The sequence below is a fragment of the Punica granatum genome, chromosome 3 (genome assembly GCF_007655135.1).
Source record: "Punica granatum isolate Tunisia-2019 chromosome 3, ASM765513v2, whole genome shotgun sequence".
Classification (NCBI taxonomy): Eukaryota; Viridiplantae; Streptophyta; class Magnoliopsida; order Myrtales; family Lythraceae; genus Punica; species Punica granatum.
In genome coordinates this window covers 39,802,121-39,859,466 of record NC_045129.1, presented here as the reverse complement: position 1 = coordinate 39,859,466, position 57,346 = coordinate 39,802,121, and the positions used below count along the sequence as shown (strand labels likewise).

General features: G+C 34.9%; 5 protein-coding genes and 1 long non-coding RNA gene across 17 annotated transcripts in view; 5 read left to right on the top strand and 1 right to left on the bottom strand.

Annotated features, from left to right (window-relative positions):
- LOC116200931 (B3 domain-containing transcription repressor VAL1) overlaps window positions 1-5,606 on the top strand; it is a 6,702-nt gene extending 1,096 nt beyond the window's left edge. For 3 of the 8 annotated variants that reach the window (XM_031531905.1, XM_031531903.1, XM_031531904.1), the window contains 11 exons: window positions 850-931; window positions 1,027-1,128; window positions 1,234-1,814; window positions 1,935-2,031; window positions 2,119-2,293; window positions 2,534-2,610; window positions 2,720-3,118; window positions 3,225-3,274; window positions 3,545-3,658; window positions 3,754-3,821; window positions 4,257-5,606. In XM_031531905.1, coding sequence (XP_031387765.1) covers window positions 850-931; window positions 1,027-1,128; window positions 1,234-1,814; window positions 1,935-2,031; window positions 2,119-2,293; window positions 2,534-2,610; window positions 2,720-3,118; window positions 3,225-3,274; window positions 3,545-3,658; window positions 3,754-3,821; window positions 4,257-5,068 — 2,557 coding nt within the window. In that variant the 3' untranslated portion in view covers window positions 5,069-5,606. Of the gene's footprint in view, window positions 1-824; window positions 932-1,008; window positions 1,129-1,233; window positions 1,815-1,934; window positions 2,032-2,118; window positions 2,294-2,533; window positions 2,611-2,719; window positions 3,119-3,224; window positions 3,275-3,544; window positions 3,659-3,753; window positions 3,822-4,256 lie in introns of those variants that run through there. The other 5 variants (XM_031531909.1, XM_031531907.1, XM_031531911.1 and 2 more) reach the window with 5 other exon arrangements.
- A 2,943-nt stretch (window positions 5,607-8,549) lies between these two features.
- On the top strand, window positions 8,550-10,953 carry LOC116201271. Its single transcript, XM_031532439.1, has 3 exons — window positions 8,550-10,028; window positions 10,248-10,351; window positions 10,583-10,953. Exons 1-3 carry the CDS (start codon window positions 9,135-9,137, stop codon window positions 10,866-10,868), a joined length of 1,284 nt encoding a protein of 427 aa, XP_031388299.1. The 5' UTR covers window positions 8,550-9,134; the 3' UTR covers window positions 10,869-10,953.
- A 15,211-nt stretch (window positions 10,954-26,164) lies between these two features.
- LOC116199600 (nardilysin-like) lies at window positions 26,165-37,825 on the top strand. Its single transcript, XM_031530023.1, has 19 exons — window positions 26,165-26,695; window positions 26,827-26,902; window positions 27,196-27,242; window positions 27,929-28,041; window positions 28,516-28,589; window positions 28,770-28,865; window positions 28,958-29,077; window positions 29,863-30,096; window positions 30,565-30,713; window positions 32,618-32,774; window positions 33,186-33,338; window positions 33,459-33,838; window positions 34,265-34,414; window positions 34,881-35,063; window positions 35,207-35,410; window positions 35,492-35,598; window positions 35,925-36,078; window positions 36,616-36,737; window positions 37,050-37,825. Exons 1-19 carry the CDS (start codon window positions 26,345-26,347, stop codon window positions 37,306-37,308), a joined length of 3,129 nt encoding a protein of 1,042 aa, XP_031385883.1. The 5' UTR covers window positions 26,165-26,344; the 3' UTR covers window positions 37,309-37,825.
- A 3,980-nt stretch (window positions 37,826-41,805) lies between these two features.
- LOC116200229 (UDP-xylose transporter 3) lies at window positions 41,806-46,009 on the top strand. Of its 4 annotated transcripts, none has more exons than XM_031531029.1 (9): window positions 41,806-42,088; window positions 42,202-42,287; window positions 42,551-42,694; window positions 43,520-43,704; window positions 44,302-44,369; window positions 44,603-44,735; window positions 44,907-45,068; window positions 45,157-45,429; window positions 45,562-46,009. In XM_031531029.1, the coding sequence occupies exons 3-9, from the start codon at window positions 42,574-42,576 to the stop codon at window positions 45,676-45,678; spliced, it is 1,059 nt and encodes a 352-aa protein (XP_031386889.1). In that variant the 5' UTR covers window positions 41,806-42,088; window positions 42,202-42,287; window positions 42,551-42,573; the 3' UTR covers window positions 45,679-46,009. The 4 variants fall into 4 exon arrangements, with proteins under 4 accessions (XP_031386889.1, XP_031386891.1, XP_031386893.1 ...); XM_031531031.1 differs by having other exon boundaries at window positions 42,546-42,694; XM_031531033.1 differs by lacking the exon at window positions 42,202-42,287 and having other exon boundaries at window positions 42,546-42,694.
- A 659-nt stretch (window positions 46,010-46,668) lies between these two features.
- Window positions 46,669-49,040, bottom strand: LOC116200228 (transcription repressor OFP2-like). 2 transcript variants are annotated; one of them, XM_031531028.1, is made up of 2 exons: window positions 47,253-49,040; window positions 46,669-47,060 (listed from the first exon to the last, which is right to left on the bottom strand). In XM_031531028.1, the coding sequence occupies exon 1, from the start codon at window positions 48,629-48,631 to the stop codon at window positions 47,264-47,266; it is 1,368 nt and encodes a 455-aa protein (XP_031386888.1). In that variant the 5' UTR covers window positions 48,632-49,040; the 3' UTR covers window positions 46,669-47,060; window positions 47,253-47,263. The 2 variants fall into 2 exon arrangements, with proteins under 2 accessions (XP_031386888.1, XP_031386886.1); XM_031531026.1 differs by having other exon boundaries at window positions 46,669-47,064; window positions 47,253-49,037.
- A 1,213-nt stretch (window positions 49,041-50,253) lies between these two features.
- LOC116201599 lies at window positions 50,254-52,560 on the top strand. The gene is made up of 2 exons (XR_004155905.1): window positions 50,254-51,555; window positions 51,630-52,560. It is a non-coding gene; the product is annotated as an uncharacterized LOC116201599 (long non-coding RNA).
- The last annotated feature ends 4,786 nt before the right edge of the window (window positions 52,561-57,346 follow it).

Here is a 57,346-nt window from a genome sequence, read left to right as displayed (position 1 = left end):
CTCTTCTAAGCTGTACACATAATGTTGTGGAAGATGTTTGACTGTAATGGAGAAAAGAGGGGGGGTGACCTTTCTCTTATATCATTGGTGTGGTCAGATCTTAATTTAGAATGGGATACGGTGAGCTAGGGGTGATAAGAGAGCACCATCCTTGCCATCAGATTACTGAAAGCAGTTATTATATCAGTTGACGACTTTTATGGTTGAAAAAAATGGTACAGCATTGGCAAGGGTCTCCTCCTGCATCCAGAGTCTGGAATATATAATGTCTCGGTCTCGCTATATATTTGTAGCTATCTTCAACGAACTTGGTTAGGAACGATTGTACACCTGATTACAGGAAAGTCCATAGGTTTGGTAAAGATATATATGCGTGCGCGCGCGCTTTTATGCTTGCAGCCCCCTACCCGCAGGAACTTGATTACATCTTATGGTTTCAAATTCTACTTCCCCTTCCCTCTCCCTCATCCTACTTCCTCAAGTGAGATTGGTCGCTGATTGTGTTACTTTGCGCAATGACTTGACTCCTCTGTTTTAGTCCAAATGATTGACACTTTCAATTTGACTTCTTCTTTAATATATCTGATCATTACTCGGAAAGGGGGGGGGGGGGGGGGGGGGGGGGGGGGGGGGGGGGGGAAGGGAATCCTATGAACTTATTTGTTTATAATGACAATGGTGAATACGTTTTCCCAGTCTCCTCTCCATTTTTCCTTTCACACTCTTAAATTCCAACCTACTTTCTTGCTCAAAAGAACATATTCAAAAATGGTGACACCTATCCTTCCATTTTCCTCCACATGGATGGATGCCTCTTCCACTAGCTTCATGCTGCATTTGCTGCTGCAGATCTGCCTATGATAAATGTGTATTTTGTGAGACATTTCACTTGGAGGAATCTGGTTGGAGAGAATGCAATTACTGTGACAAGGTAAAGAGGCCCATCTATTGCCTGCACTTATAAGATCTATTTTATATGGTTATGGTTTGTCTTATATCCTCATACAGTTCAACTTTGTCTGCTAGCGCATCCATTGTGGGTGCATTGTCTCAAGGTCGTTCTTTGAGCTTATGGATTATGGAGGCATCAGGTGTACTGGTTGCCCAAAGAGTGCACAACTCCACACAGTAAGATCCAATATGCAATTTGCCACCGCTAGTCATTAGCAAATCCGTAGCCTCTATTATTTAATGGTAGAAACTGCTGATATCCTGTATGCTGTGTATTGGAAGCCCCCTTCAACTAGAGATAGAGGAGAAGATGAGGACAAATCTGTCCACTTGTATAAATTCACGGCTTCTGGTGAGAACCACTTCTCACCTCAACCTCGAAACAGTGAGCCACGTTCACTTTCCATAAAAGTCAACCAAGAACTTGTGCACTTGATGGGGGAAACTGGTATTAATCTTTCAAATGTGGTCTGCCCATCCATGGATATATTGAGTGAGGAGGATCATATCAGATTGCTGGAAAATTTGAAGGATTTCAACAAATCGCTAACTCATTCTTCCATAAACATCAGCTTGGGAGATCTTGTTGGAGGTGCGAATCTCGCTGTTCCTTTTCCAACAAGTCAACAGGAAGGAAGTGAGCCAAACACTGGGCCTTCTTCCTTCCAGCAAGGGGCTAGTTCTCATCCAATTCTGCCAAGCCTCTCAAAGCCTGGGAGTGCTGCAGGTGCAGGGGCATCTAAACTAACAGTTCCTCAGGTTCGTGTTGCAAGGCCTCCTGCTGAAGGACGGGGGAAGAATCAGTTGCTTCCTCGGTACTGGCCGAGAATCACCGACCAAGAGCTGGAGCAGTTGTCTGGAGAGTATCCACATACTGTTTTATTCTTATCAATAGATATTCCGCTGCACATTTGGGTCCAATATGCTGCTTTTTCTTTTCCCTTGGGAATGGAAAGATAGAGTTACACTTAACCAGCTTCCAGTTTGAATTCCACCATCGTGCCCCTCTTTGAGAAGGTTCTTAGTGCAAGTGATGCTGGTCGAATAGGACGGTTGGTCCTACCAAAAGCTTGTGCTGAAGTAAGTGTCGAATCTTTCTAAATGGTTTCAAGTGCCATTATGTCTGTTTTGTGAGGTCGTATTGCGATTAACCTGGGGTCGGTGCAGGCATATTTTCCTCCTATATCTCAATCTGAAGGTGTTCCAGTGAGGATCCAAGATGTGAAGGGGAATGAATGGACGTTTCAGTTCAGGTTTTGGCCCAATAACAATAGCAGAATGTATGTTTTAGAAGGTGTCACACCTTGCATTCAGTCTATGCAACTGTGTGCAGGGGATACAGGTAACATGCTCCTCTCTTGTTAATGTATTTGTATTCTGATATATGTTAGAACAGTTAATAGAGAGAAGTTACTCTTTGTATTTGCTTGATCCATTAGAAGAGTGAAATTACATTGTATCATAAAGGATTTTACCAATCTGCTGAGAGTGGATGATCCGATTCCTGTGGACATGTTTACTTAAGTTTCTGCAATATAGCAGGCAGAATTTCTGACTGCATATAATTCCCTCTTAATTACAGTAATATTTAGCCGAATTAACCCTGGAGGCAAACTGGTGATGGGTTTTCGGAAGGCGTCACACTCTATGCAGCCTCAGGTTCAGCTTCAGAACCCTTTCGTCTTTTATACATTCTTCTGAGCTTGATATCAATCAGCTCACTAGTATGGATATGGTTACAAGACTGAAGTAGTAATAAAAAAATCAGGCCAATGGAACATCATCTGTAACTCCTTCCAGAGTCGTTATGGAGAATATTCCTGTAGTTGGTGGTTATGCTGATCTTTTGCATCCTCCAAATGGAACCAAGGATCCCCTTCCAAATTCTCCATTTGAAAATCTTAAAGACACTAGAGGCAATGTCAGTTGGCATAGAAATGGGGATATTGTCAACAGGACTAGTGAAGATGCGACTCAGCTGCCTCCAATTTCAGAAAAGAAGAGGACACGGAACATAGGGTTGAAAAGCAGGAGATTGCTTATGCATAATGAAGACGTCATGGAGCTGAGACTTACCTGGGAAGAAGCCCAAGATTTGCTACGGCCGCCGCCAAGTGTTGGCCCAAGCATTGTGACCATCGAGGGCCACGACTTCGAAGAATATGATGTATGTAAGACACGCAAAATGCTTTTGATAATCAACTCAATTTGCTCTTACCAACATGGCATACCTTCACATCTACAATTTTTTCAATGTTGTTTATCTATTTTAGGAACCCCCTGTCTTTGGGAAGCGGACAGTATACATAAGCCGATCATCTGGGTAAGGGCTGTGCTGCAACTGTTTAGTCTCTATCTATGTTAATTTTACTTAAGTAACTGCCAAGAAGAAGAAGAAAATAGACGTAATAAAGTGCCCAAATGAAAATTTTGATATTCATAAGCCTATCATATGGGTAAGGGCTGTGCAGCAACTGTTTAGTCTCTATCTATGTTAATTTTACTTAACTGCCAAGAAGAAGAAGAAAATAGACGTAATAAAGTGCCCAATTGAAAATTTGGATATTCAGTTTTTAGCCATGTTGCGTTGCAGGGACCAGGAACAATGGGCTCAATGTGATGATTGCTCTAAATGGCGAAGGCTACCCATTGATGTTCTTCTCCCACCAAAATGGGCATGTACAGACAACATTTGGGATTCTGAAAGGTGCAGCACTGAGCATGTTGGACTTTCACTTATTTGCTTTGGTAATTGTGCTTTCGTCAAACCCGAACTCATCAGTCTGCTCTTCGTGCTTTTAGGAGATTTTGCTCTGCTCCAGATGAGATGACCCCAAAGGAGCTGGATGGCCTATTAAGAATATCCAGAGGTAATGAAATGGGCTCGCATCAAAATGGTTTTTGACATGTTTGTTTCTTTAGGGTTAATGACTTCTTTTCAATCAGAATTTACACAAGCAACTTATCAAACAGAAATAGACTAACCTCGTGATAATTACTGTTAGGAAAACCAGCCTTCGTTCACAGTTATTTGACATGCTTACTGATCATCGAGCGACCATGATATTCGATGTCAAAAGTTATTTTAGCCTGTGGTGTGGACCGTACTTATTCAAAGTTTTTAAATTGCCATGATTCCAGCAGGTCTGCATAGCAATTAATTTTTTTTCATCTGCTTTGCTCGAACATGATTGTGAACCAAGAAGTAAATCTTGTCTTTGATGCTGCCATGCTGGTAAAATTCTCATATTCTCTGGTCGGGGACTAGGCGAAGCATGGTACTCACTCTCCTGCTTTGTCTCTAGATACCAAGAAGCGTCGGCTTGTGGACAACCAGAATGGAATTGGAGGCTCAGTAGACAATGAAACTGCCGGTTTAGATGCTCTAGCAAGTGCTGCTGAACTGGGAGAGAGCATGGTGGTGCCGTTGGGCCCAGGGGAGGCATCAATGGGGCCCACAACGAAACACCCACGGCACCGTGCAGGATGCACCTGCATAGTATGCATCCAACCTCCAAGTGGGAAGGGGAAGCACAGGCCCACTTGCACCTGCAATGTATGCATGACTGTGAAGCGGCGGTTTAAGACCTTGATGCTCCGCAAGAAGAAGCAACGCCAGGAGTCTGAACATGAGCAGCAGGCAGATGCTGCCTCTACATCAATGCACAGAGACTCTGGATCACAACAACAAATGAATGTGGCTTCTTCTTTGGTTGAGAAAAGTGAAGAGAGGCAAGCAGGAGTTGCAGCAGCAGAAAATGGCAGCAGCAACGGACAAATCGACCTGAACTGTGATCCCGATCGCGAGGAGGTGGAGGGGTTTGACAATGAGGCGCAGAAGAGACATGTCAACAATGTTAATAGCGTCACCGCCTCGGGCACTTGCTTCCCTGCAAGCTGTGACTATCCAACAAGAACAACTACTTCCAGCAGCTTCCAACAAGAGGAGCAGCAGCAGCTTTTGGACAATGAGAAGCAGCACTTTGTCCAACCCAATGAAGAGGCTGTTGTTTCCATAGGACAGAAAGGCAAGAGTAGTGATGGTGATGGCCATAGTGATGATCAAGAAGCAGCGGATGATGAGGAGCCTCCTCCTCGTCCTCCTGTTGATATATAAGGACTGATCAAATGCTGGATGCCCCAGGTGCTTCTTCGAGCAAAGATGTGCAACTTGTTTCTTTTGCATGCAGGACTAGCTTACCTAAGATTGCTTGCAAACAATGAGTTACCAATATTTGCAGCAGCACAGGAGCTTGTGAAGGTGCTGTGTTTGCGTGTCTGGTGGCGGGGGACAGAGCTTGAGTGACCAGGAAGAAGGAAAAAAGAGCAAGCGGGGCAACTACCGAATTTTTGTGGGGGCTGTTTTGTGACAATTAAACTTTAAATGAAATAAAGGTGCCTTTGAGAGTAATGAATAGTCCAATAGTGTGTATCCTGGGCCTGAATTACAGATGATGATGATGATGATGATGATATGCAGCGGTTTCATATGTATTAATTATAAGAGACGAGGTTTTAGTTTCATCTTTTGGATATCGAATTGGATTGGATTTTATATCTAGCTAGCTAGTAGGGAGGATTTTTTATATGCATGTTGCCATACTCCCCCAATGAACCATAAAATCATCAATGGTAGAGAAAGAAAAGTTCCTCCTTGTATTGTATTGAGCTCCAGCTTAGACCTAGACACCACCCAGTTAGTTCATCATGTATATTAATGAGGTCACTAGAACACCTCCCGGGACCTCGGCGACCTCATCTGGGGCGCGGTGGTTGGAAGGGAGTCCCTAGCCAGACCAGCTCCCCCAACCCACTCAGGTTTCTTATATATATTTTAAAAATTTGTGTAAGATTATTTTGCATTTTAATAGAAAGAGTTGAATGCAATTATTTTGCGGAGTACCTCCGACCTCATTGAAAAATGAGTAAGGTGTCCCCTTAGTCAAATTCCGACCTAAATTTCAGCCAAATAAGAGCACATGCCACTTACATATCATATTAAAAAGTGTCATATTGTCACTCTATTTCTTAATTACTTGCAAAACAAAAACAAAAAAAGAAGAAGAACAGAACGGAACAGTGGAACGTAAGAACTAGGGCACTGATCGCTAGATCAATTCCAGAGAAGACCGCTAGATCAGTTCACCGCTGGTCTTTGAACTTGATCAAAATGTACATGTGGCCATATCCGGGCATCAAGCAGGAGGACATTTTACAGATGTCGATGAATAGAGCAAGAGGACCCTATCAGAGGGCAAAAGGGTTGAAGGAGACAGCAACAGCAGAGGTATTCGACTGATCTTTCTTTCTGTGAGTGTTATATACTTTATATGCAGAATAAAATAAACATCGAGCAATATACCATGTGACACCCATCACACAAATTGAGCAATGGTAGGCTTCAATCCTTCCAAAAAAGTAATATATGTATGCATCTTGATTTGTGTATGCATAGTGAACCCATGTGTATATTCAACTAAAAGTCTCTGCCGTTGAATACACACAAAATATCTATTACGAAGAGGATGTCTATTTGAAATCGGTCGGGGAGGGCCGCAAGGAGGGGCTCGTGGAGGAGGTTGCCCCGGAGTATGGTTGAGTAGATGGGGTCGCCGGCAAGATGATGCAGGCTTCCCTGGAATTGATCGGGCGAAGAAGCCTAGAGATTGGTGCCTTAGTTCAACGTTCCTTTGTTCCGTTCTGTTCTTTTCTTCTTCCTCTTTTTTTTTTTTTTTTTTTGCAGGTAATTAAAAGATAGAGTGACAATGTTACCTTTTTTAATATGACATGTAAGTAGCATGTGTCCTCATTTGGTCGGAATTTGACTAAGGGAGCACCTTGCTCATTTTTTGGTGAGGTCGGGGGTACTCCTAAAAAATTTAAAGGTCGGAGGGTAAATCCCAACTCATATCATAGATTGGGGGTTAACGGAATTTAACTCTAATAGAAATATATATACATATATATATATATACAAACAAAATTTCGAGTTGAATTCTCACACTACCATATTATCAAACAGCGCTCTTTCGCAATGCTACGTCATCATCTATATAGTAAGAAAAAAAATTATACTCTTTCATAATATAAAAGAATTTATATATTCATAATATATATTTTTATTAGTTTAATTATGTAAATTTTATATTTACATATATCCATATATATAAGGTAATTTTTAAAAAAATTATAGATATATTTCATTTCTTTCAATAAATATGCCCATAATAAATATATGTTGTTTGGGAAATAAATCATGTGGTTATATACATTTACCGTTACTTATAATCCTCTTTCATTTTATATTAATAGTATATTCTCAATTATGATTTCCTTGCTTATAATACATAGAAACATATTTTAAGTCGTCATATTCTTATTGTAATAGTCATGATTCATATATAAGATCCCATATATACATATTTCGTATGAAGAAGATTTCTTCTCACTTTTTTTGGATTTGCTCTTTCTTTCTTCTGACCAATTATTATGGCTTTCTCACAAAGAATTACAAGTGAGAGTAAGTTTTTCCATTCTCTCCTCCAAATCTTTGTTTTGTTGAACTTCACATTTGTTGAATGAGTTTTTTTTTCTTTTTTTTTGTATTTAAAATTGACCCTATAACATTAATTTTGATTATTTCAATGGGATCTTTAATCCAAGTCCAAATTTACTTCTCAATTCTAACACTCTTTTGGTTTATTTACCCTTAATATTTCCTTTTCATTCTTTCCTTTGAGATTTTTCCATAAACTTTGAATTGTGTAGTTATACATTACGATGATATTCGTATTATTTCATAGTCTGAGATTTTTTATTTCATGAATTTGGCTTTCCATTCTTATATATATATATATATATATATATATGTGTGTGTGTGGCTTTAAAAGTAGGATGTAGATTTGTGGATGCACGGATAACTAATTGAACTTTTTTTCGATTTTTTCTTATTTATTCGGGCTCCAACTCCATATGGCTTGTTAATTGTAATACTTTTTTTGTTATATTTTCCCTTAATATTTCTTTTCATTCTTTTCCATTGGAAATTTGTTTCCATAAACTTTAAGTTGAGTAGTTATGCGTTATTATAGATTATAAGTATATATTAATTCCTTTTGCATATATAAAAATATATTCCATTTGTATTATACATATTATTATTATTATTATTTTTTTTTTTTGCTAACCCGGGGTATTCGGATTTCGCCCGATTAATCCCCGGGCTCAGTGAATCCCCGACGGCGCACAAAACTGGTAATTACGCCAAAGGCGCTCCGGTGACCCCAAGGGGATTCAAACCCGGATCTCGATGCAAATTTGGGTGCACATTAATCGCTAGGCCGAACCCTTTGGAGTTTTTGTATTATACATATGCATATAACAATATATATTATAGATTGTTTTCTGCATAAATATGAAGGTCGTACATTTCTATACTATTTTTCAAAGGCTCGTGTTATATTTGGGAAAAGGTATGAATATGATATCATATTTTTCTAGGTTATTAATCTTATAATATATTAAGGTATCGGGCATTGCATGAATTGGAATCATGATATTATTGGTCGAAGAAGTTTTAGCTCTGTGGCATTGCCCGGTCAATGATGCCCTAAATATTTTATATATATTAGGAGGGAATAGGAGGACGGAGAGAGGAGAAGGCAAGGAGCTAGTGGAGAGGAGATTGAGAGAGAGAGAGAGAATCTATCTGGTTGCATATAAGTCAAGGACGACGAGCCGACTGGCCGGCCTTGATGAGGAGACAAAACAAGAAGTCGGATTGATCGTCGGCAATGTCTAAATATTACTTTTTATATTTATATATGATTAATAATAATAATATATTTTCAAATGCCTGCCAGATCAAGGAAACCTTATAAAATCCGCCCAAAACCTCTTTACCTAAAGCAATTAGCTGATTGATTAATTCAGCCATACTCTTGATCTTGTTCCCACCACCGTACAGGCCTCTCTCCCTGTCTCGTCTTCCTCTCCCTGCGGCCGCTCTCTCTCTAAATATATCTCTATATTGATCAATTGATGATTACTAGCTAGCTGGCGTCTGGTTTTTAAGATTAATAGGTTCAGAATCGGAGAGAAAGTGTTCTGATCGATCGATATATTATGTGCATGCATGTGTAGTTACCTACACACTACTCAATATTAATAATTAGTACTTACATATGGGGGACGGCGACCGGGAAAGAGCTACCCTGGCCAAGGCGAGGATGGAACTGGAAGAGCTTTATCTTGGCATCCCTGACGACTCCGTCAACCTCACCTTCCAAGACCTCGCCGACGTCCAGCTTCACCATCGTTCAGATGCCAACTCTAGTTCCGACAACAAGGAGATCAACATGATGATGACGATGAAGAAGAAGAACAAGAGTAAGAATAAGAACATACCACTCTCCGCCACCCCCTTACTCAATCCCATTTGTGAAGGCGCCAATACTACCTCATCTACTAGTGTCGATGTCGTTGAGGAGAGATCATCATTGCCGGCTTCTCCTTGTATAATTAATACTTCTCCTAAATCTTATGACGTTTCCCCCCACCATGATGGCCCTGCCCAGATGAACAAGGTTCCCAGCCTCGATTTCAGTCGTGCTCTCCGTGCATCTAACCATCGTCATCACCGCCGACAGCACGACCATCATCAGAGCGCAAACACAATTGGTGGTGGTGGTGGTGATGATCATTATATGATTGATGACGATTCTTATCACGCTACCAGCAGGGAACATCATCAGACGACCCAGCTCCCTGCTCATCCTCAGCAGCATCGCTTTGCTCATTATGGTGATCATGATGATAATGGCATGATCATGTCGAGTAGTCATCATCATCACGGCCATGATCACGGCGGTCACGGTCAGGGCCATTCAAACATGAGCATGGTGGCAAGCAGCATGGCGGCCTATGAGGACGCAAGCATTTACAGCAATTACGGCCCCCAGACAGAAAGATCTGCTGCAGCTGCAGGAGTAGTAAGACGGCGTCGCCCTGGGATTCCTCACTCCAACATTTGTACTGTCTGCACCACCTACATCTACTTCTTCCGCCATCGATGCCTCGTAAGTCGCACACATGCATGCTGCATGTATACACAGCTAATTATAGTTTAATTATATAATACAACCTTTCTAGCTAGCCATAATTATATACATATATCTGCATAGCTAAACTTGCAATTTCTTCTTGTTTGTATAATGTATAATTTTGCAAACGACATCTTATATTTGTTCGAATGTGCTATGATACGTACTATATTTGCTGCATATATACGTATGCAGGTGTGCGGAAGGGTGTACTGCAGGCAGTGTGTGAGCGCAGGAATGGGTGAGATGACTGAAGGGCGCAAGTGTATCGAGTGTCTCGGCAAGCGTTTCAGCCTCAAGTATGTAAATGCTCGATTAACTAGCTAGCTGCTAATTCACCGAAAGAAAAACTAGATAGCTAACTGCTAGATTTCAGTCTCCAGCAAGTGCTACTGATGATTGATCTGCCATGTACGATATTAACTGAAAGAATAAATAAGTTATAGACATGACCGCCCTTGTAACCAGAAATTTCTTCTTTTTTTAAAAAAATAATAATAATAAATAAATGTTATGGTGGTTTTAATTAGGTACATGCGCAGAGCTGGGAAGGTGGGATGCTTCTGCTTTGGGTATGGAAGCGAAGTGAAGCAAGCGGAGCTGAAATGGGCCGATAAAGGGCCCAGAAGGAGCAGAGAGAGCGTTGGTTACGGTCGAAGCAGCGCAATGATGTCAAGATCAAGAAGCCCGATGGGCCCAAGAGGCCCACTCCATGAGGCCCACTCGCACGCCTCTATCAGCAACAGCAACCCGCCTTCATTCGTTACGGGCTCACCTTACTCTCCAGCGGCCCACCGCCACTACCTTCCGTTTTGAAGTTTTATTTGATGGGCAGGCCGGAGCCGGAGCCGGAGCCGGAGCCGGAGCCGGAACCGGAACCATACGAAACATAAGAACATACATTTGTCTTTCATTTTCCTGCAATTATTATATACATATATATTAGCATTCTATCCCGTGCATTGGACGAATTCATTGTCATATACATGTCATCATTTTTATGTGAATTATTGATCACATTTTAACAACAAAATTTCTTATTAATAAAAATAAATGATTAATTTGAAACTCAAATTAATCATTTATTCATATTTTTGCAAACTAAACTTGCTGAATTATGTTGATAATTTTAACAATAGTAATCTAAATTTGTTATATTTATGAAATTATGCATTGTCATTTATATAAAAAAAAATTTACCTGAATAATATATATATATATATATTACTCTACATATTGAATTGAGTTCTATTTAGAAAGCGATTTCTACATTTATCAATTCTTAATTATTAATTTTTTAGATTATTTTAGTTTGAAAATTTAAATTTGTCATATTTATGATATTATGCATTGTCATTTCTATTAAAAATATTAGATGAATTATATAGATATATATATATATATATATATCAATCCATGTATTGGATTAGATTCTATCTAGAAAATGAGTTTTGCATTTATTATTACTTATTGATTAACAATTTTCTAGGTTATATTTTTTTTGCAAGAGCTTGCTCTTATATATATTATATAATGCATTTTACTATATAAAGAGAGTACGAATATATGAATTTGATAATTAAACTATGATTTTGCAATTATATCAATAATGGAAACAAATAAACTCCTCTTTGTATTTTTAAAAATTTTAAAATAATATAAGAAATTTTTACATAAATTATTAATAGATGAATCAAATTGACAATTCTAATCCTATTAACTATAACATTATTATGCGTTTGGTTTCAAAGTAGAATTTTAAAATCAGATTTTGATTTTGAAAAAGAGTGGTATAAATGGTTATATATGAGGCCCATCCTTTGACTTTATATGAGTTATTTTGTTTTATTTTGAAAAAAAAAAGTGGTATAAATGGGGCCCACCTTTTGACTTTGTATGAGTTATTTTGTTTTGTTGTTGGTAGAATTAAGTTAAAATGTGATTTTAAAATTACACTTTGAAACCAAACAAGCATGTTTGTGAGAGTTAATTTTACTTATATACATAGATTTATTAATTATTGGACTTTTGTCTTACAATAACTCATTAGTACTACGTATACGCATGATTGATAAATTATGTTCTTATTAGAATTAACAACTTTTTCAGATTTCTATTTTCTCCCTTTTTTAACCAACCTTTTTATTATGTTCTTTTTGCTGATTTGATTGATAGGTGAGTGAGGACTGAGAAAGGAAATATGCTATTCATTTCTTAAAATTAGCTCAGCGATAAAATTGGAAGTCCGGCTTTACGCGGTGGCATGAGATTTTCATCTTCTATGCTCACTTGAGGGATTTTACATGCAATGCACAGTATATTCCATTTCATGATACTTTACTTGGGGTGTGTGTGTATCTAGTCGAAGTTAAGGTCCAGTAAAAAAAAAACCATTGTAACTTTTTATTATTATTATTATTATTATTATTATTATTATTATTATTATTATTATTATTATTATATAAAGCACTAGATTTTTAGACCCGTGCATTGCACGAACTCAGTTAAAAAAAATTACGATATAAAATTCCATTTATATAATAAGAAATTGAATTTAATATTATTTGTTAATGCAGATTTTACTGTTACAAATGTATATAAAATATAAAATATAGTATGAAAGTACCTAATTTATTCAAGATTCTTCACTATTTTCACATTTACATAATATTAATGAATTATATTTACTTTTTTATGTATATGAGGATATTTATGTTCTTGAAGATACACCATATGAATCTTTTTGAATCCTATGATGATTATATAAATTATATTATAAAAATAAAAATAGTTAACTCTAGATACAAATTTTTTTCTCAAATCAATTTTTTAATTATAATAAAAATAAATATGTAGAATTATATGAATTGAAACATAGCATTATATTTCACTAATATAAAAAATTCAAATAAACTAACAAACATAGACATTTTTTATATATCTACCAAATATACGGTCACTTTTCTATCGATAATTATTTAAAATAATTACCAAAATAGATTTTCATATGTTTATATATTTTCATAACAGATATATTTATTTATTTGATAAATATTTTGTTAATGTGAATTAATTATATATATTTACAATTTGGCCACTATTTAATGCACTTGATTCAATTTTATATATAGATAAATTATTTATTTATTTATTTGATAAATATTTTATTAATGTAAATTAATTTTATATATATTTGCAATAAGACCACTATTTAATGCACTTGTATTCAAGTGTATACACACACACACACACACACACAAGTCATTTTACCGTGCTTTGTACGGGTAATATTTTAAGAATTTTCTTTGAATATTTTGCATTCAAAAGTAAGATTACATTCCTTAATATTTTCGAATGTAATACTACTTTTTGGGTTTCAAAATAAAGTAAATTTATGTAAATCATGGTCCATAGTATAAGTGAATATTTTATAATTAATTTTATGCACTTGGAGAATTGTTTGCTTAATATAACATGAACATTATTTTTCATATTAAGTTTCTTACATAAACTTAGAACGGAGATTTATAACATCAAAGTCTAATTTCATTTATTATTATTTTTTTTATCTATGAAACATATTAAAAGAAAGCCCATCATGACTTGAGGCCTGATACTAAAAGATGGGTGTGGATCGAGTCAACATTGAGGCCCAATACTAAAAGAAAGCCCATCGTGACTTTAATTATTATGCTCCCCAATCGATCAACGGACTACAAAAAAACACATAAAATCTAAAAAAGATAATAATTGGCAATAAATAAAGCACTAGATTTTTAGACCCGTGCATTGCACGAACTCAGTTAAAAAAAATTACGATATAAAATTCCATTTATATAATAAGAAATTGAATTTAATATTATTTGTTAATGCAGATTTTACTGTTACAAATGTATATAAAATATAAAATATAGTATGAAAGTACCTAATTTATTCAAGATTCTTCACTATTTTCACATTTACATAATATTAATGAATTATATTTACTTTTTTATGTATATGAGGATATTTATGTTCTTGAAGATACACCATATGAATCTTTTTGAATCCTATGATGATTATATAAATTATATTATAAAAATAAAAATAGTTAACTCTAGATACAAATTTTTTTCTCAAATCAATTTTTTAATTATAATAAAAATAAATATGTAGAATTATATGAATTGAAACATAGCATTATATTTCACTAATATAAAAAATTCAAATAAACTAACAAACATAGACATTTTTTATATATCTACCAAATATACGGTCACTTTTCTATCGATAATTATTTAAAATAATTACCAAAATAGATTTTCATATGTTTATATATTTTCATAACAGATATATTTATTTATTTGATAAATATTTTGTTAATGTGAATTAATTATATATATTTACAATTTGGCCACTATTTAATGCACTTGATTCAATTTTATATATAGATAAATTATTTATTTATTTATTTGATAAATATTTTATTAATGTAAATTAATTTTATATATATTTGCAATAAGACCACTATTTAATGCACTTGTATTCAAGTGTATACACACACACACACACACACACAAGTCATTTTACCGTGCTTTGTACGGGTAATATTTTAAGAATTTTCTTTGAATATTTTGCATTCAAAAGTAAGATTACATTCCTTAATATTTTCGAATGTAATACTACTTTTTGGGTTTCAAAATAAAGTAAATTTATGTAAATCATGGTCCATAGTATAAGTGAATATTTTATAATTAATTTTATGCACTTGGAGAATTGTTTGCTTAATATAACATGAACATTATTTTTCATATTAAGTTTCTTACATAAACTTAGAACGGAGATTTATAACATCAAAGTCTAATTTCATTTATTATTATTTTTTTTTATCTATGAAACATATTAAAAGAAAGCCCATCATGACTTGAGGCCTGATACTAAAAGATGGGTGTGGATCGAGTCAACATTGAGGCCCAATACTAAAAGAAAGCCCATCGTGACTTTAATTATTATGCTCCCCAATCGATCAACGGACTACAAAAAAACACATAAAATCTAAAAAAGATAATAATTGGCAATAAATAAATATTACAAATACTAGTTTATTGGACCTGTGCATTCCACGAATATTATAAAGAAAATTTTATTATAAAATTTATATATGAAAACAATAATTTGTATAAATTTATAATTTATATCAACGTGTAAAAGTTTTTTTTTAATGCATTAAATTCAGACTTATGATAAAAGATTATATATCAAATATTTATCAAAATTTCTTAAATAAGGAATTCATTTAATAATATATACATCATTGCAATTATCAAATTGCTTTCTAGGAATTTTTATTTAAATTTTGAATACCTTTAGATCAAATCGTTAGTTTTATTCGGTGAAAGTATTATACTTTTAGAACATATCAAAAATTTTAAACTTCATTATTTAATTTTTTTATTATAACCAATATTTCATATATTCATTTTTATAAATTTAAATACATTAAGATAAAATGATCTAATCATTTGAATAAAAATTTATTTAATTGACCTTTTATAAGATTAGCTATAATTCTTAAAAAAATTTAATTGATGTTGATTTTATATAATTATAAATTATTCTTTATTTTTAATTGCGAATATTATTTATTATTGAAATGATCAAAAATTTGAAATATTCTCTTCTTTTGATATTTTCTTTATACTCATATATATTGTTATTAAGCATACTATTAGCTGTTATCTTTTAATCTCTATATAATATATTAACATATGAATTAATAATAAATTTACTATTTTGCCCCAATTTATTTAGGTGTTGTCAACTTTATATTTATACTAGTATTCTTTCACGCATGGGTTGCACAAGTTTTTTTTTTCTACAAAGATCTATTAAACTTGTTGCTTTAGATGTCATTATAATTATGTTTTTCCTGGAGGAGAATTTCTATATTTTCAAATTTAATTATAGTTTCATATTGAATAAAGTAGTTTTCATAAACTATGTACGATACAAGGTACATATAATTATATTGTAGTTTTATGCACATAAAACAATTAATATTGTTATATATAATATAAATTCTATTTGCTATAATAAATTTTTCAACATAAATTTAAAATGATAGGAGATTTGTATTGCAATATTCTAATATATTGAACTTTGTACTTATAAGTTTTAGTCGTTACATAGATTATAGTTAACCTACCACTTGAAAATTAATCTTTTACAAATAAAATTCTCCAAAATGAGGGCATAAAATACCTACATAAATTAATTCACGTAAAGTTTACGGAGATCGAAGGTACATATAATTGTAGTTGTTTGTACATAGAATAATTAATTTGTTATATATAATATAAATTTTATTTGCTATAATAATTACTCTAACATAAATATAAATATATATATATATATATATGAAAACAAAGCCTAAACCGAATTATTATGCTACCACATCATCAAAAATTAAAAAGGAGCTTTCTCACTTTGCCACGTCATAATCCTATAGTAAGGAAATATATATAGATTGTTTTAAATTTTATTAATTAATTATATAGTAGAAAATATAGATTGTATACACAAGGGAAGAAAATATGTAGTAGAATATATAGATATAAATTATACTTGCGAACTTACACGTGTATTGCACGTGAAACTTTCTTGGATAAGATTAAAATCGATAATACTCGAACAACATAATATATACTTGTAAAAGAATACAAAAATTAATGGGCCAAGGGATGTTCCTGAGTTCAAAATCAAGAAAACTCTTTTTAAAAAAGAAATATATAAATTATAGGGAAAAGTACAAAAACCCGCTTGTGATTTCAGCTTGGGACAAATAAGACCCCGTGATATTTCGAGGAATAACTAGTACCTTATGATTTACTTCGTGAGGCATAATAGACCTCGCCATTAGGTTTTTCATCACTTTTGCTCCTCAAACATTTCTTTTTGCCATTATTACCCTCAAACTTTCAATTTTTTCAATTTGGTCCTAAACTTTGGAAAAAAAAAAAAGAAGGGGGAAGGGGTTGGGGCCGCCGGTCAGCATCCCCGAGCCTACCACTGAGGTTGCCTGCACCCACAGAGGCTACCAGGGACCATGGAGGTGGGGTGGGGTCCCTGCCTCCGAATCGACCGGTATATCGAGTTTGAGATCTGGGTTGATTTGGGGGCTAAGGCTACCAATCGGCAACTCCAAATGTGTAGGTGCCAGCGACCTCAGTGATGGGATTGAGTTTGCCAACCAGCGGCCCAAACCCCTTTCCTTTTTTTTCCTCCAAATTTTAGGACCAAATTGGAAAAAAGTTGAAAGTTTGATGGTAATAATTGCAAAAAGAAAAGTTTGAGGACTAAAAGTGATGAAAAAACTAACAGTGATGTCTATTATGTCTCACGAAATAAACCACATATTGTTAATTATCCATTGAAAAACTACAGGGTCCAATTTGTCCAAAGATCAAATCACAATGGGAAATTTCTGTGCTTTTCCCTAAATTATAAGGAAAGGCATAGTGGTTGGCCGAGATATAATTACCAAGGTTAACAAGCTGAGAAACACGCCAGAAGGAGTTCGTTTTAAGTATTACTTTCAACCGTATGGGCCCTTTTGTGCCTCACATGGATAGCTAACTTTTCGTGGCGAAATGGTATCAGAGCCCAGAAAAGTCTCGGAGGTCATGGGTTCGAAACCTAGAAAATCAATGTGGGGGTCGTACGCCGAAAAAAACCTAGCGCAAAGCGTGGTGGATCCCGGGATGAGTAAAGGCGTTTCTTTGCCTCACATGGACAGCTAGTTTTTCGTGGCGAAATGTTAACAATATCTTCTTTTGAATGGATTCGTGACCATTTCTAGTTAGAAATATGTTCTTACTTTAATTTATAAACAAATAAAATAATTAATAATTAATAATATTTCTGAAGGTTGATAACTCAAAAAAAGTAAAAATTTGCCCTTTTCATTATTTCTAGCACGAAATTTTTTTAATTGCATGAAAAATTACAATTTATGAGTCACATATCACGTTAGCATGTCATCATTTTTCTGTCAATTTTAATAGACCATTTTAAAATGGCACTAATATTGCAGACATAGCACATGGAAATCTATCAAGTGGACCACATGGGTATTTAAATATTAAATTACATATAAAAATTATTAAAAGTAAACAATAATAAAATATATTTCATTTAAATTAATAAAAAAATAAATATTATTAATTTCAATGAAAACATATATATGTATGTATATTGATAAATAGCGTTTACATATGTGTAACATAAAAAAGTATGTACAAAATTAGCATACTAATTACAAATCACTATATCTAAGTATATGTATAATTTTTTGTACAATTTTATGAAATTATCTCTATTATTTTTTTACTCTATTGAAGAAAAGTAAAACTTGAGGCAAGAATAAAATTATTAAACCGCTGAAATTTTTAAACATATATCTCTTATTTCACTCCTTCATCAATTCACACGTCATTTTCCACTCTATTTTTTACTCATTTAACTTCAGCCCCCATTCTATCTCTATCTCAATCTAAGTTATTTTTCTTTCCTTTCACTAAAAAAATTATTTTTTTTCAATTTTCATCACAATTTTTCTATTTTTTAATAATAGCACAATTATGTAGAATTATAAATGGTATATAATGATGAAACTATAGGGGTGATGTTTTAAGCTATGTTTTTTTTTCAAATGCAGAAACAAATGTTCGACTAATAAAAATTTGATACGTATAATTAAAATAATAGAATATTTTTTTAAAAAATGAAATTAATGCGATTAAAAATTATAATTTATTTAAAGAATTTTTTGAGTTAATATGTTTTTCTGACTTGCTCTTTCATTTCAATAGAATATGCTAAAGAAAAAAACATAGAAATGAATGTAAATTTTTAATAAAAGTTTTATAAAATAATTAATTGAAATATTATTTTTACGAATAGTCTTGTAATGACACCCATAACTCGAAAATTCAGAAAAATCCAACCCAAATTGATCAAAAAATTTCAAAAATTAAAGATCTTAAAGGCAGGTTTAATTTTTAAAGAAAAAAAATCGGAAAGAAGTTGATCGGACCCAATTTTATGTATATATAAATTTTTTTGGGCAAATTACAAAAAAAAAACCCAAGTTTTGTAAAATGTCTCAGTTTTGTCCTAAATTTTGTTTTGTAACAAAAAAACCATAAGTTTTCTAAAATGTTTCAAAAATGACCTCCGTTATAATTTCCGTCAATTTTTGCCTACGTGTGACCTACGTGGACTATTAAAGGGACCCATCATCAGCAGCAAAAATTGACGGAAGTTATAACGGAGGTCATTTTTGAGACATTTTAGAAAACTTATGGTTTTTTTGTTACAAAACAAAATTTAGGACAAAATTGAGATATTTTACAAAACTTGGGTTTTTTTTTGTAATTTACCCAATTTTTTTTAGTAACAGGATCCAATACACTTAAGATCCCACCTAAGTAACAGGAGTAAATTTAATTTTAGTTGCAAACTAATACGTTGTATTGATAATCGATATTAGATTTACATTTGAAGCAACTTATATCTCCAATTTTACCCACATACATACCCTTGAGGAGTAAGAACAAAGATGTACCTAGAGCTCGTGATGGAGGACATTAACAGTATGAGGACTCTAAGTTTATGCAATATTGTTAGCAGGTGGTGGTGGTGGCAAGCACTATAGTGCAATGAATCGAACGATAGCTGATGTCTGTGGGCAGAAGAAAAGAATAGAATAAGAATAAGGAGAGAAGAAAAAAACTTGAGAAAAAAAGAAAACAAAATAAGATAAAAAAGGTATCTCTTTTTTTGAAAACTTCGATTGAGATGAAATTTTGGCAACGACATCACGACTTCTAGGGCTAGGTTCGAATAGTCTAGATTTTAATTTGAGCTTTGTAGGTGCTATTTTACCTTAATTTGTAAACCGCTCTTTTCAGGTGACGAACTTTGGTTTTTGTGATCGAAGAGTGTGTCTCTGAGTTCAGATTAAAGGGTTTGTCCTTGATGAAAAGTTATGTGTAACTGCTATTATTTTAGTGAAGTTGATTTGGAGTTCGTCTCGTGGCTTTTCCCACGTTAAAAATCTTGGTGTTTCTCTATCTTCCTTAGATCTTATTTTGATCACACAAGGCGAGAAAAATTAACTACTGTGTGTACGTATTCGGTGATCCTTTCCCAACAAGTGGCATCAAAGTCTACAAAAAGGTTTTTCTCTGCCTTCCAAGTTTTATTGGTTATTTATTATATAAAATCTTATTAACTTAATTTTGATGAGTATTAGCATATTTACGTTAAAGAGCAGTTTTAAGTAGGTTTAATTTTTTTTATAGATAATATATTATGTTCGATTGAAATCTATATGGTTAGCTTTATACTATTTGATGATAAACTATAATGTACTCTGGGAAGATTAATGGAGTTAGCATTATCTTTTCAAATTTCTTTGATTTTAAGAATATTTCTCTCAACATTAACTATGCTTTGCCCAATTTATACAGTTTAATGATTTCATTTAGTTGTAACTGCATGATTTATATTTAAATGCATTGATTTCTCTAGAAAATTCTTTGAATGAAAAAATTTGTGATACAATTTAAGTCACTTCCATCACTCCCCGTTATAAATTTTGTGTTTTTGAACTATTTTAGTTGTCAATAATTATTTCCCTATAAAGTTTCAATTCAAAAATTATGTACAGTATAAACATTGCATTAGTCTAATCTAACACGATTAATTTTAATATTATTCTTCATATTTTCTATACATTTTTTTTAATCTTATACTAGGTATTGGTTATTAGATAAATCTTCAAATTATTATCTTGCAAGATATATTTTATTTTCACCACCGGTTGGTTATACATGGATATTACATGGTAATTCCATCTATGAGAAATGTACAATTTCTGATTGTTTTGTTCTCCTAGCATAATTATCTTAAATAATATGTGCTTCCTTTATATCGAGGAAAAATATTCCATGTATATATATGACTTAAATATTTTTCTATATGTATGCCAATGAATATTTATAAAATATATTGTCTATCTTTGGATGAAATATCAGTAATCAAGTAAACTCATTTAATTTTCAAGTGAAATAATTTCTGGATCCATAATTTTTTAAGAAATTCATAATATATTTAATTTAAAATACTACTTTCTATCAAAACATTATTGATCATTCATGTGCAATGTCCAGATTCTCATCTAGTTTAAAATGATAGGAGATTTGTATTGCAAAAGTCAGATAATATATTGAATTTTGTAGTTATAAGTTTTAGTTCATTTATAAATTGTACTATTTATCTATCAATTGAAAATTAAATTTGCACAAATTAAATTTTTCAGAATTAGAATAAAAATACCTACACAAATTAATTCAAATAAAAAAATTCTAATTTTTTAATTTTCAAATTAAATTTAATCTAAATTAGATATAGAAATAAATATTATTTAGAAATTGACCTCTCTAACTCTATTTTAATAAATATTTACTTTTTAAACCCTATTTATTACAATGCTTTGATCTTTCTAGGTCTATATCAGTGAACATTTACCTCTCTAACCATATTTATTGCATGAAATATAACTTTATATGTACTAGGTTATTGAACCACGCGTCTCACAGATTTATAAAGAAAAATTTATTATAAGAAATTAAATATGAAGGCACTAATTGCAATATAAGAAAATTAATCTTTTTATACTATATAAATTTCAATATGGTAATTTCAAACCCACTCTAAATAATATTAATTGAAGAGTTCGAGCAAATAATTCATGTAAAATAATTCATATACATAATCACAATCATCAATCTAATTTATTTTAAAAATTAATTTTAAAATACTAAAAATCTAAAATTCCTAGCTTTAATTAATGAAAGAATAATAATCATAAAATCTATAAAATTTTAAAATTAGCATTAAGCTGATTTTATTCTCAATCACATTTCATGTATTAGCTTTAGTGGGTTTGAGTGATTTTTGATAAAATGGGTTTGATGTGAGATTTTTTTATTGAAATTTTATAAAAGCTAATAATGATTTTTAATAGTTATTTTTAAATTTTAAATATTTCCCAATTTTTTTGAAATTATGGATAATTATTTACTAATGAAATCCAAAAATTATGAATATTTATTTACTTATGAAATAATGATAAGTAATTAATATATTTCTTTGGATATATTTATTTCTTTAGTGGTAATAATAAATATTATTTATTTTCTATATTGTATATTTATTCATTAAGACATTTACTTTTGGATATATTTATTTATTTGCAATAATAATTATTATTATTTAATTTCTACACTGCATATTAATTTTATTAAGACATTTACTATTGGATATATTTATTTTTCTTTATAGTAATTAGTATTATTTTGATTTAAAATCTACATTACATATTAATTTATTAAGACAATGACCATTCTACCTATTTATTAGGGTGGATACAACTTTCTATAATACTAGCCTTCTTTTACTCGTGCTTTGCACATATAATTTTTCTATAGAGATCTGTTGGACTTTTTGCCTTGAGGGATTGTATAGTTAACCTATACTTGGAATTTAATATTTTACAAAGAAAATTATTTTAGATTGAGGGTCAAAATACCTACATAATTTATTCAGGAAAATTTCTTTTCTAATTTTATTTTTCAAAATTAAATTTAATAAAAATTTAAATATATAAGTAAATATTATTTAGATATTGACATTTTTAACAATATATCAATAAACATTTACGTTTCTAACCCCTTTTTATTCCTTAGATATTGAGCTCTCTAGCATTATAACAATTAGTATTTACATTTCTAATCATACTTATTACATAAAATACAATTTTATACATATTTATATAGATTATTAAAAACATTTACTATTGGATATATTTATTTCGTTATAATAATAATTATTATTGTGATTTAAAATCTATATTACATATTCATTTATTAATATATTTACTATTCTACCCCTATTTATTATGGTGGATAGAACTTTATATTATTATTATTATTATTATTATTGTGATTAAAAATCTACATTGGATATAAATTTATTACATATACCATTCTACCGTTATTTATTAGGGTGGATACAACTTTATATATATATATATTATATGATAATTATTATTTAATTTCTATATTATATATTTATTTTTTTAGACATTTAATTTACAATTGGATATATTTGTTTATTTATTTGCAATAATAATAATTATTTAATTATATATTGCATATTAGTTTTATTAAAACATTTACTATTGGATATATTTATTTCTTTATAATAATTATTATTATTGTGATTCAAAATCTACATTACAAATTAATTTATGGCATTTACCATTCTACCCCTATTTATTCGAGTATATACAAGTTTATATTATTATTATTATTGTGATTTAAAATCTATATTACATATTAATTTATTAAGACATTTACCATTCTACCCCTATTTATTAGAGTGGATACAATTTTATACACAATATAGATAGATTATAGATTACTCATATATATTGTTCTTAAGTGTAATATTAACTATTATTTTTTAATTTCTATATAGTATATTAACAGAAGAATTAATATGGATTTACTATTTTGCAACATATTTATTAATGTGTTGTCAACTTTATATATATACATATTGATATTGATTGGATTAGATATCTATATCATCATCTATATCTATATCGATATCAATAATAATAATAATAATAATAATTATTATTATTATTATAAAATTCTTTTATAGGTCTCCCTCGCCAACTTATTACAAATTTTTTTACGACCACTGGGCATCGAGGAGCAAGGCGTTGGGATTTGGGATACTCCAAATTCTTGGTTGATATTTTATATGGATTATTACGCCATATATATCATGGTTTCATCTTTTTTCAAATATATCTCATGCTTTAAAAATTACACAAAAAAGCCTATGGTTTATATCTTCTTCAAAATTTATTCCGCCTTCAATTTATCTGTTAATGAAACGTAAGTAGGCACCAAACATATCCCATGATTTTAACTTTTTTTCTCAAATCTATTCAATGATTTCAATTTTTTCTTAAATCTATTCCGAATAAAGGGCCACAGTAGCAAGAATGGACCCACTTACATTCTACGTCAGCAACACTGTTAAATGGTGACGGTGAAATTAACACCATGAAAGATTTTGAATGTAAATTATGGGTCTTTTCTAGGTAATTTTTAAACCATATGATAAATTTGATAAACGGGTAATACCGTGAGATATCTGGCGTAATAACCTCTATTTTATAAGGCATATAGTACCCCAAATCCTTCTTCAAAAGCTATTTGGTTTTATTAATTTTTGACGACTACTGAGGTCCCCAGCTATCTCGATTAAGAGTAATGGCCAATTGCCGATTCTAAGCTAGTTTCACGTCTTCTACGCTCACACAGAGAGCAGACGGGCTGTAATGCGGCTATCTTGAGTGGTATTCGGTCCTCACTCAACCGAAATTGGTCAATAATGATTGAGCATATCTATCGGGAAGGTAACATGTGCGTCGATTGGCTAGCTAATCATGCTTTAGCACTTCCTCTTGGAGTCCATCGACTTGATAATTGTCCTTTTGGACTTGATAGTTTGATTTTTAGCAATATTGTAGTGGGCTATCATGTCTCATCTCTGTATTATCTGAATTCTTTTATTAATGGATCTGGGTTATGTCCCCGTATTTCACAAAAAAAAGTTGAAACGTTTTAATATTGATATCAAATTGATAATTTGTAAATTGTTAAGTTTAAGAAAAAAAGAAGTTTGTACTAAAATCGATAAAATGTGAAAAGTTTGAGTTCTTTAGGTCATTAGCCCTTTTAGTTAAAAATATTATATATAAGGGAAAATTACAAAAAAAACCCAAGTGTTGTAAAATGTCTCAGTTTTGTCATAAATTTTGTTTTGTAACAAAAAAAACTATAAGTTTTCTAAAATGTCTCAAAAATGACATCCGTTATAACTTCCGTCAATTTTTGCCTACGTGGATTGTTAAAGGGACCTACCATCAACAGCAAAAATTGACGGAAGTTATAACGGAGGTCATTTTTGAGACATTTTAGAAAACTTATGGTTTTTTTGTTACAAAACAAAATTTAGGACAAAATTGAGACATTTTACAAAACTTGGGTTTTTTTTTGTAATTTACCCTATATATAAATATAAATATATACATGTAAAAGAAAAAAAGAGTAAATTAATGATTTGGTCCTCCAGAGAAGCATATTGCATCAAATCTGATCTCAAAAAATTTTTTAGATCAAATTGAACATTGAGAGATTAAGTGTACATCAAATTCGATCTCAAAATTTTTTTTTACAACAAATTGAACTTTGAGAGATTAAGTGTACATCAAATATGACATCAAGAAATTTTTAACATCAAATTGAACTTTGATAAGTGTACATCAAATCTGACCTCGAGAAATTTTTTGATGACATTATATATTTATTTTATTTATGTTTTAGTTTATACATTTATTTTATTTCAATTTCTTGAGGTCATATTTGATGTACACTAGGGCCCGTTTGGTTTCAGAGTTTGATTCGAGAATCATGATTTTGATTTTAACTCTACACACTACACAACAAAAATACACGTTTCCCAAGTCAAATTTATACCATCTTATTTGTCCATTTCCTTAATCAAAATCAAAATCAAAGTTACTTTAACTCAAAAACCAAACACACTCTTAATCTTTCAAGGTTTCATTTGATGTAAGAAATTTCTTGAGGTCGAATTTGATGTATACTTAATCTCTCAAGGTTCAATCTGATGTATATTTAATCTCTCAAGATTCAATTTGATGTATACTTAATCTCTTAATGTTTAGTTTGATGTAAAAAATTTCTTGAGATTTGATGTATACTTAACTTCTCAATATTCAATTCTTAATCTATCAATATTCAATTTGACATAAAAAAATTTTTGAGGTCGAATTTAATGTATATTTAATCTTTCAAAATTCAATTTGATGTAAAAAAATTGTTGATATCATAAAATCTGATGTAACATGCAGGCATACTAAATCAGTAATTTACTCAAGAAAAAAAGAGAAATGGCGAGGGTTCTTTTCTGCTGCACGCTCAAGTCAATCCGCAGCAAGCAATAGTACTTTCTCTCCAGCTCCAATTGCCGTTGCCCCGTCTTCTTCCACCATTACTGAGTGTACAATTTACAGTCTCTCCCATCACCATCACTATCACCGACGTCAAAGAAGAAGGTCAAGTGTCTCCCGAACGAGCTGGAGGATGGGCTGCTCTACTTTTTCCTCCGATGACATCGTCATTAAGTCCCCCAATGACAGGCGCTTCTACCGCCTCATCCGACTCGATAATGGCCTCTCTGCCTTGCTCATCCACGATCCTGATATCTGCCCCGACGGTGACGGTGCTTCCCCCAATTCCACTGACTGCAGTGACCCTGAGCTGGAGGGAGGCGAGGATGCAGATGATGAGGACAACGATTACCCGGGCAGCGACGATTTTGACGAAGACGAGTACAGCGAAGAAGATGACACGGATGAAGGGGAAGAAGAGGATGCCCAACAGCACCGGTCCAAGAAAAGAGAGAGTCAGTCGGTCGCTTCTCAGACTAAGAAGGTCCGCTTAATCACTTTCTCTACTCAAATTCAACCAAATCTTCTTCTTGTTTTCTCTTTCGGTTCGCTCCGATAGTCTAATCACTGCTACCCTCGAATCGAATCTGTCTGATTTATGGTCTCACTTTGCAGGCCGCAGCAGCAATGTGCGTCGGTATGGGCAGCTTCTCTGATCCTTACGAGGCACAGGGTCTCGCCCATTTCCTAGGTTCGGTTCGATGCTCTAAACAAACACTTTTCTCCACTTTCATTACTTCTACCTGCTATTGCATGCTATTCCTGTGGTTGGACTTCGAGCCCATCCCTGTGTCTTTTTGGAATTCTTCTCGTTCACAAGCTCTCTCTCTCTCTCTTCCAGTTCTTCTGTGAAGAACTTCTTTCCGAAGAAGAGAGCCCCCTTGTCTTATCAGTTCAGTTGTCCAACGCTTTCAAGTTTTATTGTTTTTTTCCCCCGTCTGCATCCACCGGTAAGCTTGGATTTTAATCCTGCTTTTTGCGCAGAACACATGCTCTTCATGGGGAGTTCGAAATACCCTGATGAAAATGAGGTCTGCTCAATATCCTATTCCTGTATCTGAACTGATGATGCTGCTTGTTATCTTCACTTTCGGCGATTCACTGGTCAGATTTAGATCATCTGTGTGTATTTAAACATACAAGTCTAATCTAGTATTCACTGGAAAAGAGTCTTGCACTATGAAAACGATAACTCAACCAAATATACCACTGTCTAATCACCCGCTTACAGGTCAAAGCACAGGTTGACTAGGGGTTATACTTAACAAATACAAGAAGCCATTGTCAGCATATCAGATAGATATACTGGAAAATAAGTTGAGTAGTTAAAATGTCTAGCGTCTTTGAAGTTTGTTGAGTCGAGAGAGAAGCAGCATGTGATTCTCTTGCACGAGACAACTCATTGCTTTGTAAAGATTCACTTTACGAATCCCTTTTTTTTTTTCGCTGGAAGGACACCTTGATGGAGGAGCTGGTAGTCATCTGTCTTGATGAACGAACATCCATCTTATGGCCCAAACAAAAGGCGTGTAGAATTCCGTGACTAAGAAATCGGATAAAGCATGTATATATGGGAGGCTCTCAGTTGAAAATGGATGGGGAGACCTAAAGGAAATGTTCCAAGCAGTCAGGGTGTGATTATAGATCACATGCTGTTACTGTAGAGCAAAATAACTGTATACGGAATTCAGTAATAGTTTGACTTTTTTTTTGCTAGTATGATAGTTACTTGTCCAAGCATGGAGGATCCTCAAATGCATACACAGAAGCAGAGCACACTTGCTACCATTTTGAGGTCAAACGGGAATTTCTCAAGGGTGCTTTAGAAAGGTGATAACCTCTTGGTGCCTTCATATGTAATATTCCGTCCTTTTTAATAGGTTTATTTTTATATGATTGCATTTAGTGATCTTTGTTTTATAATAAAATTTTGGGAAAGTTAAAAGCAGTTTTATTTCTGAAAATGGAAGATGACAACAAACTTTTATGTGATTGCATTTAGTGATCTTTGTTTTATAATAAAATTTCGGGAAAGTTAAAAGTAGTTTTGTTTCTGAAAATGGAAGATGAGAACGAACCCTTCTTCATCCATTTCTTCAAAACTTAAATTCCAGGAGGAATTCAATCTGTATTCTTGATTGTTGACTAAGATAAGATGAAAAAATAGTGAGCATGAAAGTAATACAGTGTTGGAGCAATTGTAGATAAATAGAATAATAGATATACATTCATGTGGTGTCTTCAACTTATATTTATACAGAAAAAAAAAACTAGATATTTACGGTGCTTCTTTTGCTTTGTCAGATTCTCTCAGTTTTTTATTTCACCATTGGTGAAAATGGAAGCCATGGAAAGAGAAGTGCTTGCTGTAGATTCAGGTGTGCCTTGTTCTCAACTGGAATTATAGGAAAACAAGTGCTTTTTTTCTTTTCTTTTCTTTTTCTTTTTGTCCCTTCTAGGTTGAATGTTACCTCCATTTTTATCTTTTGCTCTTATAGTCAGAAGCTTCTGCTTACCCGATGAAAGTGGTAAATAATTTATTTAAACATTGTCAACAGAGTTTAACCAGGTATTGCAAAGCGATGCGTGTCGTCTTCAACAACTTCAATGCTATACTTCTTCGCCCAGTCACCCATTTAATAGGTTTTTCTGGGGTGAGATATGCTCTATACTCTCTTAATTCTTTTCAGGGGAAGATTCCAAATGTGTACATTAAGATATATTTACGTTTATATTCCAATTGAAGGAAATAAGAAAAGCTTGGTCGATGCAATGGAAAAGGGAATCAATTTGAGGGAACACATTCTGGAATTGTTCAAGAATTATTATCACGGTGCTTTGATGAAATTAGTTGTTATCGGTGGAGGTGAGATTATTCTTGTATAATCTTCTTCTTTCATATTCTTAATTGCCTACCTCTTTATATGAGTCTTTATGATGTCAATGTAGATGATCTTTTTGTTAAACAATCTTATAGTTTTAGCTGAATCTTAGAGATGGTTTCGGCGCCATTGCATTCAGACACAGTGCAATAAGGTGACTGGTATATCACATGTCATTGTGATAGTATTCATCGATTGATATGATTTTGGTAGTCGATATGCTGGTCAAAATGTTAATACTAGTTATCAGATTTTCAAGCTCCAATGCCAGTAGGATGTTTGCTGCAAATGCTGTATGAACTATGTTTTGGGGTTCATTGATATTTTTCCTGCATAAAAATCAATGGTCAAGCAGGGTTGGTTGGACCTTTTAAGCCATGCAAATATCAAGAGCATGTCTCATAAATACTTAACTTGAAAATGTTACAGCTGATGGAAAATTTATTTAAAAAGAATTGCTGAAAGAGATCTTTTGGAAGTTGAGTTATATAAATTGTGAAGATCTTTGACAAATTTGTTGTGCTAATGTTGGAAAATCATACAAATGCTGACAGGTGTTTGGCACAAAATAATTATTATATTGAGTGATTTCTGATTAAAAAGAGTCGCATGCAGAAGTTACGGATATATTCTTTATCAACATGGAAAACTGAAGATAATTTTGTCAATTTAGCTTGACTGCAATATATACTACTCATCTACTACGTTATCAGACTGGCGACTTTTATTTGTTGAAGACATAATTATAGGCGTTATTTTCTGTAACCAGAATCTCTGGATGTACTTGAGAGTTGGGTTGTGGAATTGTTTGGAAAAGTAAAAAAGGGAGCTGGAGCTTTATCTGAGCTGAGAATGGAAGTGCCTATCTGGAAGGCTGGTAAGGTTTATCGGTTAGAAGCAGTGAAGGATGTTCATGTACTTGACTTATCGTGGACATTGCCCTGTCTTCGCCAAGAATATCTTAAAAAGTCAGAAGATTATCTAGCGCATCTTCTTGGCCATGGTAATCACTTCGATCATATGATTGTCATGTGAATTTCTTTTGATTTCCATATTGGTCTGTTGGTTCCTTGATCTTTATAAGTTGTGCATGCTCTATTTATAAATTTCAGGTTTGCTATTTTGGCTTACTCTGCCGTTTGCTTAGTTTGGAAAATGATCTTCTAATTTTGTCCATTTTAATTCAAAGCTTCATTGATTCTTATCAATGAAATTTCAGTATCTTAGTTGAGTTTTGAGGTTGATACTGGTGTTATGTGACAACATCACTATCTGAAGGGGGATCCACATAACGGCATGTTAATAGTCAATTTTTTTTTTAAATTCTGCCTATTTTCCTTGTCCATGTTTCTATAATTGAACAGAATAGTTTTTAATATGATTTCGTCGAACTTTCTGGCTTTCTTGTTATTTCCTATGATGTCTTAGAATGCTTCAAATGGCTGGTTGCTGATAGATGTGCTACTTTCAGAGGGCAGAGGGAGCCTGCATTCATTATTCAAAGCCCGGGGATGGGCAACTTCCTTGTCTGCTGGTGTTGGGGATGAAGGAATGCATCGATCTTCTTTGGCTTACATTTTTGGCATGTCTATACACCTGACAGACTTGGGTTTGGGGAAGGTACTAGACTGTGATGATTATCATCATCGACAGGACCCTTATATATTTCCTCCTTTATTTGGATTTTCATTACATTGACCAAGGCACTTGAAGAAGCCCTGTAGGTTATTAGCAGTTTATGTTCTTTTGGATGGATTATTTTACATCTTTATATATGTGCGTGTGGTGGTCACTGCATTTGATGTCATCTTCCCATGCGATTGCCCTGTCAAAATTGTCCTATCTTTTCTGCTGCCACCACGTCATCGAAATAGTCTGCTATCTCCATCCGCCATATTGACTTCTTATATATAGTAATTTTTTAATACTTTATTTTCATAGATGTGGTTCAAGAATAATAAAAGCAGATGTATGCGATATTTTTAGAAAGATTTTCTGCGAGGATATATATTATCGTATGTGACTTTTGTGATTACAAATGCACTCTCTCATTGTGTTTTCGTTATTCCTTTATTCTAAGTCGATAAGTACTTTCTATTCGTTTAAAAATTATATAATTCATTTTTTTTTCATTTCTTTACACAAATGTGCATCTCTCTCTGACAAGGTCTGATTCAAGCCTCAATGCCTATATGATTTTTCTTCTCCATTCTGAATTTTTTTTAATAATTTACATAGATTTCTTTGTAACAACATAGAGGCTAGAGCTGAGTTCTTTTCATGAATTTTAGGAAGGTTGATTAACTCAGTGATGATATTATCACTATTTATTATTAATTTTGGAGGATTCAGATAATACCCCATTCAAGCGACATGTCTATTTTGGTATTGAATGTTCTCTGCTTTTTTTATTTATCTTAATTGTTTATTTTTTTGGTCAAAATTTGAAATCGGGAGTTGACAATGCTGTAATTGCAAGTGTCTGTCATCTTTGATCCTTTTTTTTCTTTCATTTCTTTTTCTGAACTTTTCTTATTGCATAAGCAATTCTTATCTGCTTTTTATTTTTCATGAATAGTTCAAAAGGAAAGTAAACATATCCTATTTTCAGTATATTATGTTAGATTTTAGCTTCTTTTTCCTTTGATATAAAATCCATACTGAGCCATGTGGCCTACTTTTTATTTTATTTTTATATTTTAATTATATTGTAAAAAGGTCGCTTATTAAAGGTATTATGCATGTATTTCTATTGATGGTAATTGAATTTGGCTTAAAATAAATTAGTAATTAAATTTATAGAATTCATATATAAATTAACAGAAATGTCTAGAGTGTGTGTGTGTCTATATATATATATATATATATGCACGAAGTGAATATCATAATATTCTTATTTATAAGAATTAAAAATTGATATTTTCTATATTTCTTGCAGCAGCCAGCAGGTCGGCTTTTCATGGAAACTTCAAAAACTGTTTGAAACTGAAAGAGATATATATGTTTAATTACTGCATTTTAGATTTTTTTCTCGCCTAAACTCAATCTAATATATAGACACATACCAAGATCTAATTTTATATTCTTTAACCTACGAGCCTATTTCCTTCCTTCAACATTGTTCTCCATAATCTTTGAAGTCCAAAAACTAAATCTATGTACTTTATATGATTTACTTTTGTGCAATGCGCGGGTTTCCTCCTAGTTTCTCTATCAAACTGAGGAAATAACGGTCAGTATTGAGTCGTGTTAAAATCTATCCACTGCAAACTAGCTACTTTTACTGTAATGCTTTCCAGGCAAATGTAGGGCAATTTATTCTGCTGCTAATGGAAGAAAGTTGCAAGGCAGTTGAAGCTGCTCAGGAGAGAACTTAGTTAATTGATTTGGAAGAGAAATATATTTGAGAAATAAAAAAGAGATGCTGAACCTTTTTCGAGGTTCCATATCGCAAACTTTTCTTTTTTTATTCTCCATTTTGTATACTTACTCATAGATTCCCTGCATTACTGTTAAATGTGCAGATCTTCGAGATCATTGGTTGCATTTATCAATACCTAAAGTTATTACGTCAAGTATCTCCTCAGGAATGGATATTCAAGGAACTTCAGGATATTGGGCACATGGAATTTACATTTGCAGAGGAGCAACCTCAGGATGATTATGCTGCTGAACTTGCTGGTTTGTTCTGTTTGTTTGTATTTTCTTTGGAATCATTAGTGTCTTACTTGTTTTAGATGCTGAGTCACCACACAACTGTAATCGTGTTAGGTTGGTCTATATTTTAGCAACAAAATTCTCTGTTGGCAACACCAGAACTTCACTGCAGATGCGTCTTCTCAGGAGGCTCTTGTTTTGATATATGAACTTTCTCTGTCTTTGGTCGTGAATCACACTGGTTGTGTATATTTTGCATTATGGACCAGGCATATATTAATTCCAGACCAACCGCCCCCTTATTTCTGATGCTCCGTTTTAGTAGTTTTAGCTTTACCATCCAATGTAAATGAAGAAAACAAAAAAACACAGTGACGTTGAACTTCAGAGTCTACTCTGCATTCTGAGCGAATAGTTCTATTCTCTTGATTGCAGAGCATCTTCTTATTTATCCAGCAGAGCATGTTATCTATGGGGATTATGTGTACCAAGTATGGGATGGGGAGATGATAAAGCATATCCTGAGTTTCTTCACTCCAAATAATATGAGGATTGACATTTTGTCGAAGTCAATTGATAAGTCAAGAGGTGATTATGCATTTCATCCTTATAATTGTACTTAAAGGGCATGAATGTCTTGTAGTGTTCCCAATAATGCAAGTGAGATGGAGCTTCTCAACATTTCTGTTTGCTGTTTCCTTCGTTCAGCGTCCCAGCTTGAGCCATGGTTTGGTTCATTATACATTGAAGAAGATGTTCCTCCATCTCTGCTTGAACTGTGGAAGGATCCTCCAGTTACTGAAGAAGAGTTGCATCTACCTCATAGAAATGAGTTCATACCATGTGACTTTTCCATTCGTTCAGATAGTACAAACAGTGGATCTAGTAATGCATTCTATCCAAGATGCATAATTGATGAGCCATTAATGAAGTTATGGTACAAGCCTGACAGTATTTTCAAACTTCCTCGTGCAAATACATACTTCAGGATAAACTTGAAGGGGGCATATGATGATGCAAAGAGCTGTCTTATGACTGAGTTATTCATCCTCCTCCTTAAAGACGAGCTAAATGAGATAATATATCAGGTAAAATTCACTTCTGTATATCCTGTAACTTTTATCTTGACATTTGATGCTGTAAATGTTTGAGTTTTTGGATGTGTAATTTGATTCAAAAGTTATGTTGTTTGCGTTTCTCTTTGCATAGAGATGGCTATGGTTTTTGTGTACAAAGTAATTTCAGTTAGTTTACCGCCAAATAGCTGCTTCTCCTTGCAGTTGGATGTTAGGTATCCTTCTAAGTGAACTTTGTGTGTGGATATTGCTTACCTTTTTCTGTTGATGATTTGCCCTTCGAACTACTTAGGACTGTTACTTGCCCCTTAAATCACTTGCCTTAAAGATAAACGATCAATAAAGTTATTTATGCACTGGCTGACTTCATTTTCTCGAAAGTAAACTTAAGCTCAGTAATATAAATTGAACTCCGGAAGAGCTTCTTTCTTTCTGCAGGCAAGTGTTGCCAAGTTGGAAACATCAGTATCCTTCTTCAGTGACAAGCTGGAGCTGAAGGTCTATGGGTTTAATCACAAGCTTCCTATTCTTTTATCTACAATTCTAACGATAGCGAAATCTTTTTTGCCATCAGGTGATAGATTCAAGGTAAGAAAAGTATCATTTTTCAGGCTAAATGTAGTCTTATTAAAGCAAGATGAGCAGCATCTTGGTGACAAATTCTTTTAAGACCTACTGATAGTAATCAAATACTCATTATATCTGAAGGGCCATCCTTAACTTTTATTCCCTGTATCCAATTTTCGTTAATGCCCTAATTAAGGCGTGGAGACGAGCAATACCTCCCTTTATTTCATATAAGTGTGTGACGGGTGCATTACGTAAATTGTCTATATATAGTCAGTTTTATTTTATGAGCACTTCTTTGAGGGGTAATGTTCTGGAAGGCGGAGTACAATATGGTTTTAGTTGTTGATTTACCTTGATTAGTGAAAGTAAGCATTCTTATGTTGCTTACTGTTCTTTTGTTTGATTTGATAGAATTGGCAAAATCTATTTAACCTGTCCTGGCTTTATTGCTTATTATTGATGGAGTGAATATCCTATTTAACAGGTTATTAAAGAGGATTTGGATAGATCACTGAGAAACACAAATATGAAACCCTTAAGTCATTCATCATACCTGAGATTGCAATTCCTCTGCAAGAGTTTCTATGATGTAGATGAGAAGCTGCATCTTCTGGGTGGGCTGTCTGTGGCCGATCTGAAGGAATTCATCCCTAAACTACGTTCACAGGTAAAGTTATGCGGCAAATATCTTGGTCTATGTTGATATGAGGTTCACATAATTTCTTTGTAAGTTTCAAAAGATATTGCCTCTGCTGCATGTCATTAGTTTCAAAAGGCAATAGTCCTATCTCTTCTTCACAATTTTGGCAGATTTATATTGAGGGCCTTTGTCATGGAAACTTAACAGAAGAGGAAGCTATTGCCATAACTGATATATTTAGAAAGAATCTACCTGTACAACCACTTCCAAATGAAATGAGGCATAAAGAGCAGGTCATTTGTCTTCCCTCTGGAGCAAATCTTGTTAGAGATGTCCATGCGAAGAATAAATCAGAAACAAACTCAGTAGTTGAGGTAAGAAGTAAATGATGCTAATTGGCTTTCTAACTTTATTTTGGTGAATTCCTTGATCCCATCAATATGTTTTCTGTGCAGCTTTATTTTCAGATTGGACCAGAATTCGGGGAGGAATCTATCAGAATGAAGGCTTTGATAGATCTTTTTGATGAAATTGTGGAAGAACCGGCGTTCAATCAGCTAAGGTGTTCATCCGTTACTAAAAAAATTTACTCTTTTTGTGAGATTTCGGTAGTCTTCATAAAGACCATGTGTTCTTAAACAGATGCAGATGCCCACTTTTTGATATAACACATGAAGGCTTCCTGTTGTTTAGCTGGTGATTCGTGAGATTTTCTCATGGTGTTCTGATTGCTCTTAGTTGTTGTACTTGAAAAATTAAACTTTTGAAGCCTCAGGGACTGCGAGTTCTCAACTCACATATGAATGGACTGCTAGCAAACTACTTTTGCTTTTTCTCTGATATTGTTGGTTGTCTTTTGAAAATTCTCAATTTCCTATGAACTTTTAGGACAAAGGAACAGCTCGGTTATGTTGTTGAGTGCAGTCCCCGTGTAACCTATCGTATATATGGTTTTTGCTTCTGCGTCCAATCTTCCAAGTACAACCCACTCTACTTGCTCGGAAGAATTGACAACTTTATAAATGGTCTGGAGGAATTGTTGGTAAGCATCTTTTTAAACATTCTGACAAGTTAATTTATCAGAGTCATTCCTTTTGTCAGGAGACCCAGGAATTTTGTCTTGGTGAAATTATCATTTCAGTATTTCTAATAGTAATAAGCTGGAAAGGAGGTAGTACAAGACCGAAGCTTTTGATATTTCATGACTTCTGTAGTTTGAAGTTGTGCACCTATCTATTTTGATATGAGGTCCCCTTGAGATGGAAGCTTTATCAATAAGTAGGCTTTCTCAGGTCCCTTTATTTAGAACTGAAAGTGACCATTTTAGGTTACCCTGGTTAGAATAATGTGGAAGGAGGATCGTTTTGTTTTGATCTTTCTTTTTCAGAAGTGATGAGCTTTATATTAATATAATGGAATGGGGCATCTGTTCTGATGAACTTTGACCTGCTATTAAGGCCCTCCGATAGACCCCAGGCACCATAACATTGTTGAGATGTATCAATTGTCAGTATGTTCTTAAGAGCAAGCATATTATTTTTCAGTTGACTTCACATTTCTAAATTAATTTGCATTGCAGGTTGGACTTGACGATGATACCTTTGATAGTTATAGAAGCGGTTTAATGTCAAAATTGTTGGAGAAAGATCCCTCTCTCACATACGAGACAAATCGGTTTTGGAATCAGATTGTTGATAAAAGGTACTCTCTCTCTCGTTTCACCAGCAACCTCCTCTACTGCCACAGTGGCCAGGATTAAGCCACTCCATTTGACCCCCTGCAAACCAAATCCGCCAGATTTGAGTGCATAACTGCAGGGTCGAGAGGTGGCTCCTCTGGCAACTGACTTGGCAGTGACCGCAATCGAGCCACAGAATATTATTCTTGCAGGGGCTTTGTTTCTTGATAATAAAGAAAAAAAACTCATTGATTTAAATTTCGTTTCAATAATTTTCTCATTTTTGACGTCAAAGCTCATTTTAAACCAAATCTGGTGATCGGGGTATCATTCAGGTACATGTTCGACTTCTCGGAAAGAGAAGCGGAGGAACTCAGAAGCATCACGAAAGGTGATGTTCTGAGCTGGTATAAGACATACTTGAAACAATCTTCTCCGGAATGCCGGAGACTCTCAGTTCAGGTGTGGGGTTGCAACACCAACATGAAAGATGTAGAAGTGGAGGAGCAGCAGCCAAAAAAAGCAGTCCAGACAAATATAGATGATGTAATCGCGTTCAAGATGTCATCGTCCTACTATCCAAGCTTCTGTTGATTCCAGCAGAATGTGGCAACCTCATCTATGTTGAGGTGAGGGCGGAGGAGCATCAGAATACTTAGGAAGGCGCAGGCTTTCTAAAGCCAAACTGCTTGCTCAAACTAATGATGTCCGGAGAAGAGATGGTGGAGATCAAATTGCAATGCGACTGTCATGGGGGTTAAAGATTGGAGATTGTGTTGGTTTATTGATGAACATATTAAGTGAGATTCTTTATTGTCTGGTTGGTGTTGTTATTGTCGAGTCTGAATGAGCGATCATAAAGACTGTCGGGGGCTGCCATCTCTTGGGTGGTGACCGACTTCGTGAGTTGACTCTATCGACCGTAGTAGGAAATGGGAGAGAGAGTGAACAGAGATTTTGTTGTTGTAGGTAATATTGTAAAACATTAGTGCTTCCAAACGGTGGGGAAGGAATTATTAAGAGTGATTTACTTTTTATTTATTTGTTTATTATTATTATTATTATTATTTTGGGACAAGAAATCGAATATTTGATTGATGGGTTTTGCTAATATGACTCCGTGTCACCGCGATATGTTTAGTACGTTCAGTTTAAACATTTAATACTTTAGTTTATGTGTTTAGCATTTTTAGTGGGAAAAGTAGAATCCACCATAGTTTCACTAATCAGATTGCCATCATGTTATATGGATTAATAGCTATGTGGTCATTTAAGTGAGTTTATCAAGCCTTTAAAATTAAAGTAACCCCTAATTAATTAATCAGCTCCCGCATCTCTAATTAATAGTGGACTTTAAATTACAATCATACACTTTTCAGTGATACGATTGCCTAATGCCCTAAATTAATTATCCCTAATGTCTTAGCGAATAACTAATTAGAAACATTGCATTAATTCATAGATAATCTCTAATTAAATTAATTAATGCAGCTTTCGCATTTAACTAATTAGTCTAATCAAGAATTCCTAACAATGCCTATATCAACTCCCGTATCAATAGTGTTTCTAACAATTATAATCAATGAAAAATTAAAATTGAAATTATATGAATTGCAATCATGAATCATCCACTCATCTATTAATCCTATAACATGACTACAATCATCATATTAATTACCTAGGGTTTCATCATATTCCCACGAGAGAAGTTTAGAACATCATGGATTAAAAACACAATTATAATTCAATAGAGTCATTGCAATAGCATTCATATTCAGCAGTAGACTCAAGATATTGAATCCTAAAGCAAAGACCCAACAATTCCTTTAAGGAATAGTCTTTTCCACGATTCTTTGCTTCAAATCAATTGATCCAGGTGACGGCTCTAGATAAGACTCTCTCCAAAAACTCTCTAGGTTAAAAGAAAAGTGAAAGATGGCTCCCCAGGGTTTTCTAATCTTGTTATAGTGAGTATTTATATCCAAAACAAAAAAAAGATTTTCGAAAGATATAGGCTAGCTTCAAATTGTGTAAAACTCTTCATTATTGCTCGTAATTCCATCTAAGTCCTCAAAGACCTACAATATCAAATTATACATAATTAAGCACCAACTTCTTATAATTTATATAAAATTAATAATAATTGAACATGAATTGCATAATAAAATATGAGTATAATATGCCCTTACCAGACGCATGTATAATTACTTTTCTAAAATAAAAAATAAACCCAATATTCTTTTTATTTTTAAAAATGTGCACCGCCTCTCTCCTGACCATTGTTATCAGAACCGGACCGGACCGGCCAGTTCGACCGGTCGGACCGGGAACCGGCACCAAGTCCGGTCCGGTTCGCCTAAAAATCGAAATGGCAGCTTTGAACCGCCGGACCCATTGAACCGGCCGGTTTTAAGCAAAATTTCATTAAACCGGCCGGTTCTATGGGTTTTTATGGGTTTCCTATTTAATGTAAAAATTGGTTGATTGTGTAAGGATTTGAACTCATGACCTCTTGCTTTTCATATTAGCATACTACCAACCAAGCCACCACCACTTTTTTCTTTTAACTCTATTTTTAAGTACTTATTAAAATAAAATATTTATTTTGAAGTAAGAAATATTAAATATAGATACTTTCTTATACTATTGTTATATTTCTTTAAAATCATCATACTTTTATCTTAATTATCATAATTTTTTTAATAATATGAATATTTATTTTATTTTAAATAAACGAGCGGTCCGACCCATCGAACCCCCGGTTGGACCCATAAACCCATGACCCCGTACCCCTTCCGGTTCATCATCCGGTCCGGTTCTGATAACACTGCTCCTGACTGTCTCTCTCCTCCCTGCTCATGGAAGAAATAACTCTCAACGCAGGACCAATGCCTAAAAGCGTGGCCCATGTTCTCTTTACAACAGATTTATTACTCTTTTGGGATTCCTGAATTTGTTTAGCCTTCACCTTTGCTTTTGCTGAACTCAAGCCTTCAACGGCCTGTTCAAGTCCTTAGGTGAAGCCTCCCCATATTGTTCAGTAGCTTGTTGCGTCCATCAAGCTTCATTGGTGGATGGAGGTCCATTTAATGCCGTTATGCTCCACGTCAACAATTAAACGGAATCCGTCAAAACCGATGGACGACGTGTCATATTTGAGACAAAATAGAAACGTGGAGATTTTTTATGTCAAAAATGAAAATTCGTACCAAAATTGAGATAAAAATAAAAATTTGTATTTTTTGGTGTAATTTATCCTAATTTTAAATAGACAATGAATTGAAAAAATATTTTCAACAATTATGATCTCTAATGATTCCTTCTGCTCTCGCTCGAACCGTCTGTATTCAATTTGTAGAAGCCACTGGGGGGAGGCTTCCTTCCCCTGAGGATTTCCTTGGTTGTCCGAGATATAAGATTTCTGTTGTGGCGCAAAGAGCTCTGCCGCCTGCCGAATTACCAAGGCGCGCGCCCCCTCCACCCCACCCCCCCGGCGGAATGTCTCCACTTGGGCTTTGTTTGGAGAATATTAAGGGTGCATTTGGATTCAGAGTTAAAAATAATTTTGATTTTGATTTTGATTTTGATTTTGATTGTAGAAAATGACAAATGAGATGTGATTATAAATTTGACTTGGGAAACATGTATTTTTGTTGTGTAGTGTGTTCAGTTAAAGTTAAAATTAAAATTTTTGACTTGGAAAATGTGTATTTTTGTTGTATAGTGTGTTGAGTTAAAGTTAAAATTAAAATTAAAATTAAAATTTTGTGTTTCTGAATCCAAACAGGGCATAAACTGTTTCTGTTCTTCCATAATGTGCACATTGCAAAAGGAAAAATAACTACCCAAGGGATGCCGAGATGGGAGATGGACTTCCCCGGTGCAGTTAGTTTTATTTTCAGCCGTGTCTCAAGAGGCGTAGCTAAGAGAACGTTATTCTCTTTTGAGGGAGGGTGATTCAGAAATATCTCCCAGCCAGAATGGTCTCTCTAGCCAGCCAAGCAGCCATCACGGAGTGTATATGGGCTACAGTCTCCATTTGGCGGCCGCAAAAAAGGGCAGGAGGGATTGAGTCGGATGCCTCTGTCGTTCAGGTGGGAGGCGGTGGCAATTCCTTTCTTTCACGAAGGCACAACCAGGTGAAATACAATACCAAATGCGCCGGATTGATTGTTCGGAATTTTCAAAACCCATTGCCAATCAGAATTTCCCGCTTTTAGCTCTCCTTTTGACTGTAATCTTATTATGGGCTTCAGGTCTCAAATCCAGCAAATATTTATTCTAATTAGTAATTTGTATGTCATATGAAAATAATATATACATATATATATATATTATATGGTGAAATTAATATCACTTGTCATCAATTCATCGTAAGAAGTACAGAAAAAGAAATCACCTAATTGATTGAATTTGATTTATAACAAGCAAAACAATATTTGTTGCTCGAATCGAAACAGTTTTTCTCTCTGGTCCGGTCCTCTGTCTTTGTGTTGTCTGTCAATTTGAGTTCGGCTTTGGCACCGTCTGCGTCCGCCCATGCTCCATGGTAAATGATATGCCATCTGTCATAGCAAATGGTATGTACATTGCTGCCCGGTGGTGGCATGGCATGCCATGGCATTTGTAATCAATCAATCAGTCAATCAATCAATCGATAATCATAATCATAATCATCTTATATGTTTTAATAATTCTTAGCTAATTATTTTTCAAAAATACGAAAAAGTAAATCTATGTTGTATGTATGTATGTATCGAACAAAGGAATTAATTGCAACCGGCGTTAAAATGGGCAGCAGCTTATTGCCAATCTCCTCATCCAGTGCAGCTGGCTGTGCATATACATATACAAATATAAATATATTACATCTATTTAAACGGTCAATGTTTCATCATTATTATTAAAAAAAGAAAAACAATTTTGGATTTGATCTCACAAAAAATCAAAATTTCTCTCTTTCTGCCAGGTATGTCCTTTCAATTCAATCTCGTCTATTTGTGTTTGTGCACTGTCGTTATTAATTATTATTATATTATCATTATTAATTATTCATATATATTATATTATGTTAAGTTAATATTACTGTTACTATGGGTATGTTATGCTAAGTACTACGTTTGAAAGAGCAGAGGAAGAGGAATTCACTCTGCCTGCCTGACCTGTGCTGTCTGTCTCCCGATCGATCAATGCTATTGCGAGCTCCTCCTCTTCCTCTTCCTCTTCCTCCTCCTCCTCCTCCAGCCCAGCCAGCTCCCTCCCTCCTCTCAGCTCCACAATAAAGATCCAATTTTGAATCCGTTCCTCTCCTTCTCCTTCACTGCCGACTGCGACGGTGTACTTAACCTTTTTCGATCTCCTCCCAAACTACAAGGTAATGTGATTTTCATGCTTCTCCGACTGCAGATCTAGGGTTTTGGAATACCCAATTCGGTGCCAATCTTGTCTGAGTAACCGTTATTCATTGTGTACGTGTGTTGTTGTCAGAGGTTGACATTTTTTTGAGCCGTTTCCTACTGTTTTTCTGTCGTCTGAATTCTCCCTGGAGCTTGGGCTCACGGCTACGGAAAGAGGTGGGCATTTCGCCAGTAGCGTATAAAATTGTGTATCCTTTTATCTATCTATCTATCTATCTATCTATCTATCTATCTATCCATCTGTTATTTATTGAGTCTGCCATCTTGTTTATCATCAATCAATCAATGAATGAATCAATTAATCAATATATCAATCAATCTGTCAATCATTCAGTCAGTCAGTCAAATCTTTTATTTGTTCATATAATTATGTATGAGATGGGTGAGGTGATGTGGATGTGGTTTGGATCTTAGAACAGATCAAGGAGCGTAGCAACTGAAGATGAGTGAGAGCAAGGGCTTCCAGTTGGGTACCATTGGGGCTTTGAGTTTGTCAGTCGTATCCTCTGTCTCCATTGTCATTTGCAACAAGGCTCTCATCAGCACTCTCGGCTTCACTTTCGGTGAGCTCCCTATTCTTTTCTAACTACCCATCCCTTCACCTGAACCATTCCTCTTCCTGCTAATCCTGCTCTGTCCCCATTTTCGTTCGTTATGAGCACACTTGTTTTATTTCAACTTGAGAATAGTATTCTTGTTTCTCCATTAAGTTGTTCTCTTTAGATCCAAGTTTCACGGCTTACCTGCATCAATTCTTTGTTTTCTGATTCGGCTTGCATAATGGTCTGCTCCAGAGTTTACCCTCGTTATCTATGTCCTGATCTGTGTTTGATAACACTACTAACGTAAGCGCATCAGGGAGGTAATGCTTGTCTTATGTGTCCAACCAATGTTCATGATCTACGATACTTTTTCTCCTCAGAGTGGCGGTTCCTCTTTCTTCCAAGGGAAAAAGTTTTAACGTAGGGTCGCCATGTATGATTGTTTGCATTATGTGCTTTTCCTGCAGCTCCCAGTGTTCCACAATAAAGAGTTCGGGCTTAACTTGCTTATCATTTGGATCTCATCAAAATTTAACATTCATCCTCTTTAGCGTTAGGCCAGGAAATGGGCAGGCAGGCAGACATATTTTCATCTGTTCTCAAACCTTACTTCTTGCTTGAGTCACACATGTGGTGTTTCCCATGCCTAGTCTGATATAGTTAATTTGACAGATTTTGGATGTTGAGGCATGTTTTTCCTTGTTTTGAATTCTAGTAACTTAAGTGGTGTGAATGGAATGCCCTTGGGTAGGGGTTGCATGTTGTACAATTTTTGGCATTCATGTTGTTTAATCTCAAAATCTGACTTGTGATAATTACTTGTAACTTCTATACTGGGTTTTACAGCCACAACTTTGACAAGCTGGCATCTTTTGGTCACATTTTGTTCTCTTCATGTGGCATTATGGATGAAATTGTTCGAGCACAAGCCTTTCGATGCAACAGCTGTGATGGGATTTGGGATACTAAATGGAATCTCCATTGGACTTTTAAACCTTAGCTTGGGTTTCAACTCTGTTGGCTTTTATCAGGTAAATTTTTTCTTCCTCCTAGTGATAGTGGGTGGAAATATCGCAAGGCATTCTAAGTTCTACATTTTTTTTGTGCCTGCATTATTCATCTCTTTCTTGAAGGCAGCTGTCATATGGAACTAGATATGCACTACATGTTCTTTCAACGGAGAAGGACTGGCTTTCTTTTTTTCTTTCTTTCTTTCTTTCTTTCTTGTTTGGCCAAAATATTTTGATGACAATCTGATGTTTTGATTTGATATAAAGATACTTGGATTCAAGATTGCCAAAAGAATGACTTGAGTTATTAGGATGACAATGCCAAACTTGTAACCAAAGTGGTCTCTTAGACCCTTACATTCAACTTCTGAATGCACGGCTACTGTGCAGATAATATCTGTTTATATATTGATATTCACTGAAGATGTTCTACATATATGAAATAGACTCAGAATAGCTAATGGCTCATTGAGTAACAAAAATTATATTTCCAATGATGTAGGGTCAAAATTGGATTCGATCAGTACCAATGCAGTTAATCCTATTCTTATTATGGGATATGGACTTAAGGGAATTTTGGTTTCTAACTTTTTATTTCCTGGGTATTTTGTGTCTCAGATGACAAAACTGGCAATTATCCCATGCACTGTTCTTTTGGAGACTCTGTTTTTCAGGAAGCAGTTCAGGTTGGTCTTTTTTATTCTTCTAAGTCTCAAGTAATCAGTTGAAGTTCCCTTTCTTATTTTTGACACAATCATGTGTAAGGTTTTCTTCTCTGAGATTTCAGACTTCATTGTGATCGATTTATGTTTGTTGTGACACTTTGCTGTCCATCTGCAGATTACTGATTTCATACTAAGAGTCAAAAGACAACTGCTTTGTTATTCTTTTGTGCTAACACTTGTATTACTATTTCCAGTAAGAGCGTACAAGGTTCACTTCTGATCCTTCTTGTGGGTGTTGGGATTGCAACTGTTACTGATTTGCAGCTCAATGCCTTGGGTTCTATATTGTCACTGCTTGCTGTTGTCACTACTTGCGTTGCTCAGATTGTATCCTTGGTAGATGTGAACTTATCTATTTAATCTCCTAATTACATCCTGCTTTTCTAGTGAAGTAAATTAGATTTTATCGCACAGAATTTGTTCACAATTTTTTGGGCTATACCTCTGGCGATCAAGATAGTATTGCTTTTTGTGTTAGACCTTGACCATTTCTTTTAGATGACGAATACCATCCAGAAGAAGTTCAAAGTTTCTTCAACGCAGCTCCTGTATCAGTCCTGTCCCTACCAGGCAATAACTTTGTTTGTCATTGGCCCTTTCCTGGATGGTCTCTTGACGAATCAGAATGTCTTTGCTTTTAAATATACCCCTCAAGTGCTGGTGAGATTCAAGACTTTGATCAATCTCTCTCGTGCATAATATGCTGATGATGGAACTGACTTGACTAAATGTCCTATCTTGGCTGCAGTTCTTCATCGTTCTATCCTGCTTGATTTCTGTTTCTGTGAACTTCAGTACCTTTTTGGTCATTGGAAAAACATCTCCAGTAACCTATCAAGTCCTCGGACATCTGAAGACTTGTCTAGTCTTGGCCTTTGGCTACGTGCTGCTGCACGACCCTTTTAGCTGGCGCAATATTTTGGGTATCTTAATTGCTGTAATTGGGATGGTACTCTATTCTTACTACTGCACAGTCGAGAGCCAGCAAAAAGCGAATGAAGTGACCACACAGATGGCCCAGGTACTCCCTCTTGTTGATGCTACATCTTTTCCCTAGAACATGCAAGACGCCCACGTGTATATGGTAGTAGTATTACTAGCATAACGCAGTAATCTAATTTGCTGAAACCATTGGCCCTACTAATGTTTGTAGCCGAAGGAAAGTGAAACGGATCCTCTGATAAGCGTGGAGAATGGAGCCACAATTTTAGGTGATGGTGTTGTAGCAAAAGGCCCGGCATGGAGCTCAAACAAGGACCTGCACGCATAAACTCATCAGATGATATCCTTTTGTTAAGGTTAAGAAGCATTTGCCTGGAAGCAATTTTACCCCTGATGATGGATGCGAAGATGATGCTTTACGAGCAGGTTCTGCTGAGAAACTACTTATAGATTTTTAAGGACTTTGTGTAAAACTCTAGTGTCTGTCTGCAGGAAGGGTTTAAGAGAGATGTAGTTCTATACAACAGCATTTTGGTCCCCTTTTTTTTTGTCTTTTCTTTTCATTAATATATTGTCGTGATAAACAAAATCTTGCTGGAAGAAAAAAAGTAAGATTTGGCTACTTGGAAGAAATATAGGAGATGTGTACTTCCCTAAAATGTCTGCTGTAGTAGATTTTTATTCTTCTGCAAGGTCCGTCTGTTTCGTCATTCAACGCATCTAAGTACTACGTTTGAAAGAGCAGAGGAAGAGGAATTCACTCTGCCTGCCTGCCTGCCTGACCTGTGCTGTCTGTCTCCGGATCGATCAATGCTCTTGCGAGCTCCTCCTCCTCCAGCCCAGCCGGCTCCCTCCCTCCTCTCAGCTCCACAATAAAGATCCAATTTTGAATCCGTTCCTCTCCTTCTCACGCATGCCTTTATGAAATATGAATCTGATTTTGCTTTTCACGCATGCATCCTTGCATTATATGGCAAAGCCACGGTTACGTTATCGAAGCCAGCAGGATTAGAAAGATCTATCGATCAATCTCTCTCTCTCTCTCTCTCTCGCTATCCCTAAATATTGGAATACGGCCTTCGCTTTAAGTTTTCTTGGGTTGGGAGGCCTTGACGGCAAACATCATACTGATACTGCGCTGCCTTATATTACAACGAAGAACAACCCAGCAGTAACATTAATTAACGTAGATTTATGTGTGGAATTCGATAGAAATGATTTGGTCAGTCATTTTGGTCAGTCATTATGACGATGTAACATAATGTAGATGGCATACCACTAGCATGATGGTTTAATAGTTAAGTTTTAAGCGTTCCACTTGAACATTACGAGTTCGAACCTCACTGAGAACGTAAAGCTCGCCACTATATGAGTGTATTATGGGCTGGCGGTGGCCGATTCATAATGCTTGATCCGGTGGATTTTGGACTTAATTCACTAGTGTGCTGGTGGGGTTGTGGTGATCAAGTTGGACTAAGTCTCAACGAGCTATGGCGAAAGGAACATTCTGTAACGGTCAGGTTCCCTTAGTTGAGACAGTTTAATAATCCGACCTAGACTTTTATTTAGCAAAAAAAAACTTAATGTAGATGGCATGCACAAAACTATATGATTGGATAGCTGCCGGCACTGTCTGGGCTGAAGAAGCTCAACAATACATGTCCCACACCATTGGAGAAAAGCTATCAATGACATCTCCTCCTCCATGAGCTACCTGTCGAATAGACAAGGGACCAAAAATAACTTTTCACCAAAAAAAAATAAAAAAGAAAAGAAAAGGAAGGAATGTCCTAAGTTAAACCTATGACTGCAAATTGCTATAGTTTTGTAGTTCATCAAGGGAATAAGCAGATGAGTTTATGCATCAGTCAATTGTTTGGCGAACTTACAAAAATTACTCACCTCAAACGTAGTCAGCGTAAAATATGGAACCAGATATCCTCAAAAGCTCGGATGATGTAGTCGCGGTGTTGGCTCGGGTTCAAGGACAGGTAGCACGCCAGGAGGTCTTCCAAATCCTTGGAAGCCCTTATGTTATGCCCCGTTATCATTTCCTCCATTGAATCCTTGAAATCCCCTTGAGGATCCACTGACAACTTCGCAATTGCGAAGCTGCGGGTGAGATTCTTGTTCGGGAAATTAGAGCATGCGATGGCTGATGATGATGTGCTCTTCCGTGCACGTGCTGCCTGCATCTTCCTGCCTGCTGCAGCTCTAGAAGCGTTGTTTGTACGGAGCTTTATACCTGCGGATGTGCCACTGGTAGATTTCCGGGCTATGTGACCGCGAAAATTTTGGTCTGTCCGAGGCCGAACGCTCTCCTCATCAACCTCGATATAACGAGTGGGTTGATCATGCCGTTTGAAGCCCTCCAACTTGAATGAAGCTCTCCTAATTAGCGTGGCAGCAGCAGTACTGCTCTTGTCATCAGGAGTCGCTCGCCGTGTTGAAATAGGAGGGAGTTTGGGCTCGGGAGTGGCGTCTTGGTCTTTGGGGTTCTTCATCCTGTTCGGGGGGCTAGTGGAGTGTTCATGGTTCATGTCAATGATGATATCTGTAATGGTTGCACAAGGAGGCGGAGGAGGAGGAGGAGAAGAAGAAGAGAAGATTTGGCAGTTGCAGTTGGAGCACGACCGTGATGAGGCTACTTCTAATTCATCATCGGAGGAGGTCGATGAGTTGGGGCCTTCAAGATCAGGGCAGGAGCTGTCATAGTCAGTCGACCCATCGGTGGGAGGAGCAGGAGACGCGAAATAATGATCAGGGGGAGAGCTGTTGAGATCGTCATCAGTCCAGACAGAGCGTCTCCAGTGGGCAGAGATGAGTCTCTGGGGCCGAGGGTTGGGAGATGGCCTATGGACTGTTTTCCTTGCGGACTTTCGCCTGCGAGAAGCTGTCTGAGGGGGATCATGATCATCAGGAGGCGAGTTTACAGGGTACCTGTGGAAGAGTTGCTCGAAGGCAGTTGTGGGCTTGGGAGGTGCAACTCCATAGAAGGAGTGGGAGTAAGAGTAGGCGTGCGCCACAGGGTGGAAACGATGAATGGAATTCCGGGAGGGCGAGGCGGAACAAGCAGAAGCGGGGGCAGAGGCAGAGGAATGAGAGCCATGACTCCGACACTTTTTCATCGTCTTTGTCTTCGTCTTCGTCTTCTTCTTGTTATTGGTTTTGGTTTTGGTGGTCATCTTCTTGGGAGGATTCCGGGTCCTGCTCATGTCTTTGAGCTTGTAAAACCATGCGTTCGGCATCATATCTGATAGCCTGAACTTGTAGTTACCCATCGTCCGAAAAAGTGTTCCCTTCCCTCGAACCTGTGTATAGTTAATTAGTATATGTGAATGTGAGCATATATATATATATATATATAAACTAAAGGACGAATAAATACAGTTCTGGAAGCTTAGCTAGCTAGCTAGTGCTCCTCAGGAAGTTTGAGAGTGAGTGAGGATGATGAAAGTGGAAGGTAATAAATATATGATTGGGCTAGCAGGAGACAAAGGCAAGCAGCGCACACACTCACACACGCACATTTATATATATATATACACTGTTGAAGAGTGAAATGAGATAAATTTCACATCGAAAAAGATCAAGAATATCCATAATATCAAGGATATCCATAATACTAATACACAAACGCACACATTTTGGACCCCCTGATCGAATGAATGAAAGTGAGAAATATGTGTGTATAGCTATAGCTAGCTAGCTAGCAGGAAAAGAACGCAGCTGCAGGGCAGCATATATGGATGATGGATGGATAGGAAAGATGGCATTTTATGCTTTTATGACATGACATAACATAATGATGATATATGAGGGTGGGGGTGGACAGGTGGGGGGCTCTATTGGTCACTTTAATATGTCGATATATGTGGATTGGAAAAATTAAAGGAGAGCTGACTTTGTCCATTGGAATAGTTATGTTGAGAGCTTTCATTGCATTGCATTGCATTGGGTGAGAGATGAGAGCTTCACATATACAGCATACATATACGCGTACATAATCATGAATATGATAGCAAAAGTAAGGCAAATGATATTCCTTACCTTTTCTGATACAATACAAGAAAAAAGCGGAAGGCCCCACATTTTACAAATTGATGGATGATCAATTTAATGTATTATCCAATGAATTGATACTGAATCGATCATTTCATTTAGCTTTAGCTTTAATTAGCTAAGAAGAAATGATGATCATCAGCAAATTAAGCAATACATGTCTGTATCATCTCGATCCATCGATCACCCTCTTCCTTCCTTCATTTGGACAGACTTCTTGGTCGTGGTCGTCATCATATAAAAAGGAACGCCACAACTCAACTGCTGTGTTATATCAAGACTAAATTGCATCCTAGAGATTTAAAAAAGAAAAAAAGAAAATCAACATAAATTACATTACATTAAACAAGAAGTGATTTTAGGTCCCTAACGGACCTTCGGTGGCGAGTCGGGGTGCTTTTCCCCACTCGTGCCACCTTTTTTTTTTTAAAAAAAAAAATTTGTAATAAAATTTGTAATTCTTAAGTATGAAAGAATAATTTTAATCAATCATCAATTTAATTGACTCATTTTCTATTTGCGATATTAAAATGTCCTAATTTTATTTTCGAGAAAAGATAAGGTTAAGTCACCTATTGATTGAGATTAAGCTCTTTGAGTTTGACTCCGCCATGACCATTTAATGAATTTTGAATTCCTACATTGCATGTAAAGTCCATAAGTTAAAATTAACGGGACCTTTTTATGTCTTTTAAATTTTAATATCTTTTTTATTTGGTGGCGAGGTGGGTGATTTTCCTAACCTGCAAGATCCTCCATATTTGTTTAAACATTTTTTAAGTTAAATCTATAATTTTATATAAAAATGTGAAGCTCACTCACTCGCTCAAAGTGTCTTCACGCGTAAGGGTGCGAATCGTGTCGAATGCCAACTCATTCGTGGAGTTTCGCATGCCAACCGTGTCTTCGCAGTTTGGGATATCACTCCCGCCTCTGCCTCTGTAACTCTGTCGTGGATCCCACATTTTCACAAACCCGTAATTGCTCCCGCCTCTGAATTGTCACCGTTGGGCGCTGGTTATCCATCTACGATCGCCCGTCCTCCTTTGGCCCCGCTTCCTTCCCTTGCCTCTTACCTCCTCTTCGGCGGTCGGCCCTCACGAACACCCTCCCCTGGAATCCTCATCTCTCTATCTCGTTCTGTTGATTAGCTTTGTACCCTCACCCCTAACCTTCCCTTCCCCGATCGTTGTCCCTTTGACCGGCCGAAAGTCGCATCGGACATGGTCACTTGAGAACTTCCTTCCAACTGACAACCCCTGCAACTGCAATTGCTACCCTGCCGCCTTGCATACCATTTGGTGCTAGAGATTAGTTTTCTGTCAGGAAGGCCTCGTGATGCATCCTCTCACTCATGTCAATATTGTCTTCGTTGATGTTGCCGCTGACGGTTTGCCCTTTACTTAAAGTTAGGAATGTTGCCGCTCTCCATCTCTTAATTCGGCTACTGTTTCTGCACTGTTTGCCCCTGCTATGCACATATATCCGCGTCCTTCCAAAGCCTTCTCTTCCTAAGAGAAGAATTGTTCATGATCGCTTCATGGCCGTCCTTTTCCAGTTATAACACATTATTCGAGTCGAAGGGAGATGTTCAGTTTTCCTTGAAAGAGATAGAGAGAGAATAAGATGTTCGGTTTGTTGGTTCAATTGGACATTTAAGCTGCTACGGTATTTTTTACTGCTATAATTAGTTACTGTTCATTCATCATTCGATCCATGTTGTTGCTTGGGCCATCACAAGCGTTTCCTTTTTCAGCTCATCAAGAAATCTGCTTGTTTTGCTGCATTTTTTTTCTTTTGGTTCCAAGGGAGGTGTTTTGTTGCAGATTTTAATATATTCTCATAGCGGACAGAGTTAAACCATGTTGAATTGTTGAACTGAAGTAGGTCTGTAATCCGCAGTCCTTATACATGATACCTTGGGATACAGATTGAATGATTTTTTTTCTATTTGTTGCATCCATATGGTGTGAGATGATTGCTAACTTTATAATTGCCTTGGTCATCTTGCATATTTGATCGAAGGGCTGGGTTTGAGCACTAGTTTTTGCTCTCGTCATCTGGTTGCCGAGTCACGTAATCATTTCGCCCATTGACTCGTCGAAGAAAAAGATGAGGAGCATGTATATCAGTGGTATATCTGGTAATTATAATCACCCCATAGTAATATATATTTTTTTATCCAAAATCGAGTCAATAAGAAGCAAATCTTCTTAGCTAGGGGCAGTAGTCAGACGGGAGCCCTCACTACTGGATTCTGTTGGCGAAGAAGATCGTGAAGAAGCATGAAGAAGTTGAAGAGGACACAAAGTGATCACAAGATCGCTGTTAAGTTATCTGTTTTGCTATTGTGGTATGAACTGATTACCAAGTGATGAATGCATTTGTGCCCTCCTTCTCAGCAAAGACCTACAGGATTCATGAATGGCAATGGCCAAGAAGAACTGACCCGCGAGCTGATGAAATCAGGAGGTTAGCATCAGCCGTAACACTGGTACTTGAGATGTAAAGTTCTGGACCCCTCACAAGTCTGGTACATTTTTCATCTTCAAGTGCTTGAAAATGTCTTAAGAGACAGAAAGGTAAAGGTTCATTGGAATAAAGCCATTTGGTTTGCTGGGTATCTCCCAAAAAGCCTCATTCACATGTTGGTTAGCCATCTTAGGTTGGGCAGGAAATATCGACTATGAGAATCAGGGATCATTATGGTGTCTACTGTTTGCGAATTTTGTGGAGATGGTACAGAGACTAGGGACCATTTTCAGTTGCCGAGTTATTCGAGATTTGTGGCTTCATGTCCCCAGCAGAGTGCATATTGATAAACTAGTGCAGGACTGTACTTCGGAGATCTAATGGGTAATGAGCTTGAAGGGTCGGAAATTAGACTCAATTGGATTGAAGTTGCTCGAGTCAGTCTATATATACGTTATATGGCTTGAGAGGAATGCCCGGATTTTTCAAAAGAAGGTGTCAAGCTCTGGTTTGATAGATACTAAGAATTATAGATACTGTTAAGTTTAAAGTTTTGTCCCTGCTTGGTGTATCTTTTAAACTAGATAGTACGTTAATGAGTTTTGCTGTGAATTTGTATATTCCCCTCCTGTACGTATCCAATTATATTGAATAAAGTCTGCCCATTTATCGAAAATAATGCAAAGCAATTTACTTCATTGAGTTAGCTCTGCACTCTTGTTTCATGTGCTTTGAATGTCTTGCTTAGCAGTAAGCATTCACTAGATTTCGTGTTGATGTCCTCATTGTAGCTGCATCATTATGCCGTAAGCTGTGTACTATGTTAATACTCGATGAATTCTTTATATCATGGATTTTCGGGATTGATTCTTTTTGCTCATGTACATCGGCCAAGGTCACCGACTATGTTGACGATAATGAGAGTTCATTTTTGTTGATATTGTCGCCTTTGTTATTGAGCATAATGGTTAAGATGTACTACGGGATGGAAGACATATTACATCATGATGTAATATAAGATATATGCTTCATGATTCAAGGGAACCGCAACTCTTCACTCTTGATATTTTCTTTTATTCATTGATAATTGTCATTATTTGACATTGGCCCACACCATATGTGCACTCTTATATGGCATCACTCATCTTAAAATTCTGAACTGGAAAAAAGTATAAAGTTTATATATCAAAATTACGTTTTTTAAATTAATGGAGATTATATATATAGACCATCCATAGATATACATACACGTGCAACGTACGTAGACTTCTGACTAGTAAATATAAAAAGTATATTTAAAATTAATAACAAATTTAAAGGGCCTTTTCTTATTTGTGATATTAAAAAATTGCTAATTCTAACTCAATGAAACGACAAGTAAAATTCGTCCACTTAAAATTAATTGGACCACTAGTATATTTATTTATTTATATTAAATATTAATTTTCTTTTAGATTTTCATTGGAGAATTACAACGGAATGAAACAATATATAATCAAGTGAATTAAACGAATGAATTTAGTCCTCTTATGATTAAGTTTCATGAATGGTTTATGTCCAGCCATGTTCCTACGCGGTAATGGCGGCCATTGCAATTGTCTTGTCATGCAGTTGGACGAAGATCGGAATTCGACGAACACATTATGGCGGGATGCAAATTTATTGAATGGTAATAAGATTGTGGAAATGAAATGAGATGGTTGCAATAAGGCTCAACATATTTTAAAGATGATGAATGTCATCGTCAATGACAACTTTCGGTGAACGAACAACTGCCTTTCTTTCTTCGGTTGTCTGCCAAAAAAAAAATTCGAGGAAGAATAACTTCCTCGATTTAACTTCCCAAAAATATGAAAAGTTAGTTTTTTATGACATCACTATTCCTAAAATTATGGAATTAAAAAGTAAATTAAATTTAGGAAAAAGATATAAAAAAATATGAAAAATACAATTTTTATAAACGTCATCTACCTCTAACCGCCATTTACAATTACTCGATGTTATCCCACCACTTAAATTTGCTTAAGCGGATTACAGAATTGACTAAGGCCAATATATAAATATATAAACTTATTAGTTTTTCAACTAAGTCATCTTCATCAGTGCTTTTGTTTTTCCGTCCCAAAGAAATTTATATTGTTAAGACTATTTATAACACAAATGAACTCTGACGGACATTCCGATTAGCTCAGCCAATATAAATAAACAAAATAAGAGTTAGTTTTATTCCAAATACTTGTTTTTATCAGATGGCCGTCATCATTGTTGCATTCATCAACGACTAAGACTATAAACATGAATAGAATATGAAGGTTGGCCTTGGCAAGTCATTCAATCAACCAAAATCAATATTGCTCGAAGTCTTTAACAATTATTCACCGTTATCCATTCAATTAAATTTACTTAAGCGAATTATAGAATTAGCATATGCATTATATAAATATACGAGCTTATTTTTTCATCAGGTTTCGCTCCACTAATGCTTTTGTTTTTCCTCGTGAAAAAATTTATATTCCTAAGACTATTTATAGCATAAATGAGCTGTAGTAGACAAGACAATTAGTTTGACCCAATAATAGAAAGCAGTTTTAGAAAGAAAAATTAATTCAATAAATAAACGAAATATCCTTAAAAATATCAATTCACTGAAAAAAGTTACAAAATATCCATTATCATTAATGAATAAGATAAAGAAATCATCGTTGCAAAAAAAAAAAGTCATTGGAGGTCGGTCTATTATCGCCTAAGAATAGAAACACAGACTGAGGTTTTCATTGGACAATTACAACCGAATGAAACTGTACATAATCAAGTGAATCAAACGAATGAATTTGTCATCTTATGATTAAGTTTCATGAACGATTTATGTCCAGTCATGCTCCTACGTGCTAACAACAGCCATTGGTAGTTGTCTTGTTGAGCATTTGGACGGAGATCGAAATTGGACAGACACAGCATGGCGGAACGCAAATTTATTAAACGGCAATGAGATTGTGGAAAGGAAATGAGATTGTTGCAACAATAATCAACATATTTTAAAAGTGATGAGTGTTGCCATCAATGGCGGCTTGCGGTGAATGAGCGATGCCTTTTTTTTTTCCAGTCATTTGCTAAAAAAATTCGATTTTTTTTTCGTAGTTTAACTTCCTAAAAATATTGAATGTTAGTTTTTTTTATGGGAATCACTATGCCTAAAATTATGGAATTAAAAAAGTAAATTAAAATTAGGGAAAAAAGGTAAAAAAATATGAGAACACACGATCTTCTAATAGTCATTTATCTCTAACTGCCATTTTATAATTACTCGCTATTATCCTTTCATTTAGATTTGCTTAAGTAGATTATAGAATTGACTAAGGCCAATATATGAATAGACGAATTTATTAGTTTTTAATCATGGTATTCTTTGGCGATACTTTTTTTCCCTCCTATAGAAATTTATATTCCTAAGACTGTTTACAACACAAATGAGCTCTGACAGATATTATAATTAACTTGAGCCAGTACAGGTAAACGAATAAAATTAAGTTATTTTTCAAATATTTGTTTTCATTAAATGGTCGTCATCATTGCCTATTCATCAACAACTAAGACTATAAACTTGAATATAATAATAAAGGCCCAACTTGGCAAGCCATTCAATCAATCAAAATCAATATTGCTTTGAAGTCTTTAACAATTACTCATTGTTATTTCTTTAGTTAGAGTTACTTTAGCGAAATATAGAATTGATTTAGGTCAATATATAAATATACAGGCTTATTAGTTTTATATCATGGTCATTTTCGCTGGTACTTTTGTTTTACCTCCTAAAGAAATTTATATTCCTATGATTGTTTTATACACAAATGAGATTTGGCAGACATTGCAACTAACTTGAGCTAATAATACAAAATAGTTTTAGAAAGAAAAATTAACTCAAAAAACGAACGAAATATAATATCAACTCACTAAAAGTTACAAGACATTCCTTAATATACAGGAATAAATGTGGAAATAATTGTTGCAAAAAAAGAAAAAATAAATTGATCGGAGGTTGGAAAAAAAATTAGAAAGATCAACATGGCCAGCCATTGGCGAACTCTCCGAGAATACTACGGGAAGCTTTGGGCTATAGCGCAGTTTGACGAACTAAAACAAAACATGTCGATAGGAATTGGCATTGTAATTGAAACAGTTTCCCGTCGCAACTGAGGGACGTTCAGCGGGTGGACTCTTTTCATATTGAATGCATCGCGAAATTGATGGGGGAGTTGAGGTTTCAATTCTGGAGAACAAAATTTTCAACTAAATACAAAAAAAATGCGAAAACCGGTTGTTTGTCAAGCACTTTGATGATCGAAAAGGTAGAATCTTTGTATCAATTGCTAGATGATGATTGAATATGGTGATCGAAATTGAAGACGATAAAATGAATGAACGAAACCTGAAGAAACTAGTTAAAAAACGATATAATAAACCATTGGAAAACCGAACAAATTATTTAAATAAATAAGATCAAATCGAATTTGCAAAAGATTGATCATCGATTCAGTATTAGCTCGTGTGGACACGTGTCATGATGTGATTGGCCACGTGTTGGATTAGTGATAGACGAGTACAAACTATTGTGTGAAAAAATCACCAAAAGAATAGTTGAAGGATTACAATTTGAGGAGTAAAATATGTAAATTAGGAATGACCAATATTTCATATTAGAGTATCTAATATATAGGAATAGTGTCTCACCACGAAACCATGCTAGAAGCACTTTCTTTCTTTCCTTTTTTTTTTTATTCCTATTTTATAATAGTATAGACAGATGTGCAGATATATAAGATTGATGAATATTAGAAGAAGCTAACTAGCTAGGTAGCTGCTACTGCTAGGGAATTGACTAGAGGGCTGGGGCTGGCTGATGGATGCGGATGGGGGGACTGCGTAATTCCATCATCCAAATTTCAATTCAATTCAATCAATCAAAGTCGATTAATTTTAGTACGTAGGAGGACGCTGAGGAATATATATATATATATATATATATATATATATATATATTGAAATAATCAATCAAATTCGAGGCAAATTGATTAGGAGGGAGTGACAATTTTAGGGGTCGTTGCTGGTTGTAGTTTGTAACAGACGCCACAAGCAGCAAACAGAAGGAAAGGAATCACAACTCAGATGAATACAAATGCAAAAAAACAAAAACACAAATTTTCTTCATTTCAACCTGATACATATATGTATATATGTATGTATGTATATATATATATATGGTTGCAGATGATCAAGACTTTTCTTTTTCTCCCACTCCGATATATCCACGTCGATTCGATGGATCGATCCATCGGTTACAAATTATACATGCATGCGGCTAGCAACGCCTTTAATAATTTCCTTGGTGTAATTGATGATATATTGGCAACGCCACACGCCTCGCTCGCTGGATCGTCTGTCTGATTATGTCATGGTTAATTTCC

Bases quoted from the DNA above. Each gene is read 5' to 3' on its own strand.
- LOC116200229 (XM_031531033.1), top strand. From the start codon at position 42,574: ATGAGTGAGAGCAAGGGCTTCCAGTTGGGTACCATTGGGGCTTTGAGT. The intron at 43,705-44,301 runs GTAAATTTTTTC...TTTGTGTCTCAG, and splicing joins ACTCTGTTGGCTTTTATCAG to ATGACAAAACTGGCAATTAT. The intron at 44,370-44,602 runs GTTGGTCTTTTT...TACTATTTCCAG, and splicing joins TTTTTCAGGAAGCAGTTCAG to TAAGAGCGTACAAGGTTCAC.
- LOC116199600 (XM_031530023.1), top strand. From the start codon at position 26,345: ATGGGCTGCTCTACTTTTTCCTCCGATGACATCGTCATTAAGTCCCCC. The intron at 26,696-26,826 runs GTCCGCTTAATC...CTCACTTTGCAG, and splicing joins TCGCTTCTCAGACTAAGAAG to GCCGCAGCAGCAATGTGCGT. The intron at 28,042-28,515 runs GTGATAACCTCT...TTGCTTTGTCAG, and splicing joins CTCAAGGGTGCTTTAGAAAG to ATTCTCTCAGTTTTTTATTT.
- LOC116201271 (XM_031532439.1), top strand. From the start codon at position 9,135: ATGGGGGACGGCGACCGGGAAAGAGCTACCCTGGCCAAGGCGAGGATG. The intron at 10,029-10,247 runs GTAAGTCGCACA...ATACGTATGCAG, and splicing joins TCTTCCGCCATCGATGCCTC to GTGTGCGGAAGGGTGTACTG. The intron at 10,352-10,582 runs GTATGTAAATGC...GGTTTTAATTAG, and splicing joins GGCAAGCGTTTCAGCCTCAA to GTACATGCGCAGAGCTGGGA.
- LOC116200228 (XM_031531028.1), bottom strand. From the start codon at position 48,631: ATGGGTAACTACAAGTTCAGGCTATCAGATATGATGCCGAACGCATGG.